General features: G+C 36.5%; 3 protein-coding genes across 11 annotated transcripts in view; all 3 read left to right on the forward strand.

Annotated features, from left to right (window-relative positions):
• The window catches only part of LOC142173771 (uncharacterized), a 588-nt gene extending 292 nt beyond the window's left edge, over nt 1-296 (forward strand). Inside the window, exon 1 of the mRNA XM_075239419.1 lies at nt 1-296. This exon is cut by the window's left edge and continues 292 nt beyond it. Within this exon, the coding sequence (XP_075095520.1) occupies nt 1-296 (296 nt within the window).
• A 10,196-nt stretch (nt 297-10,492) lies between these two features.
• Nucleotides 10,493-51,975, forward strand: LOC107807467 (putative acyl-activating enzyme 19). Of its 9 annotated transcripts, none has more exons than XM_075238843.1 (17): nt 10,493-10,900; nt 16,467-16,967; nt 17,096-17,292; nt 18,761-18,964; nt 19,636-20,352; nt 22,258-22,937; nt 27,372-27,447; nt 27,527-27,613; nt 29,740-29,783; nt 30,550-30,658; nt 31,054-31,113; nt 32,037-32,121; nt 32,592-32,656; nt 46,007-46,066; nt 46,725-46,769; nt 50,287-50,396; nt 50,483-51,975. In XM_075238843.1, exons 2-17 carry the CDS (start codon nt 16,598-16,600, stop codon nt 50,688-50,690), a joined length of 3,117 nt encoding a protein of 1,038 aa, XP_075094944.1. In that variant the 5' UTR covers nt 10,493-10,900; nt 16,467-16,597; the 3' UTR covers nt 50,691-51,975. The 9 variants fall into 9 exon arrangements, with proteins under 9 accessions (XP_075094944.1, XP_075094942.1, XP_075094946.1 ...); XM_075238841.1 differs by having other exon boundaries at nt 16,470-16,967; XM_075238845.1 differs by having other exon boundaries at nt 16,470-16,967; nt 29,752-29,783.
• A 7,933-nt stretch (nt 51,976-59,908) lies between these two features.
• LOC107762311 (probable xyloglucan endotransglucosylase/hydrolase protein 30) lies at nt 59,909-62,607 on the forward strand. Its single transcript, NM_001324753.1, is given in 6 exon segments — nt 59,909-59,975; nt 59,977-59,980; nt 59,983-60,092; nt 60,337-60,437; nt 60,542-60,750; nt 62,082-62,607. Coding segments are annotated over 6 exon segments (1,017 nt in total).
• The last annotated feature ends 9,482 nt before the right edge of the window (nt 62,608-72,089 follow it).

Below are 72,089 nucleotides of genomic sequence, written 5' to 3' on the forward strand. Positions count from 1 at the left end.
CGTACCTGAAGTTAGTGAGGAGCATATGTGAGGATGAGAGTCGTGCGTGCATAGAGAGGTATAAGGTATCTAGGAAGGAAGCTAAGCTGGCGGTCACGGAGGCTAAGACTGCAGCTTATAGTCGTATGTACGAGGAACTGGGAAAAAAAGGCGGGGATAAGAAGCTATTCCGGCTGGCCATATTGAGAGAGAGGAAAGCTCGGGATTGTCACTCCCCAAACCTGGGGAGGCGTGGCTGGCACTCGGTGCCGTGCTGGCCTGAGCGAACCACTCTGCAACTCTTTTTTCCTTTTTAACTATCACGGGCCAATATGGCCACAACTCTTAATGTATAATTATAAGTGGGCAAATATTGTATTAATGAACCATCTTTCTTAAAACATGAATACATATGGTCGTCAAGGCCTCTGACATACTGTACAAAATGAACCTCTGTCTACAAAGCCTCTAAGATTATTTGACATCAAATGGGACAAGGTACCGGCCTACCCATAAGTCTGTAGCAAAAATCTGACACGATGACTCATAAACTCGGCTGCACTCCGAATGAGGTAGAGTCTTACCGATCCTACGTTGAATGCCAATCTCGTCTACTATGAGGGCTCATCAAACTGATTATTTATACCTGCAGGCATGGATACAGCGTCCCCAACAAAATGATGTCAGTACGAATAATGTACTGAGTATGTAAGGTAGAACTGAAACATAACATTAATTAAAGACATATAAGAATCAACCTGAATCTCTTAAGTGCCACCGTATATGCATACTTATTATACTTACATATATAATGCTTCTCTTTGAGACTATTTCTATTATCCATATCGTATGATGCATGACTGCCCAACTGATCAGTGGTAACTGCCCAACCGGCCGTAGCGCGGTGATAAATGCATGACTGCCCGACCAACTGTAGCTCGATGGTAAATGTATAACTGCCAAACCGGTCATAGCTCGGTGGTAAATGTATGAGTGCCTGACCGGCCACGGTGGTAAATGTGTAACTGCCCAACCGACCGTAGCTCGGTGGTAAATGCATGACTGCCCGACCGGCCGTAGCTCGGTGGTAAATGTGTAACTGCCCAACTGACCGTAGCTCGGTAGTAAATGCATGACTACCCAACCGGCCGTAGCTCAGTGGTAAATGTGTAACTGCCCAATCGGTCGTAAATAATTACACATAACTGTCCAACCGGTGGTAACTGCCCGACTGGCCGTAGCACAATGGTAAATGCATGAAGATGCATGTACACATATCACTATATTATAAGCATTAAAATCTCTATCATATACCTCATTAGGGACTTAGGGACATACTTAGACATGCTTGAATATCATTTTACAGGAATAACTAATATAGACATCCTTAACTGCTAAGAGTAGAAACAGTTATGAAATATCATTACGTTTACGTATCGTTACTTGGATCATGCCAAAATAAGGAAGGATTAACCTTTAATATACCTGAAGTAAGAAAAATCTGTATAATATTCTTGAGTCACTACAATAAACTAAGTACATCTTCAATAACTTCAACCCCATCTCACAAAGTTTCAATCTTTTTAACAAATCTTCATCTAATTCTACAATAGAAAACAGCAATCAAGAAATTCCCATCATCCACTTGGGTTGAGCAACCTCACTATTCTGCCTCAAATTTATCCAAACCCAATAACCCGAGTTAGTTCAACTACTACAACACAGCTTTCTATTAATATATATCCTAGACTAGAGGTATTAGATCAGGAAAGATCCAAATTAATATGCCTCGTTCTGTGATTTCTTCATAAGTGTAATAATAGTAATACATATCGAAGGCAAAGGTATAAAATATATACAAATTTCCCGTGTCAACTTAAAGAAAAGGTTGATTCGTTATCTTGTCAACATCATTTGAAATTGAATCACCAGTATACCTACGACCTAGCAATTGAAAAGATTTGCAAACTTCAATCCGAAGTCTTGTTATAAAAATCTAGAAAGGAATGAGGAAACAACTAAGATGCAGCTTTCTTATGTCCTAACAAAATGACACCATGCTACATAGTGTATGAGTCATTTAACGGACCATATGGGGCTGCCACGTTAAGGTCTTTTAGGATTTATCCAAGATCCTAATTAATCATCCACTATTTATTAATTAATTAGTTAATCTCTTATTAATCAATAATTATCCAATTATTTAAATAATTAAAAATTATCTAAAATTACTTAAAATACTACTCACTTTTAACACACTTTATACATTTTACTATCATGGTCATGTGGTACCATATAAAATCAATACATACACTATTATTTCATTAAAATATCTATGTAAAAATACATATATTTTTTCAACTTTTAATTTTCCTTCTCATATAAAGAGTACAACTTTTCGTACGCTTAATTCTTAAAATAGTAAAAAGATAACCTTCTTTTCTTGTGCGAAAAAAATCTCATAAACTTTCTTATATTATAAGTATAATTTACCATATCTAAAAATAGTAATAATGGTAACTATCCCAAAATTATACTTATAAAACTTTTACTAAAATACTCCACTTAAAAGAAAATATCACACTAACATAATATCTAACGGTATCAAGGTTGTTAAACTTACGGGGTCTTATAATAACATAGTCATAAATCCTCTATAATCTCATGAATGATCTTAATCCCTTCAAGCTCATATGGATTATTACGACTTATCCTAATATTAAGGTACGGGATGTAACAGGGATTTAGACCAAGTGAGATGTATCAAGGACGACGATGGTAGAGTATTGATGGAAGATTCCCAGATTAAGAAGAGATGACAGACTTACTTTCATAAACTTCTGAATGAAGAAGGGAATCGGGATATCGTGCTAGGTGAATTGGAGCATTCCGAGAGTCACCGTGACTTTGGGTACTGCAGCTGCATCAAGGTGGAGGAGGTCGTTGGAGCTATGAGTAAGATGAGTATGGGCAGAGCGACAGGGCCTGATGAGATTCCGGTAAAATTTTGGAAGTGTGTGGGGAGAGCAGGTTTGGAGTGGTTGACTAGGTTGTTCAATATTATATTTAAGGCGAAGAGGATGCCGGATGAGTGGAAGTGGAGTACGGTGATTTCATTGTATAAGAACAAAGGTGATATCCAGAGTTGTAACAATTATAGGGGTATCAAATTACTGAGTCATACCATAAAAGTGTGGGAGAGGGTTGTTGAAGCGAGGGTGAGGATGTCGGTGTTTGTTTCCGACAACCAGTTCGGGTTCATGCCGGGTCGTTCTACTACAGAAGCTATACACCTTGTTAGGCGGTTGGTGGAACAATACAGAGACAGGAAGAAGGACCTGCACATGATTTTTATTGACCTAGAGAAAGCATATGACAAGGTTCCTACAGAAGTTCTCTGGAGATGCTTGGAGGCAAAAGGTGTATTGGTTCTTTACATTATGGCGATTAAGGACATGTATGATGGGGCTAAGACACGGGTAAGGATAGTAGGAGGTGACTCTGAGCATTTTTCTGTTGTTATGGGGCTACATCAAGGCTTTATGCTCAGTCCGTTCTTATTCGCCCTTGTGTTGGACGTGTTAACACACCATATTCAAGGGAAGGTTCTATGGTGCATGCTATTCATCGATGACATAGTTTTGATTGATGAAACGCGAACCGGTGTTAATGAGAGGCTGGAGGTTTGGAGACAAGCTCTTGAGTCTAAGGGTTTCAAGCTGAGCAGGACAAAAACGGAATACCTGGAGTGTAAGTTCAGCGCTGAGCCAGAGAAAGTGGGCGTGGATGTGAGGCTTGACTCACAGGTCATTTCAAGTAGAGGCAACTTCAAGTACCTTGGGTCGGTTATCCAGGGGAGAGGGGAGATCGACGAGGATGTCACACACCGTATTAGGGTAGGATGGATGAAGTGGAGGTTAGCATCTGGAGTCTTGTGTGACAAGAAAGTGCCACCAATACTCAAAGGTAAGTTCTATAAAGCGGTGGTTAGACCGGCCATGATACACGGGGCTGAGTGTTAGGCTGTTAAGAACTCACATATCCAGAAGATAAGAGTAGCATAAATGAGGATGTTGAGGTGGATGTGCGGGTACACTAGGATGGATAAGATCAGGAATATTGATATTCGGGAGAAGGTGCGTGTGGCTCCCATTGATAACAAGATGCGGGAAGCGAGGCTCAGATGGTTCTGGCATGTATAGAGGAAGAGCCCAGATACCCCGGTAAGGAGGTGTGAGCGGCTGGTTGTGGAGGGCACGAGAAGAGGTAGATGGCGGCCAAAGAAGTATTAGGGAGAGGTGATCAGGCAGGATATGGCGGGGCTTTAGATTTTCGAGGACATGGCACTTGATAGGAAGATGTGGAGGTTGAGTATTAGGGTTGTAGGTTAAGAGGTAATTGAGTCTTGTCTTATTTCGTACCATTGTGAGACTAGTCTGGTAGGGTTTTTGTCTAAGCTATCTAGTGACAATGTCGTGTCTTATTATTTTGCGTTTCTGTGTCAGACCTATTTACTAGCTATCGTTTTTGTTTTTGCTTTTTTTTTTCGTTTTTGCTTTACATCTTTTTTCTGGATTTCATGTTGTTCCTATTTTTCCTATGATTTCTGTGGTGATACTGATATTGTCTTATTTTGTCTTTTTGTCCTCTTGAGCCGAGGGTCTTTCGAAAACAGCTTCTCTACCTCTTCGGGGTAGGGGTAAGGTCTGCGTACACACTACCCTCCCCAGACTCCACTAGTGAGATTTCACTGGATTGTTGTTGTTGTTGTATTATAGAGTGATATAGTTCCAATTAGTTTTGAAATAGTAGTAGTCGTAAAGGTGGTTAGTTTTCAAAATCTTTGTATATTATAGTAAGAGAGAATGACAAAAACAATCCCTCATGTTTGAGGGTAGATTCAAAATAGTCTTTTAAATATGCATTGATAAATTTTGGTCCTTTAAATTTGCAAAAATTAACACTTTTGACATCCTTAAAATATTTAACGAACTTTATCCGTTAGATTTGATAAAAAATGTGTAAAAATAAGAAAATAAGTGGGAACTCAACTTTAGAGATAATTTTTATAGTTTTTGCTAATTTTGATCTATGTCAGTGTTGATACAACTTTTTGAGATATAATTTCTATTATATTTTGTATCATTTTGGTATCTAATGCAATTCTTTATTATTGCATTTTTTATGATTTGAAGAGACTTTCCTAGAGTTTAAGACAAAATCTTTTTCTTACACCGTTTTAGTCAAATTTAACAAGCAAAAATTGTTAAATATTTGATAGTTATCAAAAGTATTAACTTTTGATAAACTTCAAGGATCAAAATAGTTCAATGCATACTTAAGGGACGAATTTGAACGTCTTCTTAAATATAAAGGACCGTTTTCATTATTTTCTCAAACCAATTATTATTTCCTTTTTTGACTAAACATAGTTTAAGAAAGAAAAAAACTCGTGATCTTAAACCTGTATAACATTTGAATTTATGTATGATTTTTGAAACTTGTAATCTTAAAAATATATATGTCATTTGTATGACTACAAAAGTAATTATCTTTTTGTTTTTGTTTGTAAGAACGAGGAATACATCCTTTTCTTTACATTCAAAATAATACTCCCCTTCTTATATTTTACTTGTCATATTTGTCCTCTGCACACTCCTTAAAAAATATTAATTAAAAAAATAATTTAACTAAACTACTCGTATTTATTCTTTGATGTTAATTTATTACGACTATTTTTTCTTTCACTATTTACCATATTAGTCGCTTTCGTTATTTTATTAGGAAAAGGATAAAACTGAAAAAAAATAACTTATTCTAAAACGACAAGCATTTAGGGTGTGTTTGGTATGAAGAAAAATATTTTTTGAAAAATATTTTCCCATGTTTGGTTGGCTTAAATATTTTGGAAAACATTTTCCTTATAAATTTATTTTTCTCCAATTGGAGGAAAATGTTTTCCCTATCAAAAGAAGGGAAAATATTTTTCAAAACTCTTATTCAACCTTCTACGCCCTATTCCCATGCCCACCAACCCAACCCAACCCCAAACCACCCCAATCCCTACCCTTAATGTGATGACCCAAAATGTCATATTTAAATTTAATAAGTAATTCTGTATTTTAAGACATCAAAAAGCACCATGTGTCATATCTCGACTTGCGTGCGCAGTCCGTATAAATTTCCAGAAAGTTTTTATGTGAAAAATAGATTAAAATGTGAAATAGAGCTTTAAACTCAACTGAGTTGACTTTGGTCACCATTTTGAGCAAACAGACCCGGATAAGTATTTTGACAATTTTGATAGGTCCGTATCGTAATTTGGGACTTGAGCGTATGCCCGGAATCGAATTCCGAGGTCCCTAGCTCGAGATATGGAATTTTGATGAAAAATTAAAAGCTTGAAAGCTTAATAATTTTTAAGAAATTACTGATGTTGGATTTATTGACCTCGGGTCCGTATTTTAATTCCGGAGCCCGGTATAGGTCTACTATAATATTTATGACTTGTCTGCCAAATTTGGTGAGAATCAGAGTTGATTTGACATGATTCGGACGTCCGGTTGTGAAAATCTAAGTTTTAAACTTTTCTTAAACATTTCATTCATTTGATCGCGCGAGCAAGTTCGTATGATGTTTTAGAACTTGTGTGCATGTTTGGTTTGGAGCCCCGAGGGCTCGGGTGAGTTTCAGATAGGCTACGGGATGATTTCGGACTTTGGGCTTCTGGTATTTCCTTCATCGCGTTCGCGAATGTACTCTCGCGAACGCGAAGAGCAAACTGAGCTGGTTAAATTTTCCTTCTTCACGAACGCGAAGATTGGGTCGCGAACGCGAAGCTATAGGGACTTTACCCTTCGCGTACGCGACCAGCTCAACGCGAACGCGAAACTTTAAAGACTTGGGGGAGGGGTCAGTCGTCCTTCTACGCGAACGTGAGCACTGGCACGCAAACGCGAAGGAGGACTCGCGAACGCGAAAGCCACGGGCTGCTACTCATCGCGAACGCGACAGGCACTTCGCGAACGCGAAGAAGGCCTGACGCATGTGACTTAAAATGGAATCAGAATGAGATTTTTTCTATTTTTCACAAACCCTCAATTAGAACTCGGCTTAGGGGCGATTTCAAAAGAGTTTTTCACGATTTCGAACTGGGTAAGTATTCTTTATCATATAGTGATTGTATTTCATAAATCTAAGTCTATATCTATATTCATCGTTTATTTCGGATTTAGATGGAAGAAATTGGAATTTTTATAAAATTTTCCAAAAACAAAAAAAAATTAGATATGAAGGTCCAATTGACATCGGAATTGGATAATTTTTATATGGTTGGACTCGTCTCGGATTGGGTATTCGGATTTCGTAAGTTTTTTCGAGATTTGAGACGTGGGTCCCACTGCCGAATATTTTAATGAATTTTGGATTTTTATCCGAAAAATTTATAAATTCATATGGAATTAATTCATATGATTCGTATTGAGTATATCGAATTGTTGTGAATAGATTTGAAGCTTTTGGAGACAATTTTAAAAGGAAAAGTTGTGATCGAATAATTGATTGGAATTTGCAATGCGAGGTAAGTGTCGTGGTTAACCTTGACTTGAGCGAATAGAACCCTTAAATTATTTATTATGTGAATTGCATGTGAACGATGTATAGGCGAAGTGACGAGTGTCTATACGTCGTCAAATTAATTATTTGCATGCTTACTTGAAAAATCATAAATTATTTTAAATTCTTTGTCAAATATTAATTCTTGAATTCCTGCATTAATTGTTACATGCTATTTGAATTATGTGCCTTAATTGTTATTTGACATTTAGCATATTAAATATTATACTGTATATTTTCTCTCTGATTTTCATAATGATTTGCTATTTGCCTTTGTTTGTTTCATAATTAAATCATAATTATTGTATGCTTGTTGTCTTATAATTTTATATTAATTGTTACATTTATTGGGGAAATTTCTTCTATAAGAATTGGTAAATGAATATGTTGGAGGAGCGGGTTGCACGCCGCAACAAAATTGATTATAATGAATATTTTGGAGGAACAGGTTGCACACCGCAACAGAATTAATTATAATGAATATATTGGAGGATCGGGTTGCACGCCGCAACACACTTATTAAAAAGTCCATATTAGAGGATCAGGTTGCACGCGCGCAACAGACTTATTAAAAGTCCATATTGGAGGATCGGGTTGTACGCCGCAACAGACTTATTTAAAAGTCGACATATATATTTATATATTGGGGGATCGGGTTGCACGCGTGCAACAGACTTGATTAAAATGAATATATTGGAGGAGCGGGTTGCACGCCGCAACAGAACTGAATGTGAATATATTGTGAGAGCGGGTTGCACGCTACAACAGAATTAAATATGAATATATTGTGAGAGCGGGTTGCACGCTGCAACAGAATTGATGGAAATAATAATTGGTTATGGTTGCTGAGTTGGCTTCAATTATTATAAATGAGTTACCTGATTTATTTCTATTATTAATGTTGTTACTAATATTGCGTACATGTTATGTAAGTGACCCGCCTTAGCCTCGTCACTACTTCGTTGAGGTTAGGCTCAGCACTTACCAGTACATGGGGTCGGTTGTACTGATACTATACTCTGCACTTCTTGTGCAGATTTTGGAGTTGGTCCCAGCGGCGTACCATAGACTTGCTCGGATTTCAGCTACTCAGAGGAGACTTAAGGTATAACTACACGGCGTTTGTAGTTCTAAAGTCCCCGTCTACTTTACTTTACCTGTGTGTTTATTTCCAGACAGCTTTATTTTATTCAAACCTTTATTTGTATTTATTCTAGAAGCTCGTGCACTTGTGACACCAATTCTAGAATGGTATTTAGATACCGTTATTTTTATGAATTATTCACTATATTTTAGATTTTGCTTCCGCATTTGTTTCTTTGATTATTAACAATTTAAAAATTATTTTTAAAATGGATAATATTATTCTAATGCTGGTTTGCCTAGCAAATGAAATGTTAGGCGCCATCACGGTCCGAAGGTGGAAATTTCGGGTCGTGATACCTACCCCTACCCAGACCCCACCCCACCCTAAATAAAATTATTATTAAGAGTATTTTATTTTCATGTTGCAGATAGAGTATTTTTTTTATTTCAACAAAATAAGTATATTCTTTTCATGATGTAATAAAAGTATTTTCTTTCATTTTAACAAAACAATACTGTTTTTATGATGTAGAAAAAAGTATTTTCTTTCATTTTAACAAAACGAGTTCTTTCTTTTCATTATATAGAAAAAGTATTTTCTTTCATTTCAACAAACTAAGTATTTTCTTTTCGTGGAATAGAAAAAGATTTTTTTCAAAAAGTGAGTACTTTCTTTTCATGATGTAGAAAAAATATTTTCTTTCATTTCAACAAAATGAGTACTTTCTTTTTATGATGTAGAAAAAATATTTTCTTTCATTTCAACAAACTAAGTATTTTCTTTTCTTAGAATAGAAAAAGTATTTTGTTTCAAAAAATGAATACTTTCTTTTCATGATGTAGAAAAAGTAATTTCTTTTATTTTAACAAAACGAGTACGTTCTTTTTTCATGATGTAGAAAAAGTAATTTCTTTTATTTCAACAAACTAAGTATTTTTTTCTTTCATTTCAACAAACTAAGTATTTTCTTTTCCTGAAATAGAAAAATTATTTTTTCCCCAACAAAGCGAGTACTTTTCTTTTCATGATATAGAAAAAGTATTTTCTTTCATTTTAACAAAAAAAATACTTTCTTTTCATGATTTAGAAAAAGTATTTTCTTTCATTTTAATAAACTAAGTATTTTCTTTCGTGATGTAGGAAAAATATATATATTTTTTATTTTAACAAAACGAGTACTTTTTTTTCATGATGTAGAAAAATATTTTCTCAGTTTAACAAATTGAATATTTTTTTTCATGATGTAGAAAAATTATTTTCTTTTATTCAATAAAATGAGTAATTTATTTTCATATAGTAAAAAAGATACTTTCTTTTTCAACAAAATAAAGTATTTTCTTTTTAGTTATCGAGCTCAAATTTTAACGTTGTTCTTGTGGGAAAAATTAAAGTAATACATTAGTTTCTTTGGGTTTGTGTGAATTTTGAAAAGAATAATTAAATTCTTGAAAAAATAGAGTCCGAAGAGGGGGGGGAGGGGGAGGGTGAGGGAGAACGAGTATAGAAAACATGGAGATTTTGGGGAAAGTGAGTTGAGGAGAATAGCATAAAATATTATTTTCCTAAATATATTTTATACTCTCTAACCAAACACTAAAAAATATTTTCCTAAAAAAGTTTTTTCACTCACCAAACAAATACGAAAAAATAAGTGATAAAACTACTCATTTTCCAGAAAAGCATTTTCATGGAAAATATTACCAAAAACACCCTTAAACATGACAATTAGGATAAGGGTAAAAATGAGAATTTCTTTTTTATTCTAAAATGAGTAGTAGTATTTAAACCTGATAAACGAGGGAGTAGCAAACTACACCACCTACGGCTCTTCACTGTTACTGTCTTCGTTTCCAAAAGAAAAACGCAATTGTTCCTAGGAGATGGTTTCATACAATAAGCTTTCCGCTTGTTGTATATCTCACGAGTTCTATAAAGTTGCTACAACCAACCCCAACAAAATTGCAGTGATTCAAGCTTTTGGGGGTCTCAAAATCGCCAAAGAATTTCAACTCCTTTGCACGGAAAACGGCGACGGAGAAACCCGCGAGACGTTTGAAGAGTTTGTTTCTTCCAAGATGACGTCGGTTAATCCCCCGGTATACGAAGGTGATGAGTGCTTCACGTATTCCGATGTTCTGTCTGCCGTTGATTCTCTTAGTTCACGGCTCCGTTGCATTCTTGACGGTGATGATGACCCCAATCTTGTGAAACCCTATTCAGGTATAATGTGTGTGTATGTGTTGGTAACTGAAATTTGTGATTTTATGGGGTATTAATAAATTAACGTAAAGATTTATTGAATTTGTATCCATGGAGAAAAAAAAAAAAATCAAATTCTTCTTAATCTGGTTATTTAATTTGTGAACTATTATTTGTGTAAATTTTATATGATGAAGAAAAGATGGTGTTAATGTCTGTGTTAGTAACTGAACTTTGTGATTAACTGCTGTCTTAACGAATTAAGATAAAAGCTTTTTTTTTTGTTTCTGTTTAATCTCGTATTGAATAAACCAAATTCGTGTAATCTGTGAACACCTGCATTTTTTCTAGTTTGGAGAATAAATCTTGCTTAATTATTACCTTCCCTACCCTCCTGGGCTAAATGGCTGAATATGAATATCTCGTGCGTCTTGCAAGCTTACAACTGTGCTGTAATGTTCTTATATGAAATTTGCAAACAAAAATGGAATTCAAACTTTTATTGATAATTGTCAACCGTATTACAACTCAGGAAGTTACAATTGGAAACTAATGGGTCTTCAAGCTGAACTTGAGCTTTAATGGCGGATCACCTGAGAGAATAAGAAGTAAGGTAAGAGAGAGAAGAGAAGAACGAAGAGAGAGAGAGGAAGAGTTGAGAAATGAATTACCAGAATTTGCATAACTGTATCTTCCCAGCTCCTTGGAATATAAGGCCCAATCTGTAACAACCCACTAACTAACTAATAGCCCACTAACCGACTCAGTTGAGGATTGATCTGGGCCTTTATTGATTAAGCTAACTTCTAATCTCAGCCGTCTAATACAACTAACCTACTAAAACACGTGTGCTCAATAAGGGTGATAAGCTGCCACGCCGCCTTTCCCATTTCAGTCTCTTTATTGTATCGACCAGCTCACTTTCCAAATCCAAACCCTAATTCGATCAATTTTCCAATTTAGAGGCTCCCTTCTACAGACATAACAATACCCCCGTTCAAATCGACCTCGTCCTCAAGGCCGGAGTTGAGCTACAAATTCAGGAAACCACCCCTTGATGTACCCCCAATCTTCCCAGGTTGCTTCATCAGCTCCAAAATTCGACCATTAGACGAGAACCTTGACTGCTGCTGCATTATTCACTTTGACAATGCGTCGCTGGAGGATAGCCACTGGTTCAACCATCAAACGGCCATCTTGGCCACAGATTGGAGGTTGTAGCTGAGTCACCACACTTGGACCTACATGCTTTTTCAGCTGGGACACATGGAAAACTGGGTGAATCTGAGAGCCTGTTGGTAGAGCTAATCGGTAAGCCACTGAACTTATTTTTTGTGTGATTTGGTAGGGTCCATAGTATTTTGCACTGAGTTTCAAATTCTTTCTGACTGCCACTGAAACTTGTCTGCAGGGTTGTAGCTTTAAGTAAACCTAGTCCCCTTCATTTAGAACCCTGTATGCACTGTTTTTATCGGCAAAGAACTTCATTCTAGCTTGAGCCACCTGGAGATTTTCCTTTAAATGTTGTAGCATGGTTTGCCTGAGGGCTAGGTTAGCCCCCGCAGTAGTGTGAGTGGAGTGGGGTAGGGATTCCATGGGAATATGAGGGGGTGGGTATCCATAAACAACCTCAAATGGGGTGGACTTAAGGGTTGTGTGCTAGTTTGTGTTGTACCACCACTCAGCTAAAGAAAGCCACTTAAGCCAGTGTTTAGGATTGTAGAAATTCATGGCTCTGAGGTATGACTCTAGGCACATGTTAAGCCTCTCAGTCTGACCATCTGACTGAAGATGATAGGAAGTGGACATGTTGAACTTAGTTCCCATGGACTTTAACGTTTGTTGCCAAAATTGGCTAGTGAACAGGGGATCTGTATATGTTACTATGGACTTGGGTAATCCATGGAGTTTATATATCTCTTTCAAGAACACATCTGCAACTTCCTTAGCTGTGTAGGGGTGCTTAAGAGGAATAAAATGCCCATATTTGGTGAGTCTGTCTACTACCACCAAGATAAAGTTCTTGTGTCCAGAGTGGGGCAAGCCTTCATTGAAATCTATGTGCTATATCTTGCATTGGTTCTTCGGGGATGGGCTTGTAATAGGCCTGGGTAATGCACATGTTCAGTCTTCACCCTCTGACACACAATTCAGCTACCCAATTCTGTATGTCCTCTATCTTTGGCCAGTAGAAGACCCTGTAAGTCCCCTGTTGACCAGAGTGACCCCCCAAGGGTGATTGATGGAATACCTCAAAGATCTTTGTTCTAAGATCAACATTCCCTCCCACTCAAATTTTCTTGTTTATACCTGATGATGCCCTGTTGTAAGGAGAAATCTGGCTTGTTAACAGGGCTGGTGATCAGCTCAGTTAACAGTTGTAGAGCCATAGGGTCATGTTCATAACTTTGTGCAATCTCCTCCATCCAAGTTGGGTTGGTAGTAGTAATGGCACATAGAGAAAGCTCTTCCTCCTCCCTTCTAGATAGTGCATCTGTAACCCTATTCTTTGCTTCTTTTTTGTACTGTCGTTCATAATCCAAGCCAAGGAGCTTGGCCATACCTCTTTGTTGGAAAGCAGTGGTCACCCTTTGCTCTAGTAGGTACTTCAAGCTCTGGTGGTCTGTTCTAGTAATAAATGTCCTCCTTGTAGGTAGTGCCTCCATTTATCTACAACTGACATAATAGCCATGTACTCCTTCATAAGTAGATAAGCCCTATGTGTCTAGGACCTAAAGCCTTGCTGAAGAATGCAATGGGTTTGCCTTCGTGCCTTAGCACAACCCCATCGTTGTAGAGCAAGCATCAGTTTCCACAATGAAAGTGTTTGTGAAGTCTGCTAGGGCTGGTACAAGTGCAGTAGACATGGTCTGTTTCAATGCCAGGAAGGCAGTATCAGCTTATGCAAACCATTGGAAGGCGTTCTTTTTCAGTAAACTAGTTAAAGGTCTGCTGCTGATGCCATAAGATTGTATAAACCTTTTGTAGTAGCCTGTTAGGCCCAAAAATCCCCTTAGAGCCTTGACGGATTTAGGAACAGGCCAATAAGTCATTACTTCTATTTTAGAGGGATCTATAGCTACACCTTCCCCAATGATAATATGCCCTAGATATTCCACCTTTGATTGTCCAAAAGAGCACTTAGAAAATTTGGCAAAGAGCTGCTCCTCCCTCAGTATTTCCACTACTCTTTCAAGATGTTTTTTGTGTTCATTTAATGATGCATTGTAGACTAATACATCATAAAAAAACTCTTCCTCAAATAGGCTCTAAACACATGGTTCATAAGGGATTGAAATGTAGCAGGGGCATTTGTTAGGCCAAAGGGCATAACCTTGAACTCATAGTGCCCCAAATGTGTTCTAAAGGCTGTTTTGTACACATCCTCCTCCCCTATACGTGGATTGTGAGTGTTTGTCTGTTGGTAATTGCCATAGGTTGCTCCTTTTTCCCAGGTAGCCTTTCCTTTCCTATTCCAAGATTCAATTACTCTTTCTTGATGTCTAGCTTTATCCACAACTTGGCTTAGGTTATAGGGATTCAACATCTTCACTGTATGTCTTATATCTTCTTTGAGGCCTTCTACAAAGAATTCTAGAAAGAATTGTACGGCTCCTGATCAGAACCCAAGCTTTTGGATCCTCAAATTTCTCCAAGTATTCATTGATTGTTCCCTTATGCTCCATCTTTTTAAACTCACCAATGAGATTGAATCTACTGTTGTCTGCATCTTGGAATCTCTTACAGATTTCTTCACAAAACTCTGACCATCTAACATTCCCTTTGCTTATTTGACAGGAGAAGTACCGTGCTTCTGCTCTCCCATTGAGATGCAGTACTGCCTCTTCAAGTTTTTGCTCTGGATTGGACACATGGTTGTAATGAAAATATCTCACACTTTTTCAGCCAAGAGCAAGGATCAGCTCCCACAACACCATCAAAATAGGAAAACTCCACCCTGAAGTTGTAGTTGCCATGATTATCATGGTGACTTCAATCATTGACCAAAGCAGTAGGGACTTGTTCTCTTCTAAGGCTACTTCCCTGTTCCTCTTGCGGATGGATCTCCACTGGTGCACTACCCAGTATACCTGCGCGATTGGGCAACAATTTTTCCATCAACACATCAAACCCCCTAGCCAGTTCATCGATTTTGGCATCCGTTAGTCTCAGATTTCTTACTTTCTTCTGCAATATGATTTTGTAACTGTGCCTCTAACTTCTTGAGACTGTCTTCCATAGATTTCGATCGAGTTTCTGTAATAGTCATAATTGTGGGGCCGGGAGATGCTCTGATACCAAATGTAATGTTCTTATATGAAATTTGCAAACAAAAATGGAATTCGAACTTTTATTGATAATTGTCAACTGTATTACAACTCAGAAAGTTACAATTGGAAACTAATGGGCCTTCAATCGGAGCTTGAGCTTTAATGACGAATCACCTGAGAGAATAAGAAGTATGGTAAGAGAGAAGAGAAGAATGAAGAGAGAGAGAGGGGGGGGGGGGGGGGTTGAGAAATGAATTACCAGAATTTGCATAATCGTCTCTTCCCAACTCTTTGGAATATAAGGCCCAATCTGTAACAACCCACTAACTAACTAACAGCCCACTAACCGACTCAGCTGAGGATTGATCCGGGCCTTTATTGATTAAGCTAACTTTTAATCTCAGCCGTCTAATATAACTAACCTACTAAAACACGTGTGCTCAGGAAGGGTGATAAGCTGCCACGTTGCCTTTCCCATTTCAGTCTCTTTATTGTATTGACCATCTCACTTTCCAAATCCAAACCCTAATTCGATCAATTTCCCAATTTAGAGACTCCCTTCTACAGACATAACATGTGCTTTCTTGAATTATTTTCGGCTTTCTAATTTTCCTTTAGAACAGGGTCAAATTTACTCTTGTGCTATCCAAAATTGAGCAACTTCGCCAAAAGTTTAATCGATGGTCCAATCTTACCTTGCCATATGGAAAAGTCTCGCTTTTACCTTTGTCCCCTAACGGAGCTCCAGCTCCAAGCTGAGGGTAATTTTAAAGAATAGGCAAAAGTTGAGAGGTAAATTTGAATCTTCTTCCTCGAAGAATTTGGACACGTGGAGTCCACACATCTCATGGTGGTGTTTCCGTTAATGGCAAGGGAAAATACAAGATAGATTTGCTAACGGCGAGGGTATGAATGCACCAAAAAACGACAAGGGTATACTGCACTAAAAAGTATAATGGAGAGCAAAATTGAGCAATTTGAGATAGCACAAGGGTAAATTTAGACCTTTTCCCTTATTTCTATAATTATTTGCTTTGACTCGTGAATTTACAGCCTCAGAAACTGATAGTTTATGATTATTTTGGGCCTTCACGAATCACAATAAAAATTTGTTTAAATTTTTGTTGTAATAGCCAAGTTCTTCTTTTTGTAGTGTGTCATAATCTGTGTTTCTATGGTTTTTAAAAGAATGTGACAATGTTATACTTGTTTTCTTGAAATCTTTTGGTTTTCTATTGTTGGCTATAGAATCCTCCGAGATGTTGATGATCACTTTATGAGTAAACTAATTAGGCATTGCATCTTTTCATTGCTAGTAGTTAATATGCATCATACTGCAAATAACTGCAGTTCTAAGGACTAGTCAATCTTGGGGTCTTCTGATCAAGGTTTAGAGCAGTATAAACAGCTCCATAAAACATATTGCCCTAGAATAGTTGGAATATATATGGAACCTTCAGTTGAGTACATTGTTGCTGTTCTATCTGTTTTGAGGTGCGGAGAAGCATTTCTGCCTTTAGATCCATCTTGGCCAAAAGAAAGGGTACTATTGGTAATATCTTCTTCAAAAGCTAGTCTTATTGTCGGCTATGGATCTTCTGTTGGCGGAACTTGTCATCAGCTTGGCAAATTACAGTGGCTCATTGATAAAGGCAGTTATCCTGTCTTTTATATGTCAATGGGGGATTTCATCCCAAAAAAATCTAATTCGTTGTTAGGCTGGCCTTGTGAAAGTGAAAGGTTGAGATCGTTCTGTTACTTGATGTACACATCTGGATCGACTGGAAAACCTAAGGGTGTATGTGGCACTGAAATAGGTGAGTCGTACATCCTTTAGAATGTTCAACCGTTTGTCATCAATTTATATTGCCCCGATACAAAATTTATTGCATTTATAGTTTTCGCTTTCCTTTAGGCACTAACTCAATTTATTTAACGCTTGCAGGTCTTCTGAGTCGCTTTTTGTGGATGCAAGAATCATATTCCTTTCAAAAAGAAGAAATCCTTCTTTTCAAAACATCAATAAGCTTCATTGACCATTTGCAAGAATTTTTAGGGGCTATACTTGCTAATTGTACGTTGGTCATACCTCCTTTCAATCAGCTGAAGGACAATATATTTTGTGTAGTCAATCTTTTACAGGTATATCCAAGTTAATTACCCTTGAATTTCTTGTTATTTGACAGTGTTTTTAAAAGGGTGTGCATTATTTCTCGTGTGGTAGACAACAACATTAAGGGCTTTCGTGTCCATTAACCAATTGCTGTTCTCTAACAACTACAAACATAAAGCAAGTATTTTCGCTCAGGTGCTGCTGGCGCGACGAGTCTTGACTCTTGAGAGTATTGGGTGCTTGTTAATCAAGTAAAATTTATATCTAGGTTACTGCTTCGGTGATCACTTAGCTTTTTCTAACATTATTTAGACTTCTATAGCTAGTATGAGCGTGAGTTCCTTGATTAATTTGTACTCTAGCTGCTGTATTGGTTGCTGATAATTCTGTACTAAGCTAAAATACTGCTGCACAAACACTATCATTGTCATCTCTCTCTCTCTCTCTCTCTTTGGGGGGGGGGGGGGGTTACACCTCTTGTTTTCCTTGGAATTTCAGTGTTATATCTAAATGACTGTTATTGGTGGCAGTAAGTTGCACGAAGTTCAAGTGGGTAATGTTTACTTTGTGAATCTATGATTATGAAATTTTCAAATATTGCAAGAATAAAGCTCTGTGCCTATTCTTGGTAGTTTTCTGGCACTGATATTGTTGTTGTACTAAAATTATCAAGCTACCTTTATTCAATGGATTTGTGGTTGGTCAATAACATGCTTTGGTCTTGCTCTGGTCTGGCCGTCTGGATCAGGAATTTTTTTTCTTTTCTTTTGCATTTTTGCTGCCTGCCTTGGTTCTTGAACCTCTTCTCTGGCTTGCATCTATTCACTGATTTCTCTTTTGCAAACTAAAAATTGAGCCACCATTCTTTCCCCTTGATATAGAGGAAATTCCATATATTCTTATGGGAAAAGGTCAAATTTGCCGCTGCATTCGAAATTGAGCAACATTGAAAAAAGTCTCGTTTTTGCCCTTGACCCGTAATGTAGCTCCAGCCCGAGGCTAAGTTTAAAACTTAGTCAAAATTAGAGGGGTAAATTTTGACCCTTTTTCTCGAGGTATCTTGACATGTGTTGTCCACCCATTTCATGCTAAAGCTTCCTTAATGACAAGGGCAAATACAAGATGATTTGATAACGGCAAGGGTGTGAATGGATCAAGGTATAACAGAGGATAAAGTTGAGCAATTTCGAATTGTATAGCATCAAATTTGGACCTTTTCCCTGTTCTTCATTCCTTTCCGTACTATGAGACATAAAATATTAAAAACAATTCCATTATTTGTCTTCAGGAGTACTCTATTAGGGCCCGTGGCAGTTTCATCTCTTATAATGGCGATCTTCCTGCTCTTCAGAGCATATACTATTCTAAAGTTCAGATTTCCTTAAAACTTCTAGTGCTAAGTGGTAAAAGTTTTTGATATGTCGCTGTGGAAGATGCTTGTCAAGTTGCTTACCCAGACTTCTGTTATTCCATTATTTTTTCCATCATTTATCTCAGGAATATTCTATTAGCAGGCTCGTGGCTGTTCCATCTCTTATAAGGGCGTTTCTTCCGGCTCTGCAGAGCATATATTATTCTACAGTTCAGATTCCATTAAAACTTCTAGTACTAAGTGGTGAAGTTTTTGATATATCGCTGTGGAAGATGCTTGTCAAGTTGCTGCCCCAGACTTCTATTCTTAATATATATGGAAGTACAGAGGTAAATTTTCGTCTCTGATTTTAATCAAGTCCTTGCAAGTTCTAATACTGAATCGCTTGGAAGGAAAAAAGATTCATGTTCCTTTGTTTGATCACTTATGTTCTTGTAAGTTCTAATGTTTGGACCGCTCGAAAAGGGAAGCTTTGAGTAATGCTTTCTCATATCAAACAAGATGCCAATTTCTATCCTTGTTTTCTTCACCCTTCAATTTGTGCCACCTTCTCTACTCGATAGAATCACTTTAGTTTTACCTTATCAAAAAAAAAAAAAAAAGAAACACTTTAGTTTGGAGTTTAAATGTGGGAAACTTATGTAGTCTTGAACTTTAGCTTAAATTCAATTTCTTAGTGCTTGTGACCATAATCAGTGCATATTAGCCGTTAATCTGTGTGATCTGAGTTTTATGTTGGTGCTCTACTTTTTGGTATACGTCTTGTATACGGGAGATTTTCCATATTAAATGAAATAATTTTACCTTGTCTAAAAGAGTATTTGTGATTTGAGCTAGTACTCTCCTTACGTCACCTATCATTTTAATCCACTATCTTCTCTGTAGTCTTCACTAATACTTTGGATGTTTGAAGTAGCTTACGTCACCATCATTTTAATCCATCACTTTAATCCACTATCTTCTCTGTAGTCTTCACTAATACTTTGGATGTTTGAAATAGGTTTCTGGTGACTGCACATATTTTGACTGCAAGTGGTTGCCCCCAATGTTGAAGCAAGATGCACCGGGTAGTGTTCCAATAGGCATTCCCATTGGAAATTGTGATGTAGTTCTTGTTGGGGAAAATTCTCCTGATGAGGGAGAGATATGTGTCAGTGGAAGTTGTGTTGCTGCTGGATACTTTTGTCATCCTTCTATTTTTCCATTGGATAACGTGGAACTACATCAAGAAGTAGCTGACGCTGAGAACGATAAAAATGAAGTGAACTGTTACTTTAGAACTGGAGATTTTGGCAGAAAACTTTCAAATGGCAACCTGGTGTGTATCGGGAGAAAGGACCGCACTGTAAAGATCAGTGGGCACCGTATTGCTTTAGAGGAGGTTGAAAGCGTTTTGAAGGAACACCAAGACGTAGCTGATGCTGCTGTAGTTTCTCGTTGTGTTCAAGCAGATATTTTACTTCTTGAAGCATATTTGCTGCTCAAACAAAAGGAAAGCAACCTTGAGTTCTTCAGGTCCTCAATTAGATGGTGGATAGCCAACAAACTTCCCCCGATAATGGTTCCTGCTCGTTTCTACTTTGTTGAATCTTTTCCTATGTCTTCCTCAGGGAAAGTGGATTATAAGAATTTGGCCACTTTAGCAGCTTCTGAGGCAGGTAGCCGTATTGAGATTGAAAAAACTCAAGATATCGATCTCATTAATGTTATACAGAAGGTATTTAACTAGACTTCAGCTTTATTAAAGGTTGTGATTCTGTTGTAATATGGGGTTAGCAATCTTGATTTTAATTTTCATGCTTCGATTTTCATTCAGTACTAAGTCTGCCCATGATTAAAATGTGATTTTCTTGGTTAAATATAATAAGATGTAGATGTGAAGAAAAATCACGTGTAGACTGTTAACATCATAGGATGCCTAGATAAGCTGCTAAAAGTTGTTGTTAGCTTGTATTTTCTATTCTGGATACTATATACTTCTTGCTTATGGGAATTCATTCCCTTTTTGAGCAACTTATCAGCTGGTGTCCAGGACGGAAAGTGTGCCACATAAATTGAGACATAGGGAGTATTATGTAGTTTGGCTTATATTGGGAGTAGAGAAGCTGATTGGTGAAACAGCTATTAATGAAGATATTTTCTATGAAAGGTGGTTAGCTTGGCAAAAAAATGTACTCAAATAGTAATAGAAAAGATTTTACAGATCAGTGGAACTTTTGTATGTTCTGACACTTTTGGAACATGACATTTCAGTTAGTATAAATAGTGGTCTTTGCAGAGAATCACCTTTTGTATAAACTTCTCTACCTTTTGTATACAAACTGTCATATGCAGGGGGTTTTCTCAACATTTTAACTGAATGACATTTTTTATTATTGATTTATACCCTTGCAACCTATGTTGTGTGGACTCTCCAAAATGCTGCCGCACCCGTGTCGGATCCTCCAAAAATACACTACTTTTGCAGGATCCAACACGCATCCAGCGACATTTTTGGAGAGTCCGAGCAACATAGCTTGCAACAAGGTAACTGGGACAAAATTTCTTTTCTTGCAAAAGCTAGCTTTCACTCTCTCAATAGCATCATGTTGGGATGTGTACCATGTGTTATAAAATTCCCTTTTTATTTCTGTAAAACAACTTATTCTTTGATATCAGTTAAGAGAATCCTTATATTGTATTATGTAAAGGATTCCAAATGCCAGACCATGTAACTGGAAGAATTATAGGGTTTTAATTTATGCCTTCTCTCTCTTTCAGGCAACTTGTAAACACTATTTAATTTGCAATATCTTGTGGGAGTAATCAACCAAATTAAAAAATTACTTGAGGGAGTAATCAGGTTGTGTAATGACAGATAACCTGTTCTTTTGTCCATTTTCTACAATATCACTCCGAAATTGGGTCAAAAATATATACAAGTTGTGCAAATGGATTAACCACATATATCTATCAAGCTGTCCCAACAGCTAATTCTTAACAATGATAATGAGTCAGTTACTGGTCAACTTTAGGAACAAGCATGTAATGTTCAAGAGTAACAGTCAAGAGTACTACTTAAAGTCTACAATCACTCCTCGTTTCTCATAGATTAGCTTCATTATTGTAGCTATGTTACAACACCATCAAAGCACACCACTGCTCCACGAGTAGATTTCAAGGCATACTTCAAGAGTAAATTGAAGGCTGCGCATTTTGGAGTGTGCCAGGCATGACACGTTCGCTGAAGTGTACCAGTTTGGGTCTAGAGCACCTCAAGGCATATATGAACCCTCTACCACCCCCTTCTTTGGGGATGAGATAAATTCCCTCTACCACCCTTTTCCAGTAGATAAATCAGATGTCAAATCTCCGTAGCTTCACGCTATATTAACCAAACAGCAGGAAAGACTTCGAATTAGCAAAAGAGGATTTACAGCTCATTTTCCCCACGAAAGCAAAACAATCATGTTATAAAGACATCTTCTTCATTTCATCTATTTTTTGGTGGTAAAAGATACATAGAAAGTTTGAATAATGAATGCGTGCTGTCATATTGTCGTGAGTCTCTTGTTCTCTAGTCAATATTATTTGTCCTTCCGGTATGTGTTTTCTAACACTTCCTTTAACTTTGATTGGACAGGCTTTTTCTGATGCTCTGATGGTTGTTGACAAGATCTCCCTTGATGATGACTTCTTTGAGATGGGTGGCAATTCTCTATCAGCAGCTTATGTCTCCTATAATCTAGGAATTAATATGAAGGACTTGTATACTTTTCCAACTCCTTTGAAACTTCAGAAGGCCATTCTACATAAAAAAGTATCCTCTAGCCGTGAACTTAGAGCTGATGCTTTAGTTGGAGTGAACTCGCAAGTTCAAGAAAAAAGCAAGCTTCCTTCGCAAGTTCAAGAAAAAAGCAATCTTCCTTCCAATAAATCTTGGATGCCCGATCTTGATAGCAGTACCTCTTTGAGTTTGACAAGTGATTACCCCATTAAACGTTTGAAAACAGATTCAGATTTGTATATTGATCCCTACGATGTTAATGGAAGAGATATGAATAATTCAACTATGACACAGGTTTCATGTTCCTACAGCCGGTGCAACAAAGTAAGGCATGACGCCAGATGTGAGGGTTACCATTGCCGATCTGTGTTGTCTTGGGAAGTTCCACGTGATAAAAGAGGTCTCATGCGAGAACAGTGGATGGTCTACATGGAGTCTTGTGTTGATGCATCACCACTAGTTGTATTTAAAGAAAGAAGTGCTTATCTGTTTGTCGGAGCTCACTCCCACAAATTCTTTTGCATTGATGCAACAAGGTAATGCCGCATGTTTGTCTAAGATGATTGTGATTGTGAAAATCAAGAAAAGATAAAAAAAGAGTGTGTGAAGGACAAATTTCTTATATATGAGTCCTACATCCACTTGGTTTGGCTGAGGATGGGATATGTTGCCCGATTGGTTTCCATACACTATTAGACAATTTTGATCTAGGTTTTGACCCAAAAAAGTTCTCTTTGGATTGGAATGTCTAAATATGGACGCATAGACTAAACTTGATGGGTTGCATTGTGGAAAGCTCTCTGCTATACCAGTCATATCACTGCAATTGTTCGGTAGTATCACACTTTTCAGAATAGAAGGTTACATTTCTGATATGGGACACTTCTACGAACTTTTTTTTTTAACTACATAAATTTAATTTACTTCATAGCTTATCTTGCAAGATAGTACCTTGACGATTTCCCATTCCTTTCCTGCCGAGCCGCCTCTCTTCTCCATTTGATGCTTTCGCCTTGCCTTTGTATAACATACCTAGGCTCCCTCCTTTCCAATCACTAAGGAAAAATAAATTCCAATCAAATCCGGAGTGGTGACTATGCACCCATAGCTTATCTAACACTCCCATTCAAGTTAGTGCATACAACTCGTATGTAATGAGCTTGTTACATATTCCCTTCGTGCCAATATCTGTGACACTCCTTTTTTGCAACGTCCCAAAGTATTTGACACTATTTCATGGTTTTGCAAGTTTTAAAGCTTAAGAATTCAAATTCAATTACTCAAATTTCTACATAATGTGATGTTTCTTCATCTAGCTAACTTTTCATCTATTATTTAATGTGCTTCTGATATATTTAGATATATAACTTATAAGTCAAGTTAACATCTTAAAACTTTTTGTCTAGTCACTAAGATATAGGATAGCCTCTCTACCTTGTGTAGGGATAAAGTTTGCCCCCCACCCTCCCCAGACCCCACTTGTGGGATCATACTGGGTATGTTGTTGTACTAAGATATAGGATAGCGAACGTATTTAAGTAGTTCGAGGACTGGCTAGGGAGTTGATGATCATATCTCTAAGTCGATCATTTGATTTTATGAACTTTATGATGATATTTTATGTGAATATCTTTCACTAATAAAGTGACATTTGATTTTTATGCGCTTAGTCTCTCCTGGAATGTCGGGTTTGATGCAATATGAAGTGCACTTGATTACCAAATACAAGTTGCATCTCACTAATATATTCAAACGTCATTTTTTGGTTAGTCGTTTGATCTTGCAAAGAATATGGACCTTGAACCTAACCCAACCTCAAAAGTTAGCTCATAAAGTGTAATTGATAAATGTACAAAGAAGATGTCCACATGGAATAAGCAATATCTGTCCTTTGGTGGAAGAATCACTCTGGTTAATACTGTGCTGGAAGAAAATCAACACCATTAGGAGTCAGTTTCTATGGGAAGGCAATGCAGAAAAAAGGAGAATGCATTTGGTCAATTGGCAGAAAGTAATGAAAAACAAGGAAGCTGGAGGGCTTGGAGTGAGGAATTTGAAGCTTCACAACAAGAGTCTATTGTGCAAATGGTTATGGAGATTTAATGAAGAAGGTGATGAACCATGGAAAAAGCTGATTACCATTAAATATGGTAAAAAAGATTTTTGGGATCCTAGTCCGGTGGTTACATATGCAGGTGCCAGTCTGTGGAAGTATATAAGTAGTTTATGGCGAAACATAATGGTGAAGATTGGAAACGGGAACAAAGTTAGGTTCTGGACAGATGTCTGGGCCGGAGAAGGAAAATTGATGGAAAAATTTCCCCATCTTTATAGCTTTACTACTAACAAACTTTGCACTGTTGCAGAATGCCACTCAAGAGCAGGATGGCAACCAATTTTCAGAAGACACTTCAATGATTGGGAAGTGGAAGATATCTGTCAACTACTCAAAATTCTAGAGCCTATAGCCTTGGATGATAGTAGAGAGGATGCCCAGATTTGGATGGCCAGTAGAGATAAGAAATACTCTGTTAAAAGCTGCTATAATCTTCTTCAACAACAAACTGGGCAGCGGGAGGAATCATGGCCATGGAAGATGCTTTGGAAGACCAAAGCACCAACAAAAGTTGCTGGATTTGGGTGGACTGTAGCCTGGAATAGATGTCTTACCCAAGATATGCTACAAAGAAGAGGTTTTGCCTTATGCAGTAGATGTTTTTTCTGTGAAGAAAGCCAGGAGTCTGTAAATCATTTGTTTCTTCATTGCCGGCAGACCAAACAGATCTGGGACCTATTCCTTAACATCTATGGTGTGAAGTGGGTAATGCCAAACAGTGTTCGAAGTCTGCTGGAAAGTTGGCAGGGTCAATCAGTAGGCAAAAGGAAGAAAAAGATGTGGATGACCATTCCCTTATGAATCATGTGGACCATCTGGCTAGAAAGGAACAAAAGATGCTTTGAAGATCAGAGGACCCAGATTCCTACGCTGAAAAATAGTTGCTAGCAGAATCGATATTTTTGGTGTAAGGAAAGGGTAGCAGAAGACTTGGTGCAGCTATTAGATTTTATGGAATTGTAGAAACTTTATTTGTAATTGTTTTCCTATGATGTTTTGCTTGTACTTTGAAAGTACCCCCTTGGTACTTTTTTGAAGTTTCTTAATAAAAGTTACCTTACCTGATAAAAAAAAAGTTAGCTCATAAAGTAAAGATTACCTAATATTGTATAAAAAGACAACTTATACCCTAAACCAATTTGGGACTCTGATAACCCCTGCTCGTCCAAGACTGGACATCCAGAATATGGAAATATAACATGGAAGACCATTATTGGGTAAACGAAGAACATGGATGTGTCTTGCGTTGATACCATGTAAAAGAAATGGACCTTGAGCCTAACTCTACTAAAAATCTAGTGATGAGCTGAGAATTACCCAAAGACCGTATAAGGAGACAAGAATGCTACCCTTAACCAATGTGGGACGCTAACAGATCTATATAAGTTACCAAGTCATAAAAGTTATGGTTCGATGTTCAGCTTCTACGCTAAATCTCCTGTCACATTTTATTTCTACTTATTGTAAATATACCAATTTATGTCAAACAACAAAGTTGTATTGGTAGGTAGACTTTCTGTTAGAAGGTGATCGTGCCTAATCTATATCTATATGCTTAACATGCATAGGTTGACTTCCGATTTACTGAAACATGAAATAAAGATGGTCTGAGTATGAAAAACCTGAAGGCACTGCTAGAGCACTTAAAGACTTGTTCTGGTTATCGGAGAAGCTTGGATATCACTTGTGGTAGGATTCAAGTGTAGGTCGTGCTTTAGGATGTTTAAAATTGTGATAAATCGATCAGGAAGTGAGGAGGATACCGAGATTTCCTGTGTTACCCTAACCTAAGGTCCTTGTTTAGTTTTACTGTGGTCATATTAGTCCACAAGTGCAATGGATTGTCTTAGCAGAAAGAATCAACTCCGATAGATCCAAGATATTAGCAGAATATGGCTAGAGCTGGTCATGCGCGCACTGTGTGAGTGTGAAGGGCATGTGGGCCTCTAACAAAGATGCAATATCTTGGTTTCGTTCATATGATTATCCAGTGTCACCTGGTGATACTGATTGATGCGCAACACTCATGAGCAACAAGAAAAGCTAATGCATGGCCACGAGATGTTTCTCTCCTGTTGTTGCAAGTGAATGCTCAACTAATTTTACCATAAGTCTGATACCATGTGAGAAATAAGAGAAAGATAGGAAGAATTTGTGAAGCAGCATGTCATGCAACGGATCCTTTTAAATTCAAACTTTTCAAGGTTTATGGTCATACTTCTTGCGGCTTCAATACAACAACAAACCCAGTGATTTCCCACAAGTGGGGTCTGGGGAGGGTAAAATGTACGCAACCTTACCCCTACCCTGGAAGGGCAGAGGCTGCTTCGATACACTTTTATATATGACATCTAAGTCTAATGTATTTACATAACTTATCTAACATTGGTTAGCGGGTTTTTTCATGACGTTAACATTATGTGTATAACTGTGGTTATTTATTGTCATTTTCTGCTGTCACTTATGTCGATAATATGAGAGGCTTTTTGGTAATTAAGTACATCCCATCTTGAGTGAAAGCTTCTCATTGCTTTTAATTTTACGTTTCTGTATGTGTTGTTTGCTTGTGATTGTTCCATGTTTGCAATTTGTTATTCAAACTTTGGTTTTGCCTACGATCATGTATGCTTGGTCGTTTTGGATTACCTTTGCCATTGTTGCTTGAGCTGTGAGAAAGGTGACTTCCTTGTGGACTAGTCCAAGCAATGCATTGTTGACTCAGTTCTTATTTCTCGACCCTAGCTTTTTGCTTCTTTATCGATATATGAGCAATTTTATGCTTAATTTGAGATGGTTTTCTGGCTTGGGTGATGAAAAGCATCTGACTATACTACTCCACTGCAAATGTGTTTAGTGGTCTTGTTTTGTGGGAGATCAAATTACAAGGACGTGTTGAGAGTTCAGCAGCAATTCTACATGACTTTTCTCAGGTTATAGACGATAACTTTTTTCTATCATAGTTTTCTGGATTGTAAGTTTTACTTCAGCTGATAGGGATCTCACTTACAGGTTGTTATTGGATGTTATGATGGAAATATTTATTTTCTGAATTTTTCAAATGGCATCCCTTGTTGGAATTTTCAAACGGATGGAGAGGTATGATTACATTTAATGTATCAGTAAGTTATAGTATGTTGATTACCTTTTCCATTGAACTTCTTGATAATGATAGAAAGATACCATAATTAGAGAAGGGTTTAGCTTGATCTATTTGGCAAGCATTTATATGATGCAGTTTAGCGGCCACAAAGGCCTAAACTATAATATTTATCGCTTGTCTGCCAAAAGTGCTGAAGGATAAATAGTGGTGACTTAACCATTACTTTAGAAGTATTATTCATGAGCTCTAGCACTCGTTACTTCGAAAATGTTGGTTTAGTATTTAATTTAGGATTTCCTGTCACAAAGGCTTCCTTGTTATTTTAGGATGTCTGTTATTGTGTTTACTATTATTACTTGGGTAACAAGTTTGTGGAAGCCAAGTTTCCCTGGATTTAGGGTTTTAGGTGTTGGAGTTCTCAAAATTTGTATCTCTTGGAGAGTTACATTCATACGTTTATACAGTATTATCAAATAATTTCAGAAGCTGCCTTTCCTATCTCCAGACAATAGCATTTTAAGACCTTGCTGAACAAACCATTAAACCTAAGGTTAGCAGAGGAGCGACAGGAATAATGTGATCGCATATTGCCTAAAGTATTTGTTTACCTCGAAGTATTTCATGTCAGGAAGTGTGAAGGGATCAAGGAATTCATGCCCTGCCAAACTCAATCTTTTCTTTTTGGGTGAAACTTCCAAATTCAATCCCTGTACAAAAAATACAATCTCTCCAGGAATAGCCTGAATACAGTTTTGTAGAGTTTGTGGGCTTGGATTTCAATAAACACTGATCATATCAAACTGAGTCTAGACAGTTTTTTTATTTTTTTTTCTGTTAGAAGGATGAGTTTTATAGAACACCATATAGTTTGGTGCCAATCTGTTAATTTGGGCCTTGAACTTTTGTAGGGATGGGAAAATGTAAAATATTTGTGCAAGGTGAAGTTGCCTGGTTGCTTTGGTTCATACAAAATAAACATAATATGAAATGCCAGTAGAAATTATTTAGTAAAATTGCATTTTTAGTTCCTAATTTTTACAGATAGTGCATTTCTGTCCTGCTTTTTTGAGTTTGTAAATACGTTAACGTTAACATAACATGCAAAATACGATGTCATCGTGATGGTTGATAACTTTTGGGTGGAAAAAAGAGAATTAACCTTTTTGTAATCTTTTAAGCGTTCTAAGTCTGTTTTCACTTGTATATCCAGTTTTCACTTGTATATCCATTTTCTTTTTGTGGATGGAGTCATCAATTAAAGCCAAACTTCTAATACGCATACAGTTCCTCTTAATATAGTATTTTGCCTTAGTTTTTGTCTTAACATATGTATGGTAAAAAATGAGTCTGTTCTTTTATGTAAAGTAAAATTCTATCTCAATAATTGTAACTTCGCTTGACTTTCAACTGAATATTAGATAATCAAAGAAAAGAATATTACAATACTGTAGAACTTTTTTGTTCTATTTAAGAGTTGGGTTATTCTTTTTTTTTTTTTTACTACAGTAGAATTTTGATTAAATAGCACAGAAAAGTTTTTTCAAGAATGAGAATTTTTACTGGTTTCTTGAGTATTTATTAATTAATTATTTTTTTTTTTGAAAAGTCACTTAATTGAGATAGGATTTCAATTTACTTTAAAATTCACTTTTCATAAATATTTTAAAATAAAACTTAGGTGTAATAGTATATCAGAAGGATTGTTTGCATTATTAGAGATTTGACGTCAATTTATATTAGAAATGTGTCATATCCAAGACACATAAATTTTTTATATCAGGAAGTTACCACCGTTAGGATGAGATCCAATCTTTGCACTTAAATGTTAAAATTAAGGTATTGTGTGCATAATTAATAAATTAAGACTAAAAATGCACAACCCTTGAAATCTTGGTACCAAAGATGCAGTTTTGACTTTAAAATTTATGGACTCTTGTGTTATTACAAGAGGTGGATATTAATCATCCATTGGTGATTGAGACCAATTGAAGAGTAATTAAAAAAAGGTAGTTGATAGTAATCATAATAGTCTGTTGGAATATAGCTTTCTTTCCTGTTTATTCAAATTTTTTGTTGACTGTTGTTGGACATTTATTTTGTACTCAACTTCTGAAATTTTAAGGTAAAATCGCAGCCAGTCGTTGACAAAGAGAGGCACTTGGTCTGGTAATTTTTCTTCTTCTTTATCCTGGTTGATAAAACTTGCAAACTTTTTCTACTATATCTGAAGCTTGTCTATTTCTTCTATGCTCGTGGAATATCAGTGCATATATGGCCCTTTTTTCAACTTTGGAGAGGGGGCTTGGGAAGGCAAAATCCCAGTAAATACAGAAAAGGAATGGGCGTTATGTTGTTTTGCCTTCTTAATGTCCTTACATTTTCTGGAGATTTCATTTGATTCTACCTCACATGAAACGCCTCATGTTATATGTGTTCTTACAATGTCCTAATGATCTCATTCTCTAAATTCATTTTGTTGCATTAGCAGCTAAGTGCTGTTACCTATCACAGAAAAGCTGGGGAGCAGAACAGCTAGGTTCCATTGTTTCTATGCCCGCCCATGTATTCTCTGTTGACTTCTTAGAATTATTGAGAGCCCATGGTGCTTTTTGGATCAAGTCTCTCAACTGTCCAAGTGCCAATTGACTCCTAGAGTTGTGGAGAGCTCATGTTGCTATGTAGAGAAGTCTTTCAATAGTCCAAGTACCTTTTAACGTCCTAGATTTACCAAGAGCTCATTAGTCTAAACTAAGAATCTAAAGAGAAAATGAAGAAATTTGGCATGATCTACAGATGAGAACAAATAGATACATGTGCTCTAATGGTTTTTTGTTGATCGGTTCCCCAAATTTTCTTGCCATCTTGATACAGTTAGCATTCTTTTACTGCAACTATATTACTCATTCTTTTGTCTTCGTATAATTGACTGCAGGTGTGGATCGCACGACCATAATCTGTATGCCCTTGATTATGAAAATCACTGTTGTATTTACAAAATCCGATGTGGTGGTAGCATATTTGGTGCACCTGCACTTGATGAGGTGGATCTGAATGTCCTTCTCAGTAGATAGACCCCTTCTTTTGGAATTTTCTGGCATTTAGCATAACATGTTAACTTGTGGCTGTACATTTCTTAAAGGGCTAATTAGCAAAACCTTCCGTGGGATCCACGAGAATGATTTGCTTTTATGCCCTCATCACATCTTATGTCTTCCATCTCAACAGAATTGCACACCGATGAAGCAATTTTCATTAGATGTTTGGTCAGATTACCTTATATTGCACGTTATTATATGCTTTTCCTGTATACGGGATTGTTTTGGAACAATTATCCTTACCACTTTGCAACGTCTCGGCACTTAATATCAATCTTCTTCCTTCTTTAAGTAACTTGCTCTTCTTATATTCTTAACCTTTTCTTTAAAAAACTTTGTAGGTGCATGAAAAGCTCTATGTGGCATCCACTAGTGGCAGAGTAACAGCTCTATTTGTCAGGGTGAGGAGATGTATTTAAATATGTTTCTCTTATTTTTCCTATGAAATATAGGTAATGATCGACCAAGTGGAAGAAAAGAAATTCGGGGCCATCTTCATCATAACTCGTACCTCTATGACAATTTGCACATTTTGTAGATTCATAGGGCAAATTGTTTCGGCCATTAAATTTTATTTCCTGTTGAGTATTTAGAGAGATCTCATCTTCTGCTAGATAATAGTAGTAGCAACATTTTTCGGTGTCCAAAAGTTTCATACTATCATCTATGGTCCATGTTAGCTCCATACCCTTGGTCATATGGCCTTATATGTTACTAAATAATTACTTGCTTTTATGGTTAAACAATAAGAGTGTATATGACATGTGAAAGCAGATAATCTAAGCTGTAGAAAGAAACTGAAGGTTTTATTTTACTGGCTGCATTTTTGGTAGATCTGTTCTGTATGATATGATTTGGTTTCATTTTAAGATGTGAGGTAAGATCATAAGACCTTGCCAGAAACATCGTCTCCATTATGTGAACCATACCGTTAAAGTAGTACCAGAGGTTCCTATAAATATAGAAGATTGGGTATCATTTGTAGGAAGCCATATTTTTGGTAAGATTTTCTACTTTTTGGTATACATCTTGTATACGGGTGTTTTTTGCCCATCATTAATAAAATTTTAAAAAAAAAACGTAGCACCAAATTAGAATTTGAGATAGAATATCTCTCTAGCCTAAGGCTCTTCTTACCATCCTTGGTTTTCTTTTCTTTGCCAATCCCTCCACTCTGGGAGTGGGATGGCATGATACGCATTGCTCCATGATATGAGCATAAGCTTACTTTGTTCGCTGCGTCCGAGCATTACCTTCTTATACTTACGTAATATTGTTAATATTTGCTTCTTTGCAAGCCTGTTAAGCAATTCTCTCTCTGCAGGCTCTTCCATTTGATCAAATATGGGTACAAGAGTTGGGAGTTCCTATTTTTGGGTCACTTTCAATCAACCCTTCATCTGGAAATGGTACTTGTTTTGTGTCATTATCAATTTATCCTGGCTTGCTATCTATTTGTCCGGATTAGATATTGAGCAGAGTTGGCTGATTAACATTTTGGTTGGTAGGGGTCTATAAAGGCATCCAGAGCAGTGTGTAAAGGTCTAGGGCTACAAAGATTGTGCTAAAGTTATTGATTGAATAAGTTTATTTTTATTCATATTTGTTAAGATTTATTTTTATGATGTTGGTATCATTTTCCTGGCCTTGTTGTTGATATTTACTTGTTTCTATTCTTCCTCTCGAGCCGAGGGTCTCTCGGAAACAGCCTCTTGTTTCCTCTCTACCCCAGACCCCACTTGTGGGATTCCACTGGGTTGTTGTTGTTGTCGTGGTTGATGTTATGCATTGTTGTCTAAATTTTTTATGATTGGTAGTACATGTTGTTATGGTGTGTGTTTCAGATGTCAATTACATAACTTAGCTTGTGGTGTTGCAGTTATATGTTGCATGGTGGATGGAAGTGTTGTTTCGCTGGGCACTGAGGGATGTGTCATCTGGAAGGTAGAACAACATTAATATCCTTGAACTCCACATGTTCCCTCCCTTTACTTGGATATAAGGAGGGTCGTTTTTTTGGTGGTGAAACTGAACTTGTTAAAAGCTGCACTAAATAGGCAACTCCAAATAGAAGAACCAGTTTTCCGCAGGACTTAAACAGAACTGGACGAATATTCACATGTTGATTTACCTAAAACAGAGCATATTTGTGTATTTTCTGTTAGAATACAGAATTCTGCATAATAATGTGGATTTCACGAAAATCTTCTGTACCTTGTAGATTAACCAAAAGAAAACTCTCGTTTGTAGTACGAATTTAAGCTAGTACCAAATTTAAGTTTTCCTTGGCCAAATATTGTACCAACACTTTGTGAACTCTTTTAGCTTCTTGGAGCCATCCGTTTATTTGTTCTGTATCAAAGTTTAAGTCTGATGTTATTATCGCATTAGGAGGATAAGTTTGAGTTAACTCAATATTATGTTTCCTACTGTTCAGTTCAAGTTTGCACCTATTGTCAAGTGTTGCGACCAAACACACTCACGCAAGTATACGCGGTCGTCAAGTAATAAAGTGACTAAAAGTCGGATGTCGAACCCACGAGGACTTATGATTAGCTATTAACTAAATTAGCCTATCTTAATTATCTAAACAAGAATTAAATCTAAAAATATTTTATTCTAACTAATTAAATAAGAAAAATATAAATAATAAACTTTGAACAGAGAAAGAGCAGATTTTAATGATATCAATGTAATGAAAACGATCTAGGGTTATGGGCTATCTAACAATCCTATTGTATTCTTCAATTGAATTGACCGACTAATTTATCTAGTTTATTGGTTGACAGGGTTAATGCTCATAAGAATCTGTCGAGTTCTTACTCGCCTATTCAAGCTAACCTAACGCCTATATGTCTATGGAGTTAGAATCAACAAGAACGCATTTATAATTCCTGTAAATCAACCAAGCAAGGCAATTAGGTATATGTCTATCCTAACTACGAATCCGTTCCCCGATGCCCGAGTTCAAGAACTTGCCCTACTCAATCCTGTATGCAATATAGGATTCCCACTTTCGCGTTCAATTCTAGATTCGTAGATAATATTCAATTGGTGATCAAGCAATTAAATAGTTAAGTGCAAGATTGAATAAATAAACTAATATGATAAATCAAGAAGTCAAAATCAATATCCGAATAACAATATTCATGAAAGAACCACAACCCTAGAACGTGAAGTTTAGCTCCACATAGACATGGTAGCCAAACAACAAATCATACAAAGAAACATAAAAATTACTAAGTTTGGTGGGAGAAAGATGAAACTTGATGAATTCCGGCCTCCACAGCTTTTTCGTGGCCTTTTCCCTCTTCCCAATATGTTCGATCCCCTAAAAGAGGCGTTTTTAGCTTATATATTGCGTACAAAAGTCGTGGGCCAAAGCTCTCCCGTTCCTAGTCCAATTCGGCTTCAGGGATTGATGCTAAGGTGGATGCGTCGCATCCACCTTATCCTCCATTTCAATTTTTGCCTGCGAAGGTGGATGCGACGCATCCACCTTGTCCTCTATTTCTCAGCTTCGCATGCGATGGTGGACGCGACGGCACAACTTCACTGCTAAGGTTGCATGCAGGATGATGTTTTCCTAGGTTGGATGCGACGCATCCAACCCTTCTTCCTCTAGCTAAACCACCTTTTCTTCATATTTTGCACTCCGAACACCTTAAATCGTCACACATAACTTAATTAGTCATCAAACCAATAATTACACCATGTTGGGTGTTTTAAAGATTAAATAACATCAAAAAGTGGTTAAAACATGGGTAAAGTAACATTAACACATATCGAAATATGCCAAACATCACTACCCCACACTTAAACCTTTGTTCGTCCTCGAATAAACCATCATATAGTAGACGAAACAAAATTAAACTCTTATCATTCAAAGCACACTGCACCTATGACCGTGGTTATTTGCTACAATTAGGCTCTAGACTATGCATCAACACACTTCCCTTTTCTTATGCCCTTCTTTAAACATATTCGAGCAAAGACAACATGCTCACAACAATCCTAACCTCAAAAACCGACTCCATGTCACAATGCACTCATGGCTTGAACAACCAACATCATAGAGAAGTCTAATAACGTTACATATCCCTCGTGAAACCATGTGCCCTCACAACAAAAGCAAAGAGAGTAGAATCAATCCACACATTCGAATCTCATGCTCACAAAGAAGATCGCTCACTCTCACAAAAAGAAGTCGCATGCATGCAGTTGGTACCATAGGCTTGCCCTTAATGTAAATCTCTACTAATGTAAGCTCGCTCGATCTAAAATCAATTAGGACTTTTTTCATGGTTGTAATGTGGGCTAAGGGACGGGTAGGATATATTTTAGGAATAGTGACTCAACTTCCTAAGCACTTTAACACATCATCAAATAACTTAAGCGCAAATTCTTCAACACCACTTCAATTTCACAAATAATATCACCCCAACAATATTTCCTCTTTCTTTAAGCACTACTTTAATTCATACCCACTAGCAAGAATAAGACAACAATTTATTCCTCTATATTTTTCTTTTTTTTTTTTTTTCGCTAGTGGCGTATTATTTTACAAAATAAGTGCACCCTTCTTTCTTTCATTGGTTCCACTCAAAAGTCACCCCACACTTAGTCCCTTCTTACTTCTTTTAGCGCTCATCTAACAATTAAAGTGCTTTAAGAGGTAAAAGGATCAAAACAATGTCAATTAAGAATAAAAAGGGTATAGGCTTGTAATGTGGGTACCAAATAAAAGGTCTACAGGCTCAAAAAGGGTTAACTAGGGATAGATTTTATTTGTGATAAGCAATAAGCTCAAAAAGATCAAAGAAAGCCTAAAATCATTTTTCAAACCGAGCATCACCTAAAATTTCGCTTCAACTCACATACCGGGCAAGTTCTAGACACAAGTACATTACATGGACTACCCAAAAACCTCACCACACATGGCACATGACTCGCTAAGGACGGTCACATTCCGACTCTCAAACAATGCAAGTATTCACGGAGCAACGAGATATTAAGCATTAAACGCAAAGTGAACACAAGTCAAGAAAAATGAGAAATAGGCTGCAACAAAACATGCTATCCGTTTTAACAAGGCATCATCAATAATTTCAGAGTGAGAAGGGAAGATATTACATATGTAAAAGCTTAAATATGCCAGTATCAACCAAGTCAAGGTCACCTAGGTTCATCATTCTTCCTCCTTTTATTCCCTATATTCCTACTCTACTCTAAAAAGAAAACAAAATTACCCGGTTCAAACTACATCCCATGGAAAAGAACCGAGGCACAAAGAAAAACCACAGGGGATTATTTTTATTCTACAAAGATACTTTTATTATGCCATATAGATGAATTTACTGTTATTTTATGCCATTAATCCAGTGAATATATTAGTACATTCATCCATACATCAAACATAAATCACCCCCACCCCACACTTAGGGTTGTGCGTTGTCCCCAACGCATACAAACAAGGTAAAGTAGGGTGAGAAGGACTCCCTGAAGTCAAGGTGGAGGAGCATCTGCATCCATAGCATTCCTATCATCAACAACTGGTGCTGATTCTGTATCAGGTGTTACAGCAACCTCAATAGGCCTGTTGAGTGGAGCCTCGGTGACTATGGGAGGAACAGGAGTGGATGGTCCGGCAGTGGATGATGCAATCAGCTGGGAGATGTCTGTACCTGCACATTGAACCAGAGCTCTGAGGAGTAATGATATCTCCTTCATCATCGTGGCCTGCTCGGTCTGAACTCGGCTTAGATCCGCACGAGTCTGTCTCAACTCATCCCTGGTGGCACTCAACTCGACACGAGTCGCTATCAGCTCAGCCCTGTTCTCTTGCATATCTGCTTGCATATGCTCAAATAATTGTTGGACGGTGAGCTTAGAAGACCTTCCCTTGTTCGGCTCTAGAACATGAGTGACATCATATGGTCCTGGAGCTTTAGCCTCAATGTCATCATTCTCCTTGTCCCATAGTACTCCCCTCTCTGTTAAAAAAGCCGTTAGGGTATTAGCAAAGAACAGCCTCCACTTGTAATTCATCCTGGTTCGCTGCATTTGATCATGCATGATGGCTCCGAAGTTGAGTGGTATCCCCTCTAATAAAGCATATAATACGAGTGCGCGGTAACGAGGGACATCAGTTTTATGTTGGCATGGCAGCAGTCGGTTACAAATGAAATTTAGAGCCACACGTGCTAACGCACTCATGAATTCCTTTGCTATAGAGTGGTACTCCATACTCCCATGCTTCCATTCTGCATCCTTCCTGGTAGGGCATAGGACAGACTTAATGTGTGCATAATCTGGTGTTTTGCATATGGCGTCAAACCTGTCAGTGAGTGTGCGTGGCACCCTTAAGAAGTTATTCAGAGCTTCAGCTGACACATTAATATCTATCCCTCTCACTCGCACAATGTTTCCCCGTGCGTGACGCCAATTGGCGTAGAGCTCTCTAACAATGGTGAGGTTGGCTTTGCCATGACCTTTCAGAATGGGTCCCCATTTTTGCACCTCTCGAATTGACTGGAGAAACTCTGAGTACTTTGTCTTAAGTGGTCCGATGTTTATCGGCTTTTCCGGAATGTACTTCTTTGAAACCAATATCTTCTTATAGGCTCGGAATGCCTTCTCATTAACAAAGTATTTCTCCCAATCAACTCGGTCTATGGGTTCACCTTCGTCTTCATCACTCATGTTGATCTGTAGGTGGTCATTGTCCGAATCGGAATCGGATTCAGATTCTGTAGTAATCTTCTCCTTCCCTTTATCAGTTGGAGCACTCATTCTCGAAGCTTTTCTTTGGTATGTCACAGGCTCTCGTATCTCTATTCCTTTGCTCGGTGTAATACCCTTCTTCACTATCCTCCGGACCAATGTTTCCTCCTCCTCTTGCTCTGAATCATCACTTAACTGCCTAGGCAGCAGTTCCATTTCCTTCTCCGTCCGCTTCCTCTTTTTCTGTGGATTTGGACCGCCCGCTGCCCTTCCGGTAGGCTTTTTGGGCGGTTGTTTGTTACCATCTTTGTCTTGTTTCTTGGATGGTTTACTCGCTGCTGTCATTTTACGAATCTAAGTACCTGCAATGCAAAGAATTCAACAATTAGCAGATGAAACAGCGAAGTTCAGCCTGAAAGCAATTGCGACAGCTTGCAGACTTCAATTTATTTGTAAAGTCATGCCATTCACTCTTCATGGAATTGTAGCTCATGACTGTCAGCAAGTATGTGATAACTTTCTTCAAAAACTCAATTTCACATAGCCCCTCACTCGACCCCACACTTATTCTCAAGCATACACCAATGTTGCTCGGTTACTCAGACTTCACCGACGCCTAAATTTTTCTCAGGGACAATTCGTCGAACATGTGGTATGCAACAAGTGTGCCTAGTTCATTCTATCAGTTGAGCAGTGCCACTACCCTCCCAAAGTTGGACGAGATGAAGGGAATTGTAGTTTATCATCTCTCAACCATTACAACTACCAAGAACGACAGCCCTAAAAATCTTGAAATTGCAAAACCTACTTGTTGCTACCACTGAAGGAGGGAGGAGAGACGAATTTGGAGAGAAGCCAACGGAAGAACGAAGAGGATGATGCGTACCTGTCGCGTTTGATCTTATTGCGATACAATTTCGATGAGAGAATTCTGTTCTGCGTTCGTAGGCGTCGCCAAAACGAGACGAGTGGATGCGTCGCAAGAAACGTTTTTGTTCGAATAGGTTATCTTAAGATGTGTTAAAATATATATTACTTACCTGTGCGTGCGAGCTTTGACGCGACGCATCCCCTTGTCTTCCTTCAAAAATTTTGGGACGCGATACGGGCGCGATAGGCAGACTTCACTGCCTTGTCTGCCTTAAAAAATATTTTTTTTTTTTTTTTTGCTGAGGGGGACGCGACGCATCCGCCTCGTTTTCTTGAATAAAATCTATGTCCTACGAAAAAAAACTAACTAACTTGGGTGGCCTCCCAAGAAGCGCCTGATTTAACGTCGCGGCACGACGCAACATGTTCTTCATGCCTCCACTAAGTCCATTGTGGTCTTGTGACGTGCAATGTCACCACCCCAATAGTGTTTTACTCGTTGGCCATTTACCAAGAATGTCGTATTGGACCCCTTTTCACACAATTCTATCGCACCATGAGGTTTCACACTAACCACTTCAAACGGACCCGACCATCGAGATTTAAGCTTTCCTGGAAAAAGCTTTAGCCTTGAATTAAACAGTAGAATTTGTTGACCTGGTTCAAACTCACGATGTTGGATATGCTTATCATGCCATCTTTTTGTCTTCTCTTTATACAATTTGGCATTTTCATACGCATGCAATCGAAACTCATCAAGCTCGTCGAGTTGTAGCAATCTCTTTTCACCGGCCAAGTCCATCTCCATATTTAGCTTTTTAATCGCCCAATAAGCTTTGTGTTCAAGCTCGACGGGCAGATGGCAGGCCTTCCCATAAACCAACCTGTACGGAGAAGTGCCTATTGGGGTCTTGTACGCAGTGCGATATGCCCATAATGCGTCATCCAGCTTCCCGGCCCAGTCCTTTCTATTCATACTTACTGTCTTTTCCAAAATCTGCTTGACCTCTCTGTTGGAAACTTCTACTTGACCACTCGTTTGGGGATGATAGGCAGTAGAAACTTTGTGCTTGACTCCGTATTTTGCAAGAATATTATTCAGCAGTTTGTTACAAAAGTGAGTTCCCCCGTCGCTTATCAACACTCTTGGGGTCCCAAAACGTGTGAAGATGTGCTTCTTTACAAAGCCTACCACAACTTTTGCGTCGTTAGTAGGAAGAGCTATGGCCTCTACCCACTTAGAAACATAGTCGACCGCCACCAAGATGTATCTGTGTCCGTTAGAATATGGGAATGGTCCCATAAAATCAATCCCCCAAACATCAAAAAGTTCTACCGCCAGTATATTTTGCAAGGGCATCTCGTGCTTCCTCGTGATAGTTCCAGTTCTTTGGCATCTATCACAATTTTTAACGAAGGCATGTGCATCCTTAAACAATTTTGGCCAATAAAAACCTGATTGTAGCACTTTTTGGGCGGTTCTATCCCCGCCGTGATGACCTCCATATGGTGACGCATGGCAGTCATGTAGTATAGCCTTCATCTCTTCCTCAGGAACACACCTTCTCACCAACTGATCTGCACACTGCCTATATAGGAATGGCTCATCCCACACGTAGAACCTTACATCATGTAGGAATCTTCTTCTATTGTCAGCTGTCCACTCTAGTGGCGTTACCCCACTTGCGATAAAATTCACATAATCTGCATACCATGGGGCTTCACCTGAGGTGATTGCCAATATTTGCTCATCCGGAAATGTTTCTTTAATTGACCCTCCTTCAGCTACATGGTTCCGGCTCTCTAATCTGGATAAATGATCGGCCACTTGATTTTCTGTCCCTTTTCGATCTCGGATCTCTAAGTCAAATTCTTGCAAGAGGAGGACCCAACGAATCAACCTCGGCTTGGCGTCTTTCTTTTCAAATAGGTATCTGATAGCTGAATGATCTGTGTAGACGATGACTTTGGTTCCCACTAGATAGGATCTGAACTTGTCAAACGCCCACACCACTGCAAGCAACTCCTTTTCAGTCACTGTATAATTCATCTGAGCTGGATTCATAGTTTTGCTTGCATAATAAATGGAGTGAAAGATTTTATCCCTCCTTTGCCCCAACACCGCTCCAATTGCTATGTCACTTGCATCGCACATCAACTCAAATGGTTGTGCCCAATCGGGGCCAATGATAATTGGTGCAGTCACCAATCTTCCCTTCAGCTCCTCAAATGCTTTCAGACATGCATTATCAAACTTGAAGGTAACGTCTTTCTCTAGAAGCCTGCACAAAGGGGAAGAAATTTTCGAAAAATCTTTAATGAAACGACGATAAAAACCTGCATGACCCAAGAAACTGCGAATGCCTTTTATGGATGTCGGCGGGGGCAATTTTTCGATCGTCTCCACCTTTGCTTTATCCACCTGTAGACCATCTTTTGAAACCTTGTGCCCCAAAACTATACCTTCACGTACCATGAAATGGCACTTTTCCCAGTTTAGCACCAAGTTCGTCTCTTCACACCTAGCTAGCACTTTATCAAGGTTCATCAAACAACTATCAAAAGAACATCCAAACACAGAAAAATCGTCCATGAATACTTCTACATATCTTTCAACCATGTCAGTGAAAATAGCCATCATACACCTTTGAAAAGTCGCAGGTGCATTACAAAGACCGAAGGGCATTCTCTTGAACGCATACGTGCCATAAGGACATGTAAATGTAGTTTTCTCTTGGTCTTCTGGGGCTATAGCAATCTGATTATACCCCGAATAACCGTCCAGGAAACAGTAGTATTCCTGGCCAGCTAATCTATCAAGCATTTGGTCAATAAAAGGCAGGGGAAAGTGGTCTTTCCGGGTGGCATTGTTTAGTTTTCTGTAATCTATGCAAATTCTCCATCCAGTTACAGTTCTTGTCGGAATTAAGTCATTATTTTCATTAACTACTACGGTTATCCCCCCTTTCTTCGGCACACATTGAACGGGGCTTACCCATTTACTATCAGAGATTGGAAATACAATACCTGCATCAAGCCACTTAATCACTTCTTTCCTTACCACTTCTTTCATGATTGGATTTAGTCGGCGTTGGTGTTCTACACTCGGTTTGTGTCCGTCCTCCATGAGGATTTTGTGCATGCAGAAAGCTGGACTAACGCCTTTAATGTCAGACATTGTCCACCCAATTGCTCGCTTGTGCTCACGTAGCACCCTTAATAGCTTTTCTTCCTGTAATTTAGACAAGTGAGCAGAAATAATAACAGGTAAAGTGTCAGAACTTCCCAAATAAGCATATTGAAGGTGAGGGGTAGGGGTTTAAGTTCCAAATTTGGAGCTTTTTCAATTGACGGCTTTGGTGGGGGGCCACTTGGCCTATTCAGGGGCTCAAACGGGATTATTCCTTGCATGTAACCACATGATGTATCTAGGATTCCCTTTATCTCCTCAACCTCATCATCCATCTCCAAGCTATCAAATAGCATGATTGCTTTTTCTAAACAGTCGCCTAGATATACGCTCGTGTTAAGAAGTTTCTCATCCACCTCTACCACAGATATCATAGAGAGCTCCTCATAGTGGCGGGGGAGTTGGATTGCTTTGTAGACATTGAAGACTGCCTCCTCGTTGTCCACTCTCATAATCATTTTCCCTTCTCTCACTTTAATTATTGCATCGCCAGTAGCCAAGAGAGGTCGTCCCAATATGATTGGAACTTGTTCATCAGCCTCGAAGTCTAGAATAATGAAGTCAGCTGGGAAGATGAATTTTCCAATTTGCAGCAGCACATCTTCAATCACTCCTTCAGGGTAGGCTATGGACCTATCAGCTAATTGCAACATCACGGTGGTTGGTCTCGGAGCTCCCAGACCTAATTGCTTAAACAAGGATAACGGCATCAGATTTATGCTTGCACCCAAATCACACAGAGCACGTCCCACGTTAATATTACCGATTTGTACTGGAATAGTGAAGCTGCCAAGGTCCTTAAGCTTTTGGGGAAGCTTGTTTTGGACCCTTGATGTGCACTCCTCAGTAAGTGCAACCGTCTCGAACTCAGTCAATTTCCTCTTATGAGCCACTATGTCTTTTATGTACTTAGCGTACTTTGGAATTTCACGAAGTACATCCACTAATGGAATATTTAATTGAACCTGACTCAACATGGAGAGAAATTTGTTGAACATGCGATCGTCATTCCTTTTCTGCAATCTTTGGGGGAAAGGTGGTGGTGGCCTTGTAACCTCCATTCGCTCTGAACTTGCATCATCTTCCTTTGACTCTTGTGTTGCCTTAGGTGTCAACTCCCCCAGGTGTAGGTTTTTCTTTTATCTTCCTTGGCGCTTCCTCTAGTTCCCTCCCGTTTCTAAGTGTAACTGCATTAATTTGAGGGTTCTTCTCTGTATCACTGGGAAGTGAGCCTGTAGGTCTAGTATTTTGGTTTGCTGCTAACTGCCCCATTTGCCTCTCAAGATTTCTGAAATCGGTCCTGAGCTGTTGATTGTCTAGTAACAACTTTTTCAGCAAGTCATTCGTACTTTCTTCCATTTGTTGGGGTGGCTTCTGAGGTTGAGTAAAATTCCCTTGAGGCCTATACTGATTCTGTTGACTCCCGCCCCATGAGAAGTTAGGATGATTCCTCCAGTTTGGGTTGTAAGTGTTCCCATATTGCGCATGTTGATTCATAGGACCTCTGTTTTGTTGTCCCACATAGTATATAGATTCAGGATTCGTGGGGCACATGTCAATCATATGACTGTCTCCGCATAGTTCGCAACAAATAGACATCTGCTGTACATGTTGCATTTGTTGTGTTGTCATTCTATTCATCTGATTTGCCAATTTTGCTATATCGGCTCTCATGGCGGAAAAGTCATCAAGCTCAATCAAACCGGCGGCCTTCTGTTTAATTACCCTTCGTGAATCCCCCTCTCCTTGCCAATTATGGTCATTAGCAGTGAAATTATTTAGCAGGAGTTGTATTTCACTATACGGTCTTGCCATGCAACTACCCCCACAAGCTGAGTCAAGATTCATCTTTGATGCTTCATCTAACCCATCAACAAAAGTGTGACCCAATACCTCATCAGTTTGACAATGATGCGGGCAGTCTCTGAGTAGTTTCTTGTATCTTTCCCAAGCTTGACGAAGTGTCTCGCCATCCCGTTGTTGGAACCCAAGAATTTGGCTCCTCAACGACTTTGTCTTCTTAGTTGGGAAAAACTTGATCAGGAATTTCCTTGCTAGATCATCCCAAGTGTGGATAGAGTTCGCGGGCTCCTTTTGCAACCATTCTTTAGCTTCCCCCAACAGTGAAAAAGGGAATAGTGTCAGCCTGACATAGTCCTTGGAGACGTTCGGATAATTGTAAGTGTCCGTGATTTCCAAGAAGTTCTGAATATGCCTCTGCGGGTCCTCATGAGATAGACCCACATATTGTCCTGTGGACTGAATCAGCTGTACCATGTACTGTTTGAGTTCAAAATGCCCAGTGATATCAGGCTTCACAATAGCCTGAGTCATATTCGCAAGATTGGGCCTTGCGGCTTCGATTACCGGACGCTCTTCATTGCCTGCCATATCTATTGGCTGTGGTTGGATTGCGATGTCCAAATCTCTTTCTATTCTCGTTCTAGCTTCGTGTTCCCTTCTCACTCTATGTAATGTTCGTTCGATTTCTGGATCAAGAGGAATGAGGTTGTTTGCACTTCTACTCCTCTGCATTCGAGAGTAAACCCTGCGTTGACACAAACCAGGCAAACTGAAAATTAAAACTTGAAAACAAATATCTAATAAAAGCTTAACTTAGTCACGTAGCTAATTTCTAAGTCCCCGGCAACGGCGCCAAAAACTTGTTGCGACCAAACACACTCACGCAAGTATACGCGGTCGTCAAGTAATAAAGTGACTAAAAGTCGGATGTCGAACCCACGAGGACTTATGATTAGCTATTAACTAAATTAGCCTATCTTAATTATCTAAACAAGAATTAAATCTAAAAATATTTTATTCTAACTAATTAAATAAGAAAAATATAAATAATAAACTTTGAACAGAGAAAGAGCAGATTTTAATGATATCAATGTAATGAAAACGATCTAGGGTTATGGGCTATCTAACAATCCTATTGTATTCTTCAATTGAATTGACCGACTAATTTATCTAGTTTATTGGTTGACAGGGTTAATGCTCATAAGAATCTGTCGAGTTCTTACTCGCCTATTCAAGCTAACCTAACGCCTATATGTCTATGGAGTTAGAATCAACAAGAACGCATTTATAATTCCTGTAAATCAACCAAGCAAGGCAATTAGGTATATGTCTATCCTAACTACGAATCCGTTCCCCGATGCCCGAGTTCAAGAACTTGCCCTACTCAATCCTGTATGCAATATAGGATTCCCACTTTCGCGTTCAATTCTAGATTCGTAGATAATATTCAATTGGTGATCAAGCAATTAAATAGTTAAGTGCAAGATTGAATAAATAAACTAATATGATAAATCAAGAAGTCAAAATCAATATCCGAATAACAATATTCATGAAAGAACCACAACCCTAGAACGTGAAGTTTAGCTCCACATAGACATGGTAGCCAAACAACAAATCATACAAAGAAACATAAAAATTACTAAGTTTGGTGGGAGAAAGATGAAACTTGATGAATTCCGGCCTCCACAGCTTTTTCGTGGCCTTTTCCCTCTTCCCAATATGTTCGATCCCCTAAAAGAGGCGTTTTTAACTTATATATTGCGTACAAAAGTCGTGGGCCAAAGCTCTCCCGTTCCTAGTCCAATTCGGCTTCAGGGATTGATGCTAAGGTGGATGCGTCGCATCCACCTTATCCTCCATTTCAATTTTTGCCTGCGAAGGTGGATGCGACGCATCCACCTTGTCCTCTATTTCTCAGCTTCGCATGCGATGGTGGACGCGACGGCACAACTTCACTGCTAAGGTTGCATGCAGGATGATGTTTTCCTAGGTTGGATGCGACGCATCCAACCCTTCTTCCTCTAGCTAAACCACCTTTTCTTCATATTTTGCACTCCGAACACCTTAAATCGTCACACATAACTTAATTAGTCATCAAACCAATAATTACACCATGTTGGGTGTTTTAAAGATTAAATAACATCAAAAAGTGGTTAAAGCATGGGTAAAGTAACATTAACACATATCGAAATATGCCAAACATCATCAAGCACCTCTTTCAGATCATCTGCTTCTCACCTACTGGAATGAACTTGATGTATTATTTTTACTCATTTCATCTTATTGAAAGTCAAGTTGTGCCTTTCAATTTAATCCCATCAATCAATGGATATATTTTACTTCATCAGAATCCTTGTGATTCTCCTTACCTATGAAACCTTCCCCCTTTCAAGGATAACTATCCTGAAATTACCTTACCCTCTTACACGATCTGTAAGCCAACCCGTTAGAGCTGAGATAAGACCATTTTCCCATTATCATGGTTGGGATGTGAGTATCTGTAAGTAGGATGATGTGGCTGTAAGACAATTGCAGAATAATTTACTGGAGCATGAATGCATATTCTGCTTGATTGAATAAATATGATCAATACCAAATGAAATTGGACATATGATCTTTAGTTGATGCATTTCCGTCTATTCCTGTGAGATGTCCTTTTTTCAATTTTCATCATTTATTTATCTATTTATGTGTTGTTTGTGGAATAGGTGAGTACAGCTGGCCCAATATTTGCTGGGCCCTGCATATCTCGTGCACTAACTTCACAGGTGATTTTTTCTCCCTTATAATATCTTCACAGTTATAAATCTGATACAACCACGGTAATACTATGTTAAGAGAACCATCCACAAGGAAACTTAGACACATGTTGGCCTGATCACACTGTCTACACTTTTCATCTCGAGTATATACTAACCTTTTGGGTAAGGGAAACAAGCATGAAAGTCATGATGTTTGTATAGCCTGAGGGGTCATAAGGTATCCCTTTCCTTTATGAGGGTGAGGATAGAGCAATACCCTTAAAGACCAAAAATCACATCTAAAAACTTCCTGCCCAGTGTTTTGCTTCGAATTAGTGGGATGGCTGCCATTAAGTGAAGGCCTTAGTTTATGAACCATAACTCAATTTCTCAATGTCTCTGCACACTTTTTTGACATTGATTTATCATTTCTTTCAGTTTTATGTCCACTTCTGTCTTCAGTTGGCGAGAGGACCTCCTACTTCTCAATCACCATCATCGTCACCCTAAAAGTTTCATGATATGATTAAGATATTGGCCTATTTAGGCCTTTCACAAGTTTATTTTTACTATCCTTAGTTTTCCTTTCTTTACATGCCGAAAGCCTTTCTTATTTTTCAGTAAGTAGTATCTAAAAATCTAAATGTTCGTGAGTATGAATATTCTCCCTTCTGAATCTCTACAGGTGCTTGTTTGTTCAAGAGATGGCAGTGTTTACTCCTTTGATTTGGTAAAGATCTTGAACTTCAGTTGTTCTTGTGCAGCTTATGATTATGGCATATAAAGAGCATACTATGCTGATGATATTTTGTCCTTGAGCAGCTTGAAGATTAAATTTTGTCATTTTTGATAGAACAAGTTTCTTAATCTCTGTATCTTTTCCTCATTAAGCTAGGCTCCTCCTGTTCCAAATCACCTCCATACAGGTGTAGTTGAAGCACCCAAGTTAGGTTGACCAAATCCAGTCCAGTGCAGATCCCACACCAACACCCGAATCGCATCGAATTGACAACGGTGCGACATGGATTTTGAAGGATATGAGCAGCATAGCTTATCTCAAGAGATCTCCTTATTTTTGTGTTTAAACTTACAATGTTTAAACCTACAAAATGATGAATTTATATTTTTTTTAATGACGGTGGTGTCCGGGCCAGCTTGTGCGCACTTTGACTATTCCACCGAGTACCACCCACCAGCACAAGTATTGGGTAACTCTGCCCACTAAGGCTTAAGCAAATGAAGAGAAATCACCTAGTTTTTTTGCCTCCGCTGGGATTTGAACTTGAGACCTTATTGCTCTCCTCCCACTTCATTGACCACTAGGCCACACCTTGGATGCACGAATCGGTTTTATTTTTCAAAATCTAGTGATAGTTTCTAGCCATTAGCTCCTAGTTCAACACACCCTGTCAACTTGATATTGATATTTATCATGTCCAACTTGCTGAATTAGATTCTCTTAGTTTGGCCGAAATTGTGCCTTTGTGAGAATATCTGTTACTCCCTCCGTTTCAATTTATGTGAACCTATTTCCTTTTTAGTCCGTGCCAAAAAGAATGACCTCTTTCCTTATTTGGAAACAATTTACCTTTATGCAATGATTTATAGCCACACAAAATATATGTGCCTCATTTTACACCACAAATTCAAGAGTCTTCTCTCTTTTCTTAAACTCCGTGCCCAGTCAAATGGGTTCACATAAATTGAAACGGAGGGAGTATTAGTTTTGACGTTGGAATAAACGACATACAAACATATGCAAATTCAACTCTCTTTTATTAAATTTGCGGCCAAATACATAGACAACTCCTTAAACTTGTCACGAAATTTCATTTAGAGGGGCTGACCTATTGAACACCCGATGTTACTTAAAATGTGTCAACTGAACACAAGTTGCTGATGTGGCACCATGCGTGTTTCACACATCATTTGAGAGCGTGAAATAGTTTTATGTTAGGCTGACATTGAACAAAAAATAAGTGTTAACAGAAAAAGGAAAATTGTAGTGACTATTTCATCCCCCCTCCCCCCCTCTCTTACTTCGATCTAAACGACGTCCTACCTCAGCTATTCTTGTCCATTTTGCCTTTTTACTTTTCTTCTCTCCTGCATTTCTCGCTAGATCTGTTCCTCATTTCTCTTTGAGAAATAGAGTCCCATAGCATGTACTTTCTAAAAAACACAGCATTATCCCTTTTCTTTTCTGGAATATGTTGTTGAATCCGTCTCCGCTCGTGATCTTTAGTCTCCGATTGTCGGACCCGCCGGAGCTCTCCCATGTATATGGTCGTAAACTAGCTAATAAAGAGATTAAAATATAAAATTTCCAAGATTCTACATCACTTCAAGAATATATATTTGGGATTGTGAAATGGTAATATTACCGTAACAGAAAGGAAGAAGGATTCTCCTGGTTTCTTCGAGTAATTTTTTTTTTATAAAAAGAGAGACATCTGTAAGATAGAAGTCATGAACTTTAGCTGTAGTGGAGTTGTTTTTTGACGTTTCTGAGAACTCGAAGGCACTTCGTTTTCCATTCCTCTATTTTTTCCAATGAGTGTTGTATGACTTCTTCATATTGTGCTGCTATAATCAGAGGGAGGAGGAGAAATGGTAATGGAATTTAATGGTGGTCAAATGGAGAAGAAGTGATGGATGGTGGTGGTGAAATAAAGAAGACGCGGGGGAGGGGAGTGAAAAATGGAATAAGAAGAGAGAAAGAAGAAGGTGGGTGTCTTGTGTTACTCTTGGGGTGCTTCAATGGTGGAAAGAGATGGAAGGCTTATGTGGATGAGCGACGGTGGTGTAAAATTCTTTCAAAGACTCTTTCTTCTCTGTTCTTTTTTCTTTTAATTCTGGCTTTTTCTATGCTGACGTGTATATTTACTATTGGCTTTATTTTCCACCTCACAGCAAGTGGCATTCACTCGCCGAACTTAGTCTAGCATTGTGAAATGTGTGTTTAATTGACACACATTAATTGAAGTTGAAGTGTCTAATAGGAAAATGTACAAGTTTAAGTGGCTGTTTATGTATTTGGCCTTAAATTTGCCAGTCTCGATATGCTTAACATTGTCATGTTGAACCACAGTGTGTGTGATACTAATGGTCTTATTGTCATAGTTCAACTTCATAGGTAATCTCCAAAAGTATACTTAGTTATTCCAAGACTCGTTTGAGCCATATCAACTCACAACCCCCTTCAACCATCGAATGTGCAACTGCAGGCCACCACATTTTGTTTCTTGCTTCTCCATGTTACTTGACTGCCCCATGCAAATCTTCAGTACCCTGATGTCGACCTTTTTCTGACAGTCGATCCTGCGCCGTCTGCATAATGGACTGCATTTGTGCAGGCATTAATGGTCCGTTGCTATTTTTTTCTAAAAAAATAATCCTTTCCCCACAAGCTCTTTACATGTCCTAAAATGTGATAGACAGTTTTGAGATGCTCCTTGTGAGAGGAATGAATGATTTGACTTACTAGACTTGCAACAAATGCAATAGCAGGTCATTTATGTGTCAGGTATAATTAGCTTTCCTACCATGTCGAAATGCGTGACCATCTCATCTAAAAGTTTATGCTTTTAAATTTAACAGTTAAACTCCATGAACCTAAGTGATTCACATGTTTTGTTTGTTTGATGTATTATCAAATTAAATAAGGATATAGGGAAATAGAGCAGAAGAATCCCCAATAGTAAGATTGACAAAAGAGGTAGAAAATTTAGTTCTCGGAGTAAAGAGAAAATGAATGGCAACGAATTAAGGCAAAATTATTAGCTTCCTGCTTGTTCTTAATTCTGATAGGTTAACTCAGGGAAGCAGTTGAGCCACAGACATCATACCCTTCATTTTTGGCATTCAAAGAGCTCATGGAAGTTAAGATCTCTCATTTTCTTGTTTTCTCTTGATGCTGAAAATAAAGTCTGTAAGTTAATAATTATTAAGTGTAAATGTAAATTAATAATAATAGTAATAATAATGAATAATATCGGTCTAAGGTGAGCTTAAATGGAGCGTAGCCCGTGAGGATTGATATAACCGACCCCAACTAGCTTTGGATTGTGACATAGTTGTCTCTGAAGATCATTGTTTCTCCATCTTCCTGTTATGGGTTGGTGATGCATATCTTTCAAGTTGTTCCATTCGGAAGATGAGCTAAACTATTGTTAGAGATGCTAGGCTGACATCTCTGCATGAAATCTTTGATCATGCTAATGGGGTGTGGTTTCATGTTTTATTAGGAAAATGGTGATTTATTCTGGAAGCATGATATTGGACAGCCAATTACTTCATCTGCCTATGTTGATGAACACTTGCTATTGGCATGCATTGATTCTTCTCTGTCTCAAAGGTGATTTAGTGTAGTTTAATCATGCAATGAATTATACTATGATAAGTCAATAAGGAATTCAACTCATCTGTATATGTCATTGCCAGGTTAATCTGTGTTTGCTCCAGTTCTGGAAGTGTATGTGTTCTTCAAGTCAGCTTGAACTCTGACGGGGCAAATCAACCATGTGATATGGTGCGGGAATTTGCTAGGTATGAACTTGGAGGAGACATCTTCTCCTCTCCTGTGATGATTGGTGGGGAAATATTTGTTGGTTGCAGGGATGACTATGTGCACTGCATTAGTCTTGGATGAAATACCAATATAAGCCTATTACATTATATCTTTCACATGCTCTGTCTGTGGGAGTATAAAACTCCTCATTATCGGAGCATCAAATATTTGCAAAGAAGTTTGCTGCGAAATTATCCGAGTGTTGGATGATGGAAGAATCAAGGTCATGAGGAAATCGAGCTACTGGCATCGAGAAAAGCTCAAATTCTCAAATCCCTCCCCCCCCCCCCCCAAAACACACACACACACACACAAGTTCAAAGGCTCAATGTCTCCCTTGGAAAAGGAATGGAGTTTCCCTTATATCACCAAAAAAATTGAACCGAGGGAGATACTCGGTGCAATACTGGGAGAGATTGTTTTGGAAGGACCACATATGAATCAAGTTGCTTTCAACTAATGTGCTCAACATTCTAGCTTCACGATGACAAAAAGGTGCCACTTAAAGCTTGATGATTGCTGCTTAAGCACTGAATAATCGATCAAGTATGTTTACTGCTAATGTGCTCACCGCCCAGCTTCACAATGACAAAAAAAGGGCTCCAGTTAAAGCCAGATGCTTGCCGCTTTCTTGAGACATTCTGCTTGTCTAGAAACCAGTATTCGGTTCTTGTTGAAGAGCCCCAAAAACTAGCTTATGAGGTATGGATTGTCCGAGATCATAAAAGGAGATAACAGAATGTGGACTATATTAATACATTATCCTCGACTCGCGCATGCCCAGAGCTGGACTTCTGGAGCGTAAACAATATAACATGGTGGCGCTCAACTTTGGGTAACAACAATTGCGTTCAGTCCCAAACCAGTTGAGGTGTGGCTTGCTACCATATCAAGAAAATGGATCTTGGACCTAACTCAATCTCGAAAGCTTGTTCATGAGGTGATGATTGTCCAAGACATATAAGGAGACAATTCATTCTCTTGACCAATATAGGACATACCGATACTTACAATTCGTGCTCAGCATTTCCTGCTTGACATGATTTATACCTATTGTTTACAAGATTAGGCTTCTGACTAAGCTATCTTAATTGTACACTCCATTTTAGCCAACAAACTGCTTGTCTGTGATTTTGGTTCAAATTTTGGTACAGCTAGTCTTTTTGGAATCATGGGTGATCTTGATTCAATTTGGTTATAATAGAGGATTTGACTTATATCAATTGATAGTGTAATGAAATTTTTACACTACCGTGTAATTTAATTTGCTATAGCAAATTACTTTGTCTTATTTTCTTAAGTTACTAGTTCCACCTGTTATAGACGGTTACTTGCTGTCAACAATATTATATAAGCCTGCAAGCTGCTATAGCAATGTTGCTCTAATTAATTACCCTGTTATTGAATTTGCACTGATTCCCTATACTTGGTAAAAGTTTGCATGTATCATATGTACACACCAAATCATATTAACTTAATATTGTTAAGTGATTTAAAAAGTGAAAATATGCAATAATTAATCATGGTTTTGTGAATGAAATGTATTTGCAAGCACATGTCATGTATTTATTGATTCGATGATGCGGGTAAGTTTTTACCCAAGTTATAGATTGAAACAATAATGTAAGAGGAGGGCATATGACTTGGTCCATTCTTTTTGCTATGAGTTAATTTGCTGACACTCTATATACCAAAAGATAGTCGCATTTCCTTTTTCAGTTCGCTCTTATATGTTTCCATTTGTATCGGAAAGGTCACAGAGTTTACTAATTTGCCTTATGACACAAATTATGATTCATAAAACTGACTTCAATAAATTTGAGATTGAAGCGTATGCAGTTGATTGATATGTATCGTTTTCTCGACAAATGCTTTACGACTAAGCATGTTTGGCCAAGCTTTTCCAAGGTCAAAAATAATATTTTTATTTAAAAAATTGCCTTTTTCAAAGTTGAAGTGTTTGGTCCAATTTTTAGAAGAAAAAAAAGTGTTTTTGATTAGAAAGAAAACATTTTTGGAGAAGCAGAAAAAAATAGTTCCTCTCCACAAGTACTTTTTTGAAAAGCATTTTTGGAATAAATACACTGAGAAGCACTTTTTTAGAGCTTGGCCAAACACTAATTGATGCTCAAAAGTGTTTCTCAAATTTATTAGCCAAACACAAAAAAAGCACTTTTGAGAAAAAACACTTCTCAAAATAAGCTCAAACAGGCTATAACATAGGTAAAATCTGCAAAGACTGTGTTTGTGAGAAGCTGATAGTTTATCCGCACGAGACTTTTACACCAAATCAATACGTGAATGACATATGCTTACACATAAACTTTAACTATTTAACTATGAGAATTAATGTATATTTTCACCTTATTTAATTTTATCATTGAACTATCCTAATTATTTAATATAGTTTGGTGTAAGGTGCAAGGCCTGAAAATTACAAAGTTGGAAGTTTTTATAGTAAAAATTACAAATTTGGTCGCCCCCATTTAACCTATACCCATATTTTTAAAATTATTTAACATATATCCTAATTTTAACAACTTCAGACGCCTCTTCTTCTTCCTCCTGACCTATGCGCTCCTTTCTTCCTCCTCTTCTTGTCTATCAAATTAACTTTTCAACCACTACTTTGATAAATTCACTAATAAAATGTGAAGTCAAATTAACAACTTAACCTGCATTTGATCAAATACTGTCATAAAATAACAAAACAGAGTATTGTTATTGTTCTCTATTTGAATTCAGAAACCCTGTCAACAGAAGGTAAAACGTGGGCTTCTGCAAATTTTACAATCCTTTATTTTGCAAGCTCGAGATACAAATCCAAATGCATCGAGAGCGTAACAGATACTCTCTAGTTCATCTTGTTATGTGTTTATCTCATACTGAATATACAGAAGTTCCAAATCCAGTATGAAGAACATGAAGAATTTCTCATGAGGTAAAGCCCGATGTGATGCCAAACCAGCTCTTAGTTACACTGAAAAGTTAATTTGTCCTGAAGTTTGCACTATAAATTGAAGAAGTTCAGACTAATTTGTCTGAAGTTTGTACTATGAAGTGAGGGGAAACTGAAGTTTGCCCTTGCACTATGAACTGAAGTTCCTGAAGTTTGCACTACAAATTGAAGAAGTTCAGACTAATTTGTCTGAAGTTTGCACTATGAAGTGAGGAAAAACTGAAGTTTGCCCTTGCACTATGAACTGAAGTTCTTGAAATTTGCACTACAAATTGAAGAACTTCAGACTAATTTGTCTGAAGTTTGCACTATGAAGTGAGGGGAAACTGAAGTTTTCCATTGCACTATGAACTGAAATTTGCATGATTGCTTTTGCAAGTCACGCCAAACTTCAGGCAAAAATATCTGAAGTTTTGCTTTGATAAGGCTACACTTCAGGCAAAAAATTCTGAAGTTCAAACTTCAGACATAAATTTTTGTTACTTCAGGCCCGTACGGCTGAAGTTACCCGAAAAGTGGGTACGCTTGTAATTTTTTTTACAAAGCGGGTATAGGTTAAAATGTGACCCAAAAACTGGGTATAGATGCAAATCACCCGTTTTTATATGAGCAAAACAAAATCTGTTGCCGTTAATTAGGTGCAGCTGCTTGCAGAGTAGGTTAAAATCTGCCCCTGTGACCCAACTGGCTAAACATAAGCAAGTGAAATACATATATTCTTTGTTTTTTTCCATCTTGCTGCCAAATCATCATGCACGTATAAATTAATTCATACTTATATTTTATAAAATATATAAGAAAACAAAAGCAAGTAACCACAATTTAAGACATAATTCAAGTATCATGGCCGATTAGTTGGCATCAAATTGTTAGGACCTAGTCTTCGTAGACCTTGAGAATTTTCTCTTTCCTTTTTCTCTTTAATTCTATCGAAAGAATATATTACGCATAATTAGTTACACTATACACACAGACAAAAGTATCATGATAGGGAGAGAGATAGAGGTCCCTTTATTTTTTATTTCCTCAATTATGTTTCTTCATAATTACTACTCATTCGATAGCACTAAACTTTATTATCTTATTTACGTTAATAATATTTTTGCGGGATTCACAAACTTCCTCAACTTGTGACAGCCGACTCCTCAAGATTTACAAATTACAAAAAGCTCCCTAATTTGAGTTGTGGTAGCTTATGCGGCCAAACTTATGAAAATTTAAAAATGCTCATTTTTCAACTTCATATTGATATTACCTTTAAAAATATGCAACGTTTATCTAGCATGGTGATATCGAATTCAGTTGAATTCATAACTTTAATTTTGACGTGGAGTATAAATTGATGTGTAAAATTTATTATAATTGCAATAAATAATATATATGAACCCATAATTTTAAAAATACAATGGGTTCATTGATAAGAACCTTAAAGACCGAAACCATAAATTTTTTGGATCCTTCGTTATGACAAATAGTGAAAGGATTGGAGTATACATATATTCTTCTAATTTGATGCATGTTTTTTGTCAATTATTTGAATGCTTTAGTATTAATCCATTCCCCTCCTTTCCCAACCCAAAGAAAAAAAGAATTCTTGATCTTTTTTTTATTTCTGGAATTCTTGATCTTTCCACCACCAAAATATTTAAAAGAAGATGCCAAAACTATATATTAAGTGTCGTATACGAAATTGCCAGCTAGCTAGTCAAAGAATGCCACATAACATATAACCTTTCTGGATTAACATGAGGGATTGGGTCCAATACAACCACACAAAAGGCAATAGAAATAAGCCCTCAAAACAACCCAAGGCGGCTGCAGATAGCAACTCTACAACGGCAGATTCTAAAACGTTTGGCCCCATTTAACTCCAGACAATTTCACATACAATTAGAATAATTCTCATCTAAGAATTAAATATTTTTTTATAAAACTTGTCACAGGATCTTGTCAAGTTATGTAGCAGTTCAAATGCATTGGCCCTACTTGCGAAATATTTTTCCATCAAGTGGTTTGATACTTTGATTGAGGTTTGTGTGAAATTTTTTACAATGTGTCACACATTACTGAAAAAAGTAAGACGACACTCTAAACTAAAGTATCTTGGTGAAGATTTTTTTTTAAATCATGTTATATTCAAAACTACTGACATACTTCATTTAAATTTGTGTCGCATATTCGAAACTAGTGACACGCTTCATTCATATTTACGCCGCGTAAGGTTCATTCAAGGATTTCCTACCATAAATTTCTCTATTCTAAAGGTTCGATTCTGAAACTTTTGATTATGGGCGGGACACCCTTAGACAGTCTTGATAAAGATTGAGAGTGAGTTTTACTTGCTAAAAAGTACTAAAGTTTCTTAGTTCAATTATGAGTACCTTTACACAACTAGCAATAGTTGTATGATACATATGGCAAATTTATCCGTTTGTATATATAGTGGATCAAAAAAGGGACTCGTGAACTCACACCTATCAATATAAATTTCTTTTACCAGAAGAAACACAAAAAGAAGTTATACTATATTAGAAGAAAAGAAATACTCCTTGTTTTTAAATTTATTCCCCTAAAGTTAATATATCTTGTTAAATATTTTATTGTAGACCGGTAAAACATAATGAATCATTGGACTTCTGCACTTTGGTTATGCTCCGATATTATATATAGATATCCTATTTTTATTTATAAAAAGAGATGATAGGTATCCTATTCTTTGCATTATGTAGGAGCCATGCATGGACGCAGTTGTTCAGGTTGGTATAACCACTTTAGAAGCTAATTTTATTAAAGTGATAACATAAAATTACCTGGCACATATCTTTCCATTAGTACTTTAAATAATTTCAAAGGAGAAAAAGGTTCCTTCTCAAATAAGTAAACAATTGTAACAAAATATTAATTTTTATGCTAAAAACGGAAATCATTTTTAAGACCCCATATATCACTACTAAAAGATAATCATCCATATGACGCTATAGCGTCCCATTCAACTTTTTTCGAACTTCAATTGGACACTTTAGTACTTAAATTGTTCTATGCTACTGCCTACTGGTTTCTTTCTTCAATTGGGTGCAATAGAAATAACCGGATTCTAGGGACGGAGCTAGAGTGCGGCACACGGGTACGGCCGAACTTAATAGCTTTGATCTAAATTCGGATTAGTCTTAAAAAAATACATTGAACGTAAAAATTATTAATTTAGAACTCAATAATTTAAAGGAACTAAAATTACGAACTCATAAGTTTCAAATCTTGGCTCCGCATCTATTTATAACGCATCGATATTGTGTCAGCATGATGTAGTAAATTAGTCATAACTTTTACATTGTGAGCATCCCAAATCGTATATCATTACTATTGGAAACTACACTACGAGGAATAAAAAGTTTCTCTAACAAATGACCAAATTCCTTCTATATTATGAGGTTTACCTTCTTAAAAATTAAAATTGAATTACGTCTCACACAACCCAACCTCGGGTCAGGGACTTAGGGTCGATCCTTATGTTGGTATTCACTAGCCATATTGGGCACCAACAAATTACAATTACTCATCTATAAAGGAATAAAATTTTGGAAAAATAGTACTTCAAATTTAATTAAAAGAGGGGTCAATATAGTCTTAAAATTAAATATAATAACTTGAAAGAGGGATTCTTCTAGATCATTTTCACTTTATCAGTGGTCCTACTAACTATTTGTTCAAAGCTTAAGATCCAAGTTTAGGCTCCTTTTGTTCTTCTATTCATATTAGTACTAACTTTTTTCAATTCGGACTTTATAAAACTCTATCTTATTTTAGTTCTGACCTTTCTTTGTCCTAAAATGACAACTGTCACTAAAAGGATTGAATTTCCTCTCTTTCCTTTTTTTCCCCATTAAGTGTCTTCTTATTATAATTATAGAAAGGAAAGAAAAAAATCTTAATATTGAATAAAGTCCAACAAGTTTTAGCTAATGTTTTGTCAATAATTGACAAAAAAACATTTTCTGGCATATGAAATCCAGTTGCAAGTTGCATGGAGTTGATTGCCTGGACACGTGGACAGACTGTTCTCGTACGCATGATGAACTTAATTAGACTTCAGAAGTCAGAGTTCGTTATTTCAATTTCTAATAATCTATATATAGCTTTTTCTTTAATTAAGAAAAAAGATCAGTTCACCAATATTGACAATTAACTAATTACATTAATATTAGGCTTTTGAGACCTAACCCACATGCTATGTCCAGGGGCAATCCCGTCAGCTTAGAATACAGCAAGTTATAGAACCTGCTTTTCCTCTATTCTGCTTTTTCATATACAGTTTAAGAGCCCGTTCAGACATAAGAAATTTTTTACTTTTTTCCGAAAATTTTTCACTTATTTTCAAAATCATTATTTGGTCATAAATTTTTCAATTTTTACTTGAAGATACATTTTGGAATTTTTCAAAAATTTGAAAACTCCAAAAAGCTATTTTTTAAAATTTTCACTCAGATCACTCACAAAACTTCAAAAACAACCCAAAATTATATTCATGTTCAAACACAACTCTAATTTTCAAATACCATTTTTACTTTTTTTTTGAAAATTTACAATTCTTATGTCCAAACGCCCACTAAAAAAGAAAGAAAAAACTCTCTTCTCACACACACACATACACAGGGTGGAGCTAGTGTGCCGGTTACATATTAGGCAGAATTCACTAAGTTAGGTCAAAATCGTATATTAATTTTAAGAATTTTATCGAATATATACAAATTATTAATTTAAAATTCGAAAAATTAAAATAACTAAATACTAACTTTTAAATTTTTGTTCAAATATAAGTACTATTCTTATCTTGTTAAAGCTATGAGTTTGTTGCGCTTGTAAGTTGTAACATCAACACTTCCAATCGATTATAGTGATATATGACGTAATAATCCTAACTGATTGATTTTACGGCAAAGGGCTAAATATACCCCTCTATTTTCGAAAATGGTCTACGAATACCCTTCATTATACTATTGGGTTATCTATACCACTGCAATCATACTTTGGGTTCAAATATACCCCACATTTAAACGGAGGGACATGTGTCATCGTCTTGTTGGTCAATTCTAAATATCTCATAATTAATTAAAAATACCCATTATCCATACCCGAAAAATAATTTTTTTTTTTGTAAAAACTGGAAAAAACTAAAAAAATATTTTTACTAAAAACTGAAAAAAAAAGAAAATATTTTTTTTCCAGTTTTTACAAAAAACTACTTTAAAAAAACTGAAAAATATTTTCTAAAACAATATTTTTGTAAAAAATAAAAAATAAAAATTAAAAAGTAATTTTCTAAAGCAATTAAAAACTGAAAAAACTGAAATATTTTTAACTAAAAACTGAAAAAAAAGAAGAAAATATTTGTTTTTTTTTTTCAGTTTTTACAAAAACACTGCTTTAGAAATTTGCTTTTTAGTTTTTTTTTTCAGTTTTTACAAAAATATTATTTTAGAAAATATTTTTCTGATTTTTTTAAAACAGTTTTTTGTAAAAACTGGAAAAAAAATATTTTCGTTTTTTTTCAGTTTTTAGTAAAAAAAATTTCAGTTTTTACAAAAAAATTGCTTTAAAAAATTACTTTTTGGGTATGATTAATGGATCTTTTTAATTAATTAGGAGATATTTAGAAGTGGCCAACATAACGATGACACATGTCCCTCCGTTTAAATGAGGGGTATATTTGAACCCAAAGTATGACTGCAGAGGTATAGATAACCCAATAGTATAACGAGAGGTATTCTTAAACTATTTTCGAAAGTAGAGGGGTATATTTGACTCTTTGCCGTTGATTTTATTTAGCCTTTCTTTTAGAAATCGGAATTATATACATTTCAATATATTGTTGGATAAGCAACTAAGGAGTATGGAAACGGATAAGTATAAATCACGGACTCAAAAACCAAAATACATGCTCCTTTAATTTTTTGGTTTCCCATATAATATTATTCGCATTAGGGTCTGATTCACACCGAAAAGTATAAGATAAAGCGCTTCCTAACAAAGAGGTTTTTTTAACAAAGACAGACTTCTTACTCATGGGTTCAAACCCAAGATCTCATAATGAAAGAATATTTATGGCTTCATTATAAATATTTATCGCTTCTCCTTTAATGGTATTATATATTTCCATGAATACCCCTTCCAATTGAACTTCTCCATAACCAACCATAATATAAAAACAATTTATCCAATATAATACTACTACCTCTCTCTCTCAAAGCACATAAATAAACACACTATATATATAGATAGTGGCATAGAAAGTACAGAAAAAACAGAGAAAGCTAACACAAAAGGAATAGTGAGGAAACAAAAGATGGATTTCATCAGAAAGAAGATATGTCTGTCTGTCTTCTTGTTTTTCCATGTCTGGTTTAGTACAGCCCTTAATGTCTCCACCATACCTTTTAGCGATGGCTTCAGCCATCTCTTTGGCGAAGGAAACATTCTTCATGCTACTGATGATAAGAGCCTTCAACTTCACCTCAACCAACGCACAGGTAAAAATATGTATATTCAACCTGTTTAGTACGACCGAAGTCATAAAAAATACTTTTTGGAAATTAAGTTAACGTAACTTCATGAAAATCCTTTATTTTCCTCTACAGATGTACATATAACTATCATATGATTTTCTTTTTCTTTGTTTTATGTCTTCCAGCTGTTCTGTTATCGTAGTTTTTACCATACCATATATATATTTCTAAATTTATTTCCCATTGTAATTATTTAAAATTCTTACAGGTTCAGGGTTTAAATCTTCTGACCTCTACAACCATGGTTTCTTCAGTGCTAAGATAAAATTGCCATCAGATTATACTGCAGGAATCGTTGTTGCCTTCTATGTATGCATCTCTACTATTCTTTTTTCCAAATATTATGATTTTCATATCGTAGTTTTAATTAATACGATCACGTATATATTTATTTATTTGTTTGTTTTGGGCAGACGACGAATGGTGATTTATTTACAAAGACACATGATGAACTGGATTTTGAGTTTCTGGGAAATATAAGAGGAAAAGCTTGGAGATTTCAGACAAATATGTATGGAAATGGAAGCACAAGTAGAGGAAGAGAAGAACGATATTATCTTTGGTTCGACCCTTCTAAAGAATTTCATCGTTACAGTATCCTGTGGACCAACAAAAACATCATGTGAGTTTTTTTAACTTCTTTCTTCAATTTTAAGAAAAGTACAAACATCATATCATCCTTTTACCAACGCGGGTTCGTTGAATTTGACAAATTTGCGGCTTCTTTTGATATTTGACCATTTCAAAACTACAGTTCCTTTTCTAGAAAGAAATATGGTACACATAACTTCCAAGGATCACATGTATAATATGTTAAGTATATTATAAATAGGAATTTTTTACACCATTAGATTACTTGAAAATTAATTACTGTAGAAAATTACTCCCTTAAAAAAGAGACAAATAACCTCTTAGAACATATTAAATTGCACTGATAAAATTAAAAAAGGAAGCATTTGTATTCTTATAATTCAACTTGGATAACTTTCAAAATGATCTGGGACAAGAATCTGCCGTAAATTAAATGTGAAATTTGCTATGTAAATATATTGTAGATATAAGTTAAAATTCCTATAAATATTAGGAAATTTATGATCGGAAATCTGAAATCTACAACAAAAAAGAAGACCATTTCAGGTAATTAGGTATCAGAAAAGTACAAACAGAAATATAAAATTAGGAAATTGAAAGTTCAGGGAGATATTACCAATTAATAATATGCTTTTTGAATATTGAGAACGTAAGGTGCGACTTTTCTTTTTTCTTTGACGTGATGAATTTGTACTTGACTGGTTCAATGAATCTATTCATTTAACTTGTCAGATAGTTTATCTGATTTATTAAATGGACGACGTATAGCTGAACTGAAAAGTTTGATGTTCCGTGATCAAATTGTAGATAACCTAATTAATAATCTCCAATATTAAAGTAACTTATTGACAAATGACAATTACGTCTATCAATTTCAAGGTCTTAATTGATGATTTGACAATTTAATTTGCTTATTTTTTTCTTTTTGGATGTTAACATGAGTTTGGATTACCAGTTTATCACATACAAAACATATGGCTATAATATTTTTTAGAAGATAATATGAAAAAGGAAAACACACAGAAACAAACAATAGGAGACGTTGAGAATTTTCTTTCTAAAACCTCTTCAAGATACGCCAACCATTCAACCAATAGTCTGGTTGAATTAGTTTAACCACTTTGTATTACATTGAATTAACTAACATAAATTATTTCTCACTAGAAAAAAGAGAGATAAATATAGTTTAACCACTTTGTATTACATTGAATTGACAACATATATTATTTCTAATTAGAAAAAAAGTTCATATAACCTAATCCACATTAAAGTAATTAAATGATAGATATCTTTTAATATTGAACCAACTCAATTATTGACAATTTTTTAATTAAATTCTTTTTTAATTTTATTTGAGAACAGATTTTATATAGATGATGTTCCAATTAGAGAAATCGTACGTAATGATGCAATGGGAGGAGACTATCCATCAAAGCCAATGGGACTATATGCAACAATATGGGATGCTTCAGATTGGGCTACTTCAGGAGGCAAATATAAAACAAATTACAAATATGCACCATTTATAGCTGAATTCACTGATTTAGTACTAAATGGATGTGCAATGGATCCATTGGAACAAGTAGTAAACAACCCTAGTTGTGATGAGAAAGATGATGAACTTCAAAAGGCAGATTTTTCAAGAATTACACCAAGACAAAGAATGGCTATGAAAAGATTTAGGTCAAAATATATGTATTATTCTTATTGTTACGATTCTTTGAGATACTCAGTGCCACCACCAGAATGCGAGATAGATCCAATTGAACAACAACATTTCAAAGAGACGGGGAGGTTGAAGTTTAACAAGCACCACCATCGCCATCCAAAGAGAACAAAAAGTCAAGTTCTTGATGCTAGGAATTATGGAAATCAAGATGAAGAGTGATTTTTGTTTACCATTGTTGTGTATAGATAAAACGAGGAAAAGTGATTGTTTTTTGGTTTTCTTTGCTAGAGTGGAGGGTGGAAAAATGATGATATAATTATGTTAGTATGACACTGATTGAGTTATTGTATATAAATAAAAGGGGTTGTTCCTCATTTATAATAGAAGACCTTTTGTGATATGAAAGTCAAGTAAATTATGTATATCTACATCTATGCCTGTCTATCTAGATTATATTAAATGCATGAAGGCACTTATCGAAATGTCGTTCGCCTTTTTTTACCTCTTTAAAATAGAGTTCATATTAAAAGCACGAAGGCCCTTAGCGAAATGTCATTCACTTAGCAGTTCATATTGGACAAAATCGACATTTAAAATTATTTCCTAATATTTTAAATTTTTAAATCAATTTAAGTTTGTGCTTTAAATTCTTCCTTATTTGAACTAGGTAAGAAATCCTAATATTTAGGACATTATTAAAATATAAATCGTTAAGAAAAAGGTAAGGAAAAACTATCAACAATCCCAAATCAACAACAAACCATTTGGTTTGGGAAGGATTAGTGGTACGTGAATTTGTTACTAATTTATGTAGTTTTCCTTATATAGACCAACGTAATGTTACTTATGCTATTACGAGGAGGCGAAGCATAAATGCCACAAAGTTAAATGATGGAAACCATTGTAGACATGGACAAGTGATATTTGGCTTAATGTATGTATATTTTGATGTATATTGTCTCACATTTTACTCATGTCTCGAAGATTTGAGATGTATAACATGATTATTTGTGCTAATTTGTGGTATTTCTATGTGTAAGAATCATTCGGATGTAATTTGGGACGAAAGGGCGTGAATTGGAGCGAAATTGGGAAGAAAAGGCAAAAAGTAGAATTTGAGGGCCACAGGCAGCGTGGGGCGCAACCTGTGGCGCAATTTACAAAATGGTTAAGAGGGTGTGCGCCAGGGCCAGCGCCCCATGCTGCCCTGGACGCTCAAAATGCAAGAATGTCCTATTTCGACTAGGACTCGGTTATTTCGACCCCAAGATGCCCCCAACTCATATAAAAGCCAACCTAAACCTATTTTGAAGGTGGCGTGATTTTGAGAGAAAACCAAAAGTACGAAACACTTGGGAGCACAGATTTGATCAAATCTTCTATTCTTCTTCTAGTATTCATTGATTTTATGTTTAGAAAATATTATTTTTTGATGATTGTATGAACATGAGCGGCTAAGAACCCTATTATTCTAGGGTCATGGGTGATACATGAATGTTGATGTTTGAAGTTTAAATTGACGAATTTAATTTTATCATATTGAGTTGTTTATTTAATTCTGTTTTTAATTATTTTGCTGAGTAGCTAACAATGAAATACTATCTACAAATCTAGAGTTGAACTCGAAAGTGAGAATTCTAGATTGCATATAGAATTAAATAGAGCAGGTTCTTGAACTCGTGCATCGGGGAACAGATTCGCGGTTAGGATAGAAATATACATAATTGCCTTGTTTGGTTGAAATAAAGGAAGTGTAAATGCATTCTTGTTAATCTTAATTCCATAGACATATAGGCATTAAGTTAGCATGAATAGGCGAGTAAGAACTCGACAGATTCTTATAAGTAATATCAACTTTGTCAACCAACAATCCAGATAAATCAATTAGTCATTTTAAGCCAAGAACACAACATGATTGTTAGCTAACCCGTGACCCTAGAATATCATCTCCTATTGATTATTATCCAAAATTGCTTAAGTGTTGTGGTTGATTTCTGGTTATTTCATTGCTTGATAGTTTTAGGTAGTAAATTAGTCAATTATATATTTTGTGAGAAATCTCTTAAATCGATTAGTTATTTGAGTTTGAATCAGTCAAAAGTTAATCATAAATCTTCGTGGGAACGATACTCTACTCACTACTCTATTATTTGACGATTACGTATACTTGTGTGAGTGTGTTTGGTCGCAACAACAAGACTTTTCCAATAAATATGAGAGAGTGATTAATTATTAATATTTAGTTTGTATGATTTATCTCATACTATAATCTTTGAAAATTACACCTCAATAATTTCAACAAGTATAACTATAAAAATATAGGGGGGGGGGGGGTGGGCCGTTGGCAATAGTTTAAAAAAAACACGAATAGCTTTGCAAATACAAATATCCAAACTTAAATATCAGATTGAATTTTTAGGCTTGAAAAATATAATTCTAAATAAAAATATAACTATAATCAAATGTTTAAAACATATTAATAATTTCAATCAACAAAAATCAAATTATTTCTTTTAATAAGAATAAATATTAAATTTTTGAATTAACAAATTAAAAAAGAAATCCCATTCAATTTCTTTGCAAATCATCATCTAAGTAAACCCTTTTTCCAACTGACAAAAATTTTAGATACAAAAATAAGATTTTTTTATAGGAATAGCTATTGTGCTGGAAAAAATAAAAAATAATGCAAAATCGATTATAATATAGTAATAAGCATCAACTGCAAAATCCTATAAAACTCTTGAATAAATTCATACATATAATTTCATACGTGGAAAGTTAAAAACAAAAAAGTAGATTAATTAAAAAGTAGCGGTTGAATTTACTTTTTGTGATAGTAATTTATTTTAAATTTGTTGGAAATAATTCCTGTGATATTTCTTATATATAAAAGAAATAGAAAAAATTACATTTTGCTCGTGAGGAAAAAGAAGGCGTCTTCTGTCCATTGAATGAGATGATTAAGAACTTATATGGGATAGAGTTTCCTTCTTTTTTTGAGTTAGCTAAATGCGATCAATAATTATTATTTTTAAAAACTTACTATTTTTAACTTTAACTTTTATTTTATAACTCAACCATAATAATATAATATTTATGTAATTCTTTGAAATATTATATTTATTGAGATAAGATAACACGTGCAATGCGCGTACTCTAAGACTAGTTAAATACTAACAGAGACTCCTATATACTATTTCTATTCTTTAAACTAGTTCATTTGGTGAAGATTCGACAAATAATTTTTTGTTATCCAAAATATATGAGGGACGTTGAATTTTTTGCCTTTCAATTTTTAGTTATCCAAAATATTCTTTTTAGTGTTAGAGCAACATAGATTAAAACCATGAGATGAAACATCCAAACAATTGTTAGTGATGGAGGGAAGGGACAAAAATGGTGTCTTCTCTAAATTCTGATGAGAAGGAACTAGAGGATGGCTAAACTTTAATTTATAGACTTTGATTAGTTCCTAATATGATAATGGGTTATTGATATGGGATTTAAAGGTTATATAAATTTACATGAAAAAATATAACAGTTGAAACGAATCTAAAATTTTAGGTTAGCGAATGCGGAATATTACTTGCTTCTAACATATATAGAACAAATAGTATATATATATATATATATATATATATATATATATATATATATAAAGTTATTTAACTATAATATGTGTAAATTTAGAGAGCACATGGATGTTTCCATTCACTTTGCGATACATGAGGTATCATATAATATAATATGATCCGATAAAATTCAATATATCATATTTCACTAAGTATTTTCTTTTTGTAAAGAGAGATCATTTCTTCATCCTTATAAGTTGATCATAAACTAGCTCCAACTAATTGGTCAATTTTTAATATTAGACCAGTATATATGTTTTAATTTGTGCAAGATTGTTGTTCACTTCTTACTTGCATTTTGAATAGTTCTATAGGATAACTCTTAAGGTTAGAGATCCCATGGTCCCAAAGTTAGGCCCTTTTGATTTTCAAACTTCATTAGGGTTTGGCATGATTTACTGACGGGGTCATATTAGCTGTAAACAAGTCACAATTCAAATAGTTTTACCAATGACTTCTTGGCTATTATACTACCTAATCAAACTGTTCTATTCTCCTTCATCCTATCTTGATCCACTCAATATCTTCAATATATGTCTTCTTACCTGCAAAACACCCCATGAACATTTCATATATGATGCGGTTAAGGTGAATTTATTACTCCCAAAAAAAAAATCTTTATACAAATAGCCGGTCGGATTCACTATTTACTCTTCATAGCTGGTATGTATACGCGTTATATAAATATTATACATAAATATATATTATACAACCGTTGGCTACATTTAGTTTAATCAATTGTGTGAGCGGCTATTTAGGTTAATTCTATAAATAAATAAAAAACGGAAAGTCTTTCCATAATGGGCTTTGACATGACTGTAGAGCTGCAATAAAACCCAAAGTTCACCTAATACAAATGCAATTATTGGTGACTCATAAATTGAGTACCAGTTTTGAGTATGGGATTGAGGCAATTAGATACGCATGGGCTGGGTTTTGGATTTCAAATGTAATAACTATCCATTGGTACTTTCTCTCTTTTATATTTCATGGATTATTTTTTCAAATATTCATTTTTGGGGGAGGTTAATTGGAGTATAATCACCGGTAAAGTAATTAAAAAATAATCCTAATTTATATCCTTTTTGGTCAAGCTTCTTTTCGACCAAAAGTGTTTTTTTTTGTTTCAAAAGTATTTTTTTCCCCCAAGTTGAAGGTGCTTGGCCAAATATTTAGAAGGAAAAAAAGTCCTTTTGAGTAGAAGCAGAATCAGTTTTTTAGAAGTAGAAAAAAATACTAGTTTCTTTCCAAAAATATTTTATTGAAAAATACTTTTGAGAAAAATATACTTAGAATTACATTTTAAAAGCTTGGTCAAATATTAATTGTTGTTTAAAAGTGCTTTTCAAATTAATTAGTCATACATAAATTAATTCTCACCAAAAGTACTTTTTTGAGGAATTGATGTTCTACTTCTTCTTCTTGAGGAGTAAATGTATTTGCTGTTCCATTAGGTATACAAGTATACGAAGGTGATGGTTAGAGAGAGACTCCCGTTTCTCCCTAAAAATTATTTCCTTCTACACAGTCTAAAAGCTTCCTTTTTTCAGTCACACAAACACCAATTTCCCAAAAATGACGACCAATATAGCCACCACACCACCAAAACTACCTGATTTAAGCTCCATGCATATTGACACTACCACTACAACAATTTCACAAAATACAACCCCCATCATTCATGCAAACTCTACTGACTCATAACCAATTCCACCACATACCAAATACCTTCCACACAATCCACTCCCACATTGACCTTTTGGATGAAACAACCACCGACACTAATCCAGATACATTTATAACATTATCCACTTCTCATAAAACTCGCCTGTACTCATCTTGAAAATATTCTGTGATGGTTAAAGTTTTTGGTCGTAAAGTGGGTCACCAAACTTTACATACAAAACTTAGAGCATTATGGCAACCCACTGAAGATCTCTCACTCATTGATTTTGGATCAGATTTATTTCTTATTAAATTTCAGAAAGAGAAAAATATGACTAAGGCACTGCATGAAGGATCTTGGTTTGTATTTAATCACTTCCTCTCCGTTCGCAAATGGGAACCAAAGTTCATCGCTTCAGTTACACAACTCATGTATTCTGCCATTTGGATTAGACTCCCGGAATTACCCACAGAGTTTTATGATTTTAAAATCCTACAACGTGCAGGGATAAAAGTGGGTACCCTTCTAAAGATCGACACTTGCACCTCCTCCACCACTAGAGGACGGTATGCACGCATATGCATATGAGTGCCTTTAGAAAAACCACTCAAAACACACATTTTATTGGAATGCACCGTCAACAGATTCTATATGAAAGACTCAATATGTTATGTACTCTATGTGGTAGACTTGGCCAAACCACCAATCTATGCACTTACCAAACAACATTAAGCACAATGACCACACATATTCAACCATTCGCCTTCATTAACAACCCAAATGGTGCTACTACAAGCACTAATCAAATTCAAAGTCCAAACCAAACAAAGTCCCTGGAAGGTGAGTGGAAAATAGTATAATTTCCACAAAAACATACGACCAAAAGTCCTACCAAACGAGGAGAAATGCTACTACTACCACGTTCTAGAGAATACCATCCAAAGAATGACCAGATGCACTTACATTCAATGGCGGCTGCTACAACGGACCCCATAGATAAGTTCACTACTGCTTTCATTCATAACCCTATTCAAAAAATCAAAAAAAAAGACTATGCTACCCTTCCAAATTTTTTTAATGATTCTACCATTAAAATATTACAAGATATAGAAGACATAAGCATGATAGAACAAAATTCACCACCCATGAGCCTAAAAAATCCCACACCCACTGATAGCCTAATAACATGCCTATGTGAGCCCAAATGTAACTGCTAACCCATCAGACCTAAACTTAGCCCAGCCACTTAATACCCAAATTATGTATCAGTCATCCTCTACGTCAAATAAACCAAACATATCTACCAAACACGTGAAATTTCAAACTGCACAACCCCGTCCACATGACACGTCCGCAATTGAACCACCCACCACATTCACAACCCAATTGCACCAATACCTTCTCCAGACTATTCCACACATCAATATAGCTATACTAGCTACTCAAAATGGCCCATCTCCACTAGAACACTCCAATGACCCAAACAAATTACTCAATAAATCCCATGCAACACCACAACCTACACCTATAGACCAGTCACGTGCTCATCCCTCAACATCAAATACACTATACCAACCCACATCAAATCAACTGCACAACTTAACCCCTCAGATTAATCCCATCACTGCCCATTCATCATTAATCTCCACTTCAAACTCTATTTCTACAAGGTAGGCCATTGATAAACCTACAACCCGCACTCATGACAACACACCCTTAAATTTCCAATATCGGAGGAAAACCTCTTTCACGAACATAAAACTACTACAATACCCAATCATCCCGAACACAATCACCATGCAACCTCCCAACCAACCTCCACAACCACCTCTCATATACATCTCCCAATTCCCACCCATGCAAGCATACCTACAGTCATAGCTAGAAATGAGCCTACAAGACCATGCACTAACATTTACAATGGAAATAGAGAATCAAAACGTGATAATCATGATTCAAAATCCGACGGACATAGCTCAAATTGTCACGCAGGGGATGGGGATGGGAGTCGACCTCTACAACTAATACTTGTGGGCAATGCATCCACCATCATCCCTAACCAACTACCACCACACCACACCAATCCTACTATTGTACCCAAACCCACCTTAGATACACCCACAAAGTCAATACCCAACACCTCATCAAACCATGGAATTCCCATTTTACCTGCCATAACTACCAGCCCACTCTCTTGTTCCATGGATTCAACCACGATCAGTGATAGCCATGCCCATACTGACATGCACAAACATCATCATACCAAATTATCAACCAGTCACACCTCCGACCAGTCCACTACCCCATCCTCACAACGAACTCGACGAAATAGCACAACTAGAGGTGGCTCCAATAATGGAAGACATAAGGGAAACACGACCAATCATATGCTTGCTCAACGAGAACAGGTCCTACACCCTCAAAGAACAGTACGAAAGAAAAGTAATAATATTTGCCCGCAGGAGCTCAAAAGTTGGTTCCCTAAATATAAGGCCAACAACCAATCCAGATGACTGAGACCCAAGAGGAGGGAACACAACACCCTACACCTCCACCAGCGAATAGTAGAACCAAGCAGCTTATCACTTGAAATTATAGGGGAGCACAGTCCCTAGACTTTCATAGAAACTTTCGATCACTCATTAATTATCATCAGCCGGCATTTATGGCACTCCTTGAGACGCACCTGCAGAATCACACTTATCTACGTGATGACTTTGGGTTTAACAACATTGCCCAAGCACCAACGGAGGGTATGACAGGAGGAATAGTTTTGTTGTGGCACAGTGAACAACTAACCTTGGACCAAGTGGCTCCTACACATCAGTAAATACAATCCATAGTACAAGTACCACCCAATCCCCATACTTGGTTATTTTCTACGATTCATGCAAAAAATAACTTAGGTACACGTAAAATTCTGTCACGACCCCAAATTCCCTCCGTAGGATGTCGTGATGGCACCTAGTATCTAAGACTAGGTAAGCCTATCAATGCGGAATAAAAATAGAAATCGGAAACTTTACATAATTGCAACTCCCAAAACCTAGTAGAAACAAGTCACAAGCTTCAAAGAATTTTATCCTCAATGTCTCTATATATCAAGGTCTAAAGAAAAAAATAAGGAAGCAACATAATAATGATAGAAGGGGACTCCGGAGTCTGCAGACGCTAACAGATATACCTCGAAGTCTCCGTGCACAGGTAACTCACTGAAGACGGGGCTGGTAAAGAGTACCTGGATCTGCACAAAAAGATGTGCAGAAGTGTAGTATGAGTACACCACAACGGTACCCAGTAAGTGCCAAGCCTAACCTCGGTAGAGTAGTGACGAGATCAGGTCAGGCCCTACTGAAAAATAATAATTTCATGATAAAATGTTTAAATATATAATAAAATAAAATGACAATGAAAATGAATCAAGTAGCATGTCACCATTTAATTACACAAAATAATAGCAAATAATATCTCGTGGAATCAAAACAGAATTTCTTTCAACTTGATGAAAATCACAACAAATAATCAAAGGCAACTATGGCCATAAATCAATAACAACAAGGGCACTCACGAGGTACGCCTCGTAGTCCCAAATCATAAATAAATTCACAATATCTTATTTTCTTATCTCACCGCGGGAGCCTTTACAATTTATTTTAAAGAAAATATTTTTTCTGAAATAGCATCCCTCATTTTAGCCATCCTTATCACACCGCATGACTTCTACTAGTTCCCCCCTACTAGCCACGCGTATCAAGCCATCCTTATCTCACCGCATGAATTTCAATACCCAAACCTTATATCACCGCATGTGTATCCATAATGCGGAAATAAATCAACAATATTTTTCGCAACAGTGATCTACATTCAGATGTTTTTAACTTGCCAAAATAATTCAACATAATTTAACTTGCCAAAATAATTCAACAATATTTTTCCACAATAAAGAGCTCATGGCTCATGCCAAAATAAATCATCAATAATATTTTTTCACAATAAAGAGCTCACAGCTCCATCACAATGAGTACAAAAATCTTACGAAAATATTCAGAAATAAATAATTCAGAAAAATAATATTTCAAACTCTTTAATATGTTGCTTCAATATCAAATACTTCATATTAATAGTATTTAATTTTAAAAAAATCAACCTCAAATAATGCACAGTATAAAAGAAATTAAGTTTCAACTAAACAGGTAAAACAATTAGCAGAAAAAGGTCAAACAAATTTAAAGTAATATCTCAGATCAATGATGAAGATATAATAAGATAAAATAATTTAATAAATGCGCAACAGTGATCTACACAATTTAAAAGCATAATCTTTAATATTTAGTCCGTGTACATACTCGTCACCTCGTATACACGACTTTTAACACATTATAATTTATCACTTCAATACC

The sequence above is a fragment of the Nicotiana tabacum genome, chromosome 19 (genome assembly GCF_000715075.1).
Source record: "Nicotiana tabacum cultivar K326 chromosome 19, ASM71507v2, whole genome shotgun sequence".
Taxonomy (NCBI): Eukaryota; Viridiplantae; Streptophyta; class Magnoliopsida; order Solanales; family Solanaceae; genus Nicotiana; species Nicotiana tabacum.

Coding starts and splice junctions, on each gene's coding strand:
- LOC107807467 (XM_075238843.1), top strand. CDS start 16,598: ATGGAACCTTCAGTTGAGTACATTGTTGCTGTTCTATCTGTTTTGAGG. Junction 17,293..18,760: donor GTGTAGTCAATCTTTTACAG/GTATATCCAAGT, acceptor CATTTATCTCAG/GAATATTCTATTAGCAGGCT. Junction 29,784..30,549: donor AAAGAGAGGCACTTGGTCTG/GTAATTTTTCTT, acceptor AATTGACTGCAG/GTGTGGATCGCACGACCATA.